At 37.3% G+C, this 72089-nt stretch overlaps 3 protein-coding genes and 2 long non-coding RNA genes across 5 annotated transcripts; 1 reads left to right on the top strand and 4 right to left on the bottom strand.

The window, feature by feature from the left end:
- Positions 1-15510: 15510 nt before the first annotated feature.
- Positions 15511-17481, bottom strand: LOC130470386 (uncharacterized). Its single transcript, XR_008930604.1, has 3 exons — positions 16844-17481; positions 16451-16513; positions 15511-15717 (listed from the first exon to the last, which is right to left on the bottom strand). It is a non-coding gene; the product is annotated as an uncharacterized lncRNA (long non-coding RNA).
- A 3976-nt stretch (positions 17482-21457) lies between these two features.
- On the bottom strand, positions 21458-23580 carry LOC130470385 (uncharacterized). Its single transcript, XR_008930603.1, has 3 exons — positions 22777-23580; positions 22385-22447; positions 21458-21651 (listed from the first exon to the last, which is right to left on the bottom strand). It is a non-coding gene; the product is annotated as an uncharacterized lncRNA (long non-coding RNA).
- A 6953-nt stretch (positions 23581-30533) lies between these two features.
- Positions 30534-31111, top strand: LOC110802674 (uncharacterized). Its single transcript, XM_022008118.2, has one exon. The coding sequence runs from the start codon at positions 30676-30678 to the stop codon at positions 30883-30885; it is 210 nt and encodes a 69-aa protein (XP_021863810.1). The 5' UTR covers positions 30534-30675; the 3' UTR covers positions 30886-31111.
- Positions 31112-34621: 3510 nt separating this feature from the next.
- LOC110802512 (wall-associated receptor kinase 5) lies at positions 34622-39018 on the bottom strand. The gene is made up of 3 exons (XM_022007942.2): positions 38103-39018; positions 37555-37719; positions 34622-35879 (listed from the first exon to the last, which is right to left on the bottom strand). The coding sequence occupies exons 1-3, from the start codon at positions 39016-39018 to the stop codon at positions 34660-34662; spliced, it is 2301 nt and encodes a 766-aa protein (XP_021863634.2). The 3' UTR covers positions 34622-34659.
- Positions 39019-63675: 24657 nt separating this feature from the next.
- On the bottom strand, positions 63676-65331 carry LOC110802522 (wall-associated receptor kinase 17). The gene is made up of 2 exons (XM_022007951.2): positions 65094-65331; positions 63676-64898 (listed from the first exon to the last, which is right to left on the bottom strand). The coding sequence occupies exons 1-2, from the start codon at positions 65329-65331 to the stop codon at positions 63676-63678; spliced, it is 1461 nt and encodes a 486-aa protein (XP_021863643.2).
- Positions 65332-72089: the final 6758 nt, after the last annotated feature.

Here is a 72089-nt window from a genome sequence, read left to right as displayed (position 1 = left end):
GGACTCTAATTAAATAAACTAAATCTTTTAGGATTAGATTTAATTATATGACAAATCCCGGTAGCTTTAGGATTCGAGTAGCACACAAACACACACGCACGCACAGCAGCCCACGAGGGGCGCCATGCGCGCGCACGCAGCCCGCGTGCTCGCAGCCCACTGCCGCAAGCCCACACGCTGCCGTAGCCTTGGCGCGCGCTGGGCCTGCCTTGCGGTGGGCCTGGCGCAGCCTTGGCTGGTGCGTTTGTGGCGCGCTGGCTTGCTGGGTGATGGCCCGGCTTCGTGCTGGGCCTTCGTCTGGCAGGCCTCGTCCGATGCTAATTCGTACGATACGCTTCCGATTAATTTCCCGATTCCGGAATTCATTTCCGATACGAACAATATTCAACATTTCCGATTCCGGAATCAATTTCCGTTTCGAACAAATATTTAATATTTCCGTTTCCGGAATTATTTTCCGATTCCGATAATATTTCCGATTCTGACAATATTTCCGTTTCCGGCAATATTTCCGATTCCGGCAATATTTCCATTTCCGATAATATTTTCCGATACGTACCATGTTTCCGTTTCCGGCAACATCTACGACTTGGATAATATTTATATTTCCGATACGATCCATATTTCCGTTTCCGGCAATATCATCGTTTCCGGAGGGTACGCATATAATACTTTGTAATACTTTTCATCCGTTTAATTGACATAAACCCGAGTTATCGAGTAAAATGAAATGAGAAGATGATGCGCCCGAAAGGTGAATGAATGGTCGGGATAGCTCAGCTGGTAGAGCAGAGGACTGAAAAAAAGGGAAGGAGAAGGATCTTCTTCGGTGAATCCCTCTTCTTCCTGTTTAGTCTCCTTCGTTTCGGAAGTTTTTTCTATTTCTAAATTTGTTTCTTCCTCAGCTCCCACTGAAACCAAGATCCGTCGATTCTGAATATCCATAGATGGAGTATTTAATGCCATTAAATACTTGATCCGTTTACGTACTATTTGTGTGACCCTACGGGTTCAGTCAAGAGTAAGCTGTGGATTAATATCATTAATTCCACTTGAACTGAAGCGGCCTCTAGCTAGGCATTCAGCTCACTTGATCTCACTGAATTATTAACTTGTTAATTAATACTGAACCGCATTTATTAGACTTAACATTGAATGCATACTTGGACCAAGGGCATTATTTCCTTCAGTCTCCCACTTGTCGTTAGGGACAAGTGTGCATTTCCTAATTCCTTTGTCGCTCGATGCTTGCTCTTGAACATAAGGTAAGAGTTGTCATCCTTATTATGTCTAGAGGTGTTCCTCGGTTTCAGAGTTCAACTGATCAAATAAACAGATAATCATAGCCTATGATTCATCCGAGCACGGCCATGCATTTCACAGTTTCTAGCTCTCCGAGTGGCCTTGTACAACTTTTAAGCATCTCATCCCGATTTATGGGAGGACAATCCCAATCTTGCGATCTTGAGATTAGACTTCGTTTGATAGGTGATTACCTGAGCGTTGCCTTTATAGCCTCCTTTTACGGTGCGACGGTTGGTCAACGTCAAAGCAACCAGTTCTCAAACAAGTAATCTCAAATCACTCAGGTATTGAGGATTTAGTGTCTAATAATTTTAATGAAATTTACTTATGACAAATTTTCATCTCTTACAGTAAAGTTTCATAGGTCTTGTCCGATACTAGTCTTCCCAAAGTAAGTATCTATGCAAATGATTATGACATTGCCATGTCCACATAGTTCAAGAAACAGAACTACTAGTCATCTTGCATTCTAGTCGTCTAACGTTTTCTATGCGTCCAATTTTATAGAAAACTCTGACTAGGGACCATTTTCGACCTTTGACATTCAAGTTCACTTGATAGACATTTCTTAGTCACAGGACTGGTCCTGACAGTCTATCTTGAATATATTGTCAAATTGAAGGGACTCATCATTTAACAAACCACAAATTAAATGGAAAAATGAATTCTTTTCATTTATTGTGAATGATTACCCAATAATGTTTTACAAAGATTTAAACTCTAAAACTTTAAAACATTAAACAGGGATATCAAAGCCATTCTCCAATATGCTTGATTCCCATAGCTGCAGTGTCCGAGTTGTGCTTCGCCTGCGGCAGAGGTTTAGTCAATGGATCTGATATGTTGTCATCAGTTCCAATCTTGTTTATCTCGACTTCTTTTCTTTCAACGAACTCTCGTAGAAGGTGAAATCTACGAAGTACATGCTTGACTCTCTGGTGGTGTCTAGGCTCCTTTGCCTGTGCAATAGCTCCGTTATTATCACAATACAGGGCTATTGGTCCTTTAATGGAGGGGACTACACCAAGTTCACCTATGAACTTCCTTAGCCATATAGCATCCTTTGCTGCTTCATGTGCAGCAATGTACTCTGCTTCAGTTGTAGAATCCGCAATGGTGCTTTGCTTAGAACTTTTCCAGCTTACTGCTCCTCCGTTGAGGCAGAAGACAAACCCAGACTGTGATCTGAAATCATCTTTGTCGGTTTGGAAACTTGCGTCCGTATAGCCTTTAACAATTAATTCATCATCTCCACCATAGACCAGGAAGTCATCTTTGTGCCTTTTCAGGTACTTCAGAATATTCTTGGCAGCAGTCCAATGCGCCTCTCCTGGGTCTGACTGGTATCTGCTCGTAGCACTGAGTGTGTACGCAACATCCGGGCGTGTACATATCATAGAATACATTATTGAACCAATCAATGATGCATATGGAATCCCATTCATTCGTCTACGCTCATCAAGTGTTTTTGGGCACTGAGTCTTGCTTAGAGTTATTCCATGAGACATGGGTAGGTAGCCTCGCTTGGAGTCTGCCATCTTGAACCTATCAAGCACCTTATTGATATAAGTGCTTTGACTAAGTCCAATCATCTTTTTAGATCTATCTCTGTAAATCTTGATGCCCAATATGTACTGTGCTTCTCCTAGATCTTTCATCGAAAAACATTTCCCAAGCCAAATCTTGACAGAGTTCAACATAGGAATGTCATTTCCGATAAGTAATATGTCGTCGACATATAATACTAGGAAAGCAATTTTGCTCCCACTGACCTTCTTGTATACACAAGATTCGTCTGCGTTTTTGATGAAACCAAAGTCACTGACTGCTTCATCAAAACGTATATTCCAGCTCCTGGATGCCTGCTTCAATCCGTAGATTGACTTCTTTAGCCTGCATACCTTTTTAGCATTCTTTGGATCCTCAAAACCTTCAGGCTATTTCATAAACATAGTTTCAGTTAAAACGCCGTTTAAGAAAGCAGTTTTGACATCCATCTGCCATATTTCGTAATCGTAATATGCAGCGATTGCTAACATTATCCGAATAGATTTTAGCATTGCAACTGGTGAAAAGGTTTCATCGTAATCCACACCGTGGACTTGCCTGTAACCTTTTGCAACCAATCTAGCTTTGAAAACTTCAAGTTTCCCATCCTTGTCCTTTTTCAGTTTGAAAACCCATTTGCTTCCAATGGCTTGGTAGCCATCTGGCAAATCGACCAAATCCCATACTTGGTTTTCAGACATGGAGTCTAATTCAGATTGCATGGCTTCTTGCCATTGCTTGGAGCTAGGGCTCGTCATAGCTTGTTTGTAAGTCGCAGGTTCATCACTTTCAAGTAATAGAACGTCATAGCTCTCGTTCGTCAAAATACCTAAGTACCTTTCCGGTTGAGATCTATATCTTTGCGATCTACGCGGGGTAACATTTCTAGTTTGACCATGATTCTCACCAGATTCTTCTAAAGATCTCTGAGTTTCATCCTGAATGTCATCTTGAGCATTCTCTAGAGTTTGTTGTTCGACTCGAATTACTTCGAGGTCTACTTTTCTCCCACTTGTCGTTTTGGAAATGTGATATTTCTCCAAAAAGACACCATCTCGAGCAACAAACACCTTGTTCTCAGATGTATTGTAGAAGTAATACCCCTTTGTTTCCTTTGGATAGCCCACAAGGATACATTTGTCAGATTTTGGATGAAGTTTGTCTGAAATTAATCGTTTGACGTATACTTCACATCCCCAAATCTTAAGAAAAGACACATTTGGAGGCTTTCCAAACCAGTAATTCGTATGGAGTCTTTTCGACAGCTTTAGACGGAGCTCTATTTATAGTGAGTGCAGCTGTATTTAGTGCATGTCCCCAAAATTCTAATGGAAGTTTGGCCTGACCCATCATTGACCTGACCATGTCTAGCAAGGTTCTGTTCCTCCGTTCCGACACACCGTTCCATTGTGGTGTTCCAGGAGGAGTCAATTCTGATAGAATTCCACATTCTTTCAGATGGTCATCAAATTCATAGCTCAGATATTCACCGCCTCTATCAGACCGCAGTGCCTTAATCTTCTTGCCTAATTGATTATCTACTTCACTCTGAAATTCCTTGAATTTGTCAAAGGATTCAGACTTGTGCTTCATTAGGTAGATATAACCATATCTACTGAAGTCATCAGTGAAAGTGATAAAGTAGCTGAAACCACCTCTAGCATTTGTACTCATTGGTTCACATACATCTGTATGGATTAAACCCAATAGTTCATTTGCTCTTTCTCCAACTTTAGAGAAAGGTTGCTTTGTCATTTTTCCAAGTAAACATGATTCGCATTTACCATAATCCTCTAAGTCAAATGGTTCTAGAATTCCTTCCTTTTGAAGTCTTTCTAAGCGTTTCAAGTTTATATGGCCTAATCGACAATGCCACAGATAGGTGAGATCTGAATCATCCTTTTTGGCCCTTTTCGTATTTATGTTATATACTTGTTTGTCGTGATCTAATAAATAAAGTCCATTGACTAATCTAGCAGATCCATAAAACATCACTTTAAAATAAAACGAACAACTATTGTCTTTTATTAAAAAGGAAAATCCCTTAGCATCTAAGCAAGAAACTGAAATGATGTTTTTAGTAAGACTTGGAACATAGAAACATTCTTCCAGTTCCAAAACTAGCCCGGAGGGCAACGACAAATAGTAAGTTCCTACAGCTAATGCAGCAATCCGTGCTCCATTTCCCACTCGTAGGTCGACTTCACCCTTGCTTAACTTTCTACTTCTTCTTAGTCCCTGTGGATTGGAACATAAGTGTGAGCCACAACCTGTATCTAATACCCAAGAAGTTGAATTAGCAAGTATACAGTCTATAACGAAAATACCTGAAGATGGAACAACTGTTCCGTTCTTCTGATCTTCCTTTAGCTTTGGACATTGTCTTTTGTAATGGCCTATTCCATCACAATAAAGACAGCTTGATGTGGACTTGTCCTGCTTTGATTTAGCATTGCCCTTGGACTTTCCACCTTTCTTGAACGGTCTCCTTCTAGCCTTGAGTAAATCTTTGGCTTCACAGTCCAGTATTATTTCAGCCTTTCTGACAAGGTGAACAAATTCTGCAACTGTTTCTTCTCTTGGTTCACTTAGGTATAGTTGCTTGAAGCGACCAAACCCACTGTGTAGTGAATTGAGCAAGATAGAGACTGCCATCCTTTCGCTTATTGGTGTTCCTAGTAGACTTAGGCGATCAAAGTATGAACGCATAAGATCCACATGGAACCTCAGTGGGACCCCTACCCTCTGTTTAGTGCGAAGGAGCTGAACATGTGTTTCTTGGACTTCCATCCTATAACACCTGTTGGGAGAACTAACCTTTAGACCAGACATTGATTCAATCAACTCATGGACGTTCAGGTCCCTGTCCTCCGTGCTTCCACGACAGATATCCCTCAGATTCTTGATGAGCGTAAAAGGTTCATAGGCTACAAACCTTCTAGCCCAATCATCAGGGATATTGTTCAGCATGAGACTCATAACCTTTTTGAGATCCGCATCCCAGGCGTAAAATCTCTCAGGGGTCATGTCTCTGGCATAGTAGCTTGGCATGGGATGTGACAGTACATACTCAAGTCCATTGAGTTTGACTATTTCAACTAGCTTAGCTTCCCATTCAAGAAAATTTGCTAGGTTCAGCTTGACCATAAGCTCAGAACCCATGATGATGTTTTGATTGTTGTTTGCCATATTTAAAACTACAATTGAAAAGAATAAACAAATAAATAACCATTCACAGTTTCTCTTAATAAACTTAAATTCTAGCATATATGCATAATTCAATGTTCATTAAGCATTTTATTCAAGTTATGTGTTCCGGCAGGTGTGAATAAAATGATTCCAAGATCCTAAAATCATTGAAGAACTAAGCACGGTTTGTCGACTTAATCCTAAAACATCTTAGGTAAGCAAAAGCCTTTTGCTAATAGTCTAGAAACTATTCTTGGTTGATAGGTACGTCTAAGAACTTATTAGGTAAACCTATCGATTTTGCCACGACATAAAAGGACTCCTTACTTATATCGTTGAGTTTCACCAAAACTAACATGTACTCACAATTATTTGTGTACCTTGCCCCTTTAGGACCAATAAGTAACACCTCGCTGAGCGAAAACTATTACTAGATTGATGTAAAGGATATCCAAGCAAGTGTATATTTTGGCATGGCACCTTTTAACTCAATTTTTAAGTTTGGAACTTAAGGCTCTTACTATGTTGGTTAGATTTTAAGTGAACTAAAATCCTTAATCATGCAACATAATCAAGCTTTTGATCTCATGCATTTTAAGACATATTTAAAAGCAATAAATAACTTAAAACATGCATAAGATAAATGTGATCTAGTATGGCCCGACTTCATCTTGAAGCTTTAACTTCAAAGTCCGTCTTGAAAATCTCCGTGGGAGGCACCATTTTCTTCAAATAGGATAAGCTATAATTAAAACTAATTACAACTATTTGATGGTACGCAGACCATATTTGAATTGAAAAAACAACTTTGGTACTTTAGACCAATTACATTCAAATTAATGGTACGCAGACCATATTTTCTATCCTATTTGGGCCATACTAGTCACTTCATAACCTGCAAAACAGTACATATACAATATATACCATTCACCCATTCATTATCATGAATGGCCCACATAGCTGGTTAGTAAAACACATTATGCATCACGTAAACATTTGCAGCAATTAATCAAGGGCACCAATAATCTACCAATTATTCAGTCCTTATTAATTCTAATCAAGTTGCTTTAACCTTAAGGATTTGTAGACCTAATCAAGAGTTTATGACTAAAAGGGCTCCCACTTAAACCAATAAATTCATATGCTTTACTAATTTTAAACATAAAAATGTATTTCTAGTCTAACCGGAAACATACAAATTTAATTAAAATTTAAAGCTCATATAAATTTATAATTGAATCCAAAAAGTTTAATTTAATTTCAGTCGTATTTAAATTAATTCATGATTTTAATTTTAGTAAAATAATTAGAATAAATAAAATTTATTATAATTACAATATTCAAAATTAAAATCCAAGAAAATAATTTAAATTATTAATTTTAAAATTAATTTAAATTACGTAAACTGAAAATTTCAAATTAAAATTTCAAAACGATCTAATCGCAACGCAACAACCCCACGCAACGTACGCCCATGGGCCACGCGCACACAACCATCGCTCGCCATGTGCGCGCAGCCCATGCGCTGCGTCGCATCGCTGCTGCTGCTTCCCTTCGCAAGGCATCACGCGAGCTGGTGCTCGCCGCGCGCGCCAGCATTCGATGCACGCGAGCCATCGCTCGCTCCGCTCGCTCGCCAGCGCTCGCTTCATGCGAGCCAGCGCACGCTGCGCGCGCTCGCCAGCGCTCGCTGCGCGCGCTCGCCAGCGCTCGCTTTATGCGAGCCAGCGCTCGCTTTGTGCGGGCCATTGCTCGTTGCGCGCGCTCGCCAGCGCTTGTTGCGCGCGCTTGCCAACGCTCGATCCTGCGAGCCATCGCTCGCTGCGCGAGGCATCGACGCTGGGCGTAGCACTCGTGGCACGCGAGCTTGCGCTCGCTGCGCGCGAGGCTCCGCACGCTTTGCGCGAGGCAGTGCGCGCTGTGGCGCAGCACGCTTGCTGCCCACACGCGACTGCTGTGCCTTGCTTTCGCCCTCGCCCATTCGTTCATTGCTCACAGCCCACGACACAAGGCAGGGCTGCTGCCTTGTGCTCGTGCACCATGGCCTTGCTCATTGCATTCGTGCCGCATGGGCGACGAGCTCCCTTGCTCGTCGTCACATGCCCGCATTATACAACACCCCTTAAGGGTAACACGTAGCGTCCATTGCTTTGTGCGTGCAAGTTATATGAGCGAATCGCATAAAATTTAAAAATTTATATTTAAAATTAATGAAAAATTAATAAATAATATTAATTTCATAATTTTAGGGCGAAAAATCGAAAATTTATTATTCAATTGATTTCCGATTAACATGGATTCAAGTCTAGGTCATAAAAATTTAAAATTTAACATAAATTTACAATTTTTATGGTGGTTTTTAATCATAGGTATCTAATTAAATTATAATTAATTATGAAAATCAAATTAATTCTAAATTATTCTAATTTTCAACAAATTAATCATAATTACAAATTAGATTGCATAATTAACAAGGCTAGGCATTCAAACTTGTTAAACATATACAGTAGGTCAATCAAAATTCAAGATTTATCAACAAGAATCGCAAATATTTAATTTAACATCTTAAATTTACGAAATTTTGAATTCGAAAAACTAAAACCTCCGAAAAGTCATAGTTAGGCTTCGAATTTGAGAATTCTGGGTTCGGCAGAAAAATACTACTTTTGTCAAAATTTTAGAATGCCTTTTACATGCGGAATTGACTCAAAAATCACTCGATTTGGATGAGTAACGAAGAAACTGCCGAAAAACTGCGTACGTATAATTAAATAAACGCAATTTGCAATTAATTAACAATTACGAAAATTAATCACCCCTTTTAATTCTTGCAAATTTGTAATATTTAACCATGTTCATGCAATTTAGATTATGAAAATAATAAGAGGCTCGTGATACCACTGTTAGGTTATGATACATATGACAATTCATAAATCATGCGGAAAAACCATTAAGCCATGAAAACATATTATTTACACTTAATCATTTAGCATGGTTTAGATGCATACTCTTTGTTGCGTGCCTTCCCTAGTTGCGCCCGAACCGAACAAGAACAAGTCTTTAGGACTCCAAGTGTCGTCCCTCCGTAGATAGTCCACAGCACGTCCGGATCCGCCTTAAGATTGACCAACTAGAATCGCCCTTAAGGTACTCTGAATTTTCGGCACTTTATAGGCAAATGTGTGACTGAATTTTTCTCTCAAAAACTCACTTTGAATACTTGAATGCTCGATGTAAATATGTGACCCTAGGCACCTATTTATAGAGTTATGGAAAAGGATTTGGAATCCTATTAGGATACTAATTTATTTAATTATAATCCTACTAGGACTCTAATTAAATAAACTATATCTTTTAGGATTAGATTTAATCATATGACAAATCCCGGTAGCTTTAGGATTCGAGTAGCACACAAACACACACGCACGCACAGCAGCCCACGAGGGGCGCCATGCGCGCGCGCGCAGCCCGCGTGCTCGCAGCCCACTGCCGCAAGCCCACACGCTGCCGTAGCCTTGGCGCGCGCTGGGCCTGCCTTGCGGTGGGCCTGGCGCAGCCTTGGCTGGTGCGTTTGTGGCGCGCTAGCTTGCTGGGCGATGGCCCGGCTTCGTGCTGGGCCTTCGTCTGGCAGGCCTCGTCCGATGCTAATTCGTACGATACGCTTCCGATTAATTTCCCGATTCCGGAATTCATTTCCGATACGAACAATATTCAACATTTCCGATTCCGGAATCAATTTCCGTTTCGAACAAATATTTAATATTTCCGTTTCCGGAATTATTTTCCGATTCCGATAATATTTCCGATTCTGACAATATTTCCGTTTCCGGCAATATTTCCGATTCCGGCAATATTTCCATTTCCGATAATATTTTCCGATACGTACCATGTTTCCGTTTCCGGCAACATCTACGACTTGGATAATATTTATATTTCCGATACGATCCATATTTCCGTTTCCGGCAATATCATCGTTTCCGGAGTATTCATTTCTTGCCTGTGACGATCTCAGCTCCCACTGAAACCAAGATCCATTGATTCCGAATATCCATAGATGGAGTATTTAATGCCATTAAATACTTGATCCATTTACGTACTATTTGTGTGACCCTACGGGTTCAGTCAAGAGTAAGCTGTGGATTAATATCATTAATTCCACTTGAACTGAAGCGGCCTCTAGCTAGGCATTCAGCTCACTTGATCTCACTGAATTATTAACTTGTTAATTAATACTGAACCGCATTTATTAGACTTAACATTGAATGCATACTTGGACCAAGGGCATTATTTCCTTCAATGGGTAGGGTAATTAGCCTTATAAGGTTTCAATTGACGCGACAACAGCTAAATCTAGAAAGCTTCCTCACATTTCTCACTTCACTTGAATTTCGATTCCTTTTTCAACAAGTTGGTCATTGGTTTTTCTTTCTTCCAAAAGCCTTTCACAACCTCCTATAATGGTCATCTAGGCCTAGAAAACTTTAGATATCAGACACGTTCTTGGAATAGGTCACTCACTCACAACTTGAATCTTAGAAAAATCTACAGAGACTCTTTCTTGTCAACTTTTCCTCTTTACCAAACCTCATTATGCCTTTCATGGATGTATAACTTTTGGGCTTAACTCTTAGCACTTTCACCAATTCTTATATTTCCTCCCATCTTTTCATGAAAACAAATGATTTCTAACGAACCTGGACCACTCAAAGCTTCTCTTAAATTTATTCCCTTACGTAGCGTAGTTTTCTATCAATTTAGTCCTTCACTTTTCCGTCGGTGTCACTTATACACACATGACTTCAAGCGTTGTATACTTCATTCACATAAAACTAAATTCTTTCTAAGAGTCTCCAAGTAATTCTCAAGTGTTTGTCATGTTCTTTCTCATTCCTTGAATAAATCGGGATATCATCAATAACATAATAACGAACTTAATTCGGAATTCGTAGAAAATCTCATTCATCAAATCCATAATTAATGCAGGTGCATTGGTTAACCCAAAAGACATTATTCTAAACCCTTAATGACAATAACGAATCCTAATGAGGTCTTAAGTATATTCTTATCAGCTACTCTCAATCGGTGGTACTTTAAACCCAAATCAGTCTTCGGTAACACACTCATCCAATTCAATTGGTCCAATATGTCATCTATTCTAGGCAAGGGATACTTGTTCTTGATGTTGTTTAGCTCCCTAAAATCGATGCATAATTCTATACTTTTATCTTTCTCCTTAATAAACAACATAGGAGCTCCCCACGGTGATGCACTAGGCCTAATATATTCCTTGACCAAACAACTCTTGCAACTGTGTCCTGATTAGCTCATTTCAGGAGGTGTCATGCTATACGGTGTTGCAGATATAGGTGTCGTTTCAGGATTTAACTCTATAGTGAACTCAAATGCTCTAGCTGGTGACATACTCGCAATTCCACTCGGAAACACATCAATGAATTCATTCACACTGGGAACATCCTCGATCTTCACTCCAACTTATTTACTCCCAACTAGCACACTACAGAAAAATAGCTCACAATCCCTATTCATCAATTTTCTCACTTGCATTACCGAAATAACTAATGGTTATTGGACTTCTCAAAACGTCTATATGAGGTCAACCTTCTAATAGGGTTCCTTAAACTTACTTTCTGAATTTCACAGTCTATCTTAGCCTTGTACAAACTTAGCCAATCCATCCCTAGAATTACATCTAGGTCCCTAAAATTAAACTTTTGTCGAATCAGAAGGGAAAACGCAATCTTTTGTCTTCAAAGGCAAGTTCTTAAATAATCTTATACACCTTATGGTTACACTAGTAGACATAATAACAGGCAAACCAATCATTCAAAATCTACTAACTTCAGACTCTTAATGACAGGTGACAAAATGAAAGAATAAGTTGCTCCCGAATCAAATAATGTTTTAACTAGCACAGAGTTAATAGAAAAAGTACCAGAATCTATATCGGCAGATCGTTTATCCTCATTCTGACTCATCATGTACAGTTTTCCTGGAGCCTTATTCTGGTTGTTGTTATCATTTGCAGGCTTATTATAGTTTCCTTGATTGTTGTGTGCCCCTCCAGGCTTTGAATCTTGACTTCCAGACTGGTTAAACCTCACTTGATTTCCCACTTCCATTACCATTTTGTTCCTTTTTCTGCTTGGTGAAGCACTCATACTCCCTATGCCCCTTTTTCTAACAATAGTTATAGTTCATTAATTCTCCCTTACAATTTCTACCAGGATGGTTGTTATTGCACATCTTACCATGATACACTCTCTCATATTGGTTCCTATTGTTGTGCCCCTAATTGTTCCTTTCTTGAAAATCTTCATTTCCATTTCCATTCCCGTTCCTATTATCATTCATATTCCTCTTGAATTTCCCTTTGGTTTTCCACCTAATCCTAATTGGATTTCATCAGTCAACCTTTGCTCAAACCTTTGAGCCTTTAGCTCCTCTGTAGCTACAACCTCAAGTGCAAACCTCGACAGCGCTATGAATTTACCATAATAATCAGCGATAGTCATATTCCCCATCCCGAGGTTTATGAATTCCTATGCTTTTTGTTTTCTCATAAAAGGTAGGGTAAGACTTTCCCTTAAGGCAGTAACAATTGAATCCTAATTGAATCTCTCAGCAGTGCTAAGCCTAACTCTATTCTCTCTCCACCATAAATCAGCTTCATCTTTCAAATACATGACAACTTGACCCACTCTCATATTCTAAGGACAGTTCACAGCCTCAAACAATTTCTCAAACTCTCTAACCTAGTTCTCTAAAAAGTAAGATCAGTTTCCCCCTTAAAGTATGGTGACTTAACTTTGGCTAGTCTCTCAAACATGTCCCCAGCAGAATCGGGACGCTCAGTTCTCTCTTGGATCAGCTTTTCCGCCAAGAGGCGAATATCAACAACTAAGTCATTATTGTTGGCCATTCTATAACACGACCTGAAATTAATATACTTTATCTTAGGTTCTAAACCTTACTTACATGTCATTCTATATAAAGCAATATTTGATTTGACCATAGAGATCGCCTCAATAAACAATATTCACATAAAGTCATTTACGAAGGTGCAACAATCATTGCAAAATAATTCTCCTTGATCATTCGCGAACGACATTCACATAAAGGACATCCGATCGAGGGAAACAAATCAAATTCAATCATCACAAATAATAATAATAAAAAAAAATTATTCCTCTTCGCGTGCCCAAACTAAATCATTGACCACTTGGATAATTAAATATTTAACTTTAATTCCTCAAAAGAAACTTGTATTTCCTAAAGAAACTTTTATTCCTCAAAACAATATTAATAACAATTTCTAAATATTAACAACACACTTGTCCTCAAAATAGAATCAAAGTTCTATGATATAAACATAAACTATTGTTGTACGAATTGTCAAACCTTATTCCCACAAACACAACTAAATAAATAAACAATCTATAGAGAAACATCGTCATTTTTATCTTTTGACTTATCGTAGTTTTCTGAGATAAATAGATCATATTCAGTTTCATCCTCATCGTCAGCATTATAATAATAGACTCGTCTTAATCCTCTTGAGGATCTCCGCGGAACTGCAAGTTGAGGCTCGTCCTCGTCCTCGCTTTCTTCATGTTCAGAATAAGTTTCAACCCTCATAAAAGCATTGTAGATATCCCTTTTCGTTTGACCTACAACACGGTCATACTCACGAATTTACTCATCATCACTATCAAACACACCTACTCTCATTTTCTCGCGCCAAGTGCGCTCTCGCTCAATTCTATCGTTGTCATATTCCTGATTCATCACATTCTCATCATCGCTCAGAACGATAGGGTTGGAGTGGCTCCCTACTCTATTTTCTTCTATGCCAGACATGGTTAGTGATCTATAACAGTTAAACATAGTCCTTATGTTAGTAATTAGTACTCTCGGCTTATCGTACGACCCCATAATACAATAAGTAAGAATAATGGCAATCATGAAGCATGAGAAAGACATAGACATTTAACAAGTAGAGAAAATACAATCATGTTGAACTAACTATTTAATGCAGACATAATGTTTCTGTTCTATATGCCCTTTCCTATATTACCCATCTCTCATAATAAATCATAATAGGTCAAACATTGAGGAATTTAAAGAATAAAAGAAGAACGATTAGTAAGAATTAAATTTATTAAACGAATAAATAATAAACAAATAAATAAAATAAAGATATATATATATATACATATATATATATATATATATATATATATATATATATATATATATATTTATATATATATATATTTCAAATATATTAAATTCGAAAAGAAAAGAACGTACTTAATTCGAATAAACGAAAAGTTTCAAATAAATAAGTTAATTTCGAACTTAAATAAGAAATATTAATATGCTTTCAAACAAAATAAAATGAATTTCCCCAAAAAAAAGTACGCATTTTTGAATGATGTAATAAGTAGAAGCTCAATTCTAGGAAATTCGTTTTAGGAAAATAGCTAGTTTAGGCGCTTAAAAATTATTGAAGTAAAACCATAAGCTTCTAGATACCACTTTGTAACACCCCGACAATTCTCCCTTTTCTAAAATAACCTTTTTATATAAAACATAGAGAATTATCAAGGCATTATCGCCCGTGTGAAAACGTAACGGCTTATTCAGAATTTTGCAGCGGAAAACATAAAACTAACTTTTAGGTTTATAAATAATCGATTACATATTAGGTCCCAAAACCAATTAACGGAAATAAGGAAATACGAATAGTACGACAAATTTCAAGTCCAAATTAACAAACCAAATCACTTGGCAAAACAAATCTAAATACAAACTCTCTAATCCCGATCCCAATGATGCATCATCTTCAAACCTGTAGATGGACAACGCTTATTGATCCTTAGAGACTGCTCACCAAAGTTGGGTCATCACAGGATCAATAAGGCATAGCCATGATCAACACACACAAACAAAGCACGTAATCAGCAAAGCTGAGTACTACATACTAAAACAATAATAATCCTAACATGATACTATTAAACGAACCATCCTAACATGAAACTAATGAACATAAATAAGGGCAGACAAACATGATAATTTGACGACCATACTTGACTAGACTAGGCTAGACTTATAACAATAATATTATTTTAGTTGAAATAGACAATGGACCGAGTTTTCTAGCTAGAGGCTTCACTAAGGAAGACGAGGTACGGGCGCGACTCCGTAACCTCAGTGACCTGCGATATCGAGGAACGTTTGAATAAAAATAGGACACGGTGATCAATCCGGTTCGAATTAAATGCCATGGGCTACCACCATGAACCCCAACTCCTGTTTGTCCATCACTTTAGACGTGCACAGTCTAAAGCTATTGCTACTCTGTAACGCCCCGACCTCTAAATCACTTATTAAAGCATAATAAGCAGCGGAATTAACCTAATTTGGTCGGGACATTACCTGCCGTAATTCCGTCTTGGAAATTACAAGGAAACATCATACATAAGCCATAAAAACCTCCAATATAATATAATAATCCTCTATATTCTCAAAATAAAAGTACATAACTTACTAAAAGTCTTTAATTAAACTATTATAACTTTAAGCATAAACTAGGTGAATTTTATTAAAGTGAAATTCCTCGCCTCTACTCGTTTCCATCGATCCCCGCAGTACCTAAAATGGAAAACAAAACGGTGAGCCGAAGACTCAGTAACGACTACCCTAGCAACGTAAATTCATTTCAACTCATTTTATTTAATAACACAGGGAGAATATAATAAGTAAAACATTTAATAAAACATCATATTCAATTCATTCATAATCTTTTAATGAAAACATCATTCATAAACTTTTAATTAACATGCTAGTTATTGGCAAGTACGAACCGTGAAGGAATTCTCCACTGGGCCTGGGCCCATAAGAGCCTGGGCTCATCGTAACATGGGGCCTGGGCCCTGAGCCTGGGCTCATAAACCATGGGAGCCTGGGCTCGTAATCCATGGGTGGACAGGTGTCCGTGGTGCATGCATGACCGGTAGATAGGAAGATGGTAGTTTATATACCGCCAGACAAACCAGTTCTTTCACTTTCATTTATCATGTTGTATGTAATTTTACCAAGCCTTGGCTTGTATTTCAATTCGAAATAACATAACTCATTTTATATCATAAAACATCATTTAGATCCTGGGATCCATAAAACATCATTTCATTCAACGCATCATATAAACATTATTTTATGAGAAAACTCAATCAAATCATATTATAAAGAATAATTCAAACAAATCATAATTCATTCCCACAATCCATAAAACATGTCAAAACATTTAATTCATAAATCCAATCATAACGTCATAATTTCGTAATACATTTATAAAGGGATTGCGGGTACTAGCAATAGCCGTTACCTCAACTGTCGTTTTATACTTCCCGTCTGATGGATCGTTCTTCCTGAGCTCCAAGTCCGATTTCTTTCAAAATATTAATTTATTGAATTAGTACTACAACGATAAATAACCTAAAATCGATATTTTATAAATGATAAATTTTATAAGTAAAGAATTTATAATTAACGAATTTTAATAAAAAGTATATTTTCGAAATTTAATGAAAATATTATTAATCGAAATTTCAATCGAAATATATTTTAAATTTCCTAAGCCGATTTTAATGAAAATATTACGAAAATATTAATTAACTCAAATTTCTGTCGAAATATATTTATATAAGTAATTATCATTTAAAATCTTTATTATTAACATAACAGTTATTTAGGACTTAAATTAAATGGTAATACTCACTTTGGGATTTTGGGCCTAACACATTTGGGCTTTAATTTGAGTAAAAAAAAGAAAAGGGTACAAAGTTCCAATAAACTGGAACTCGTTTCTTTGGGAAGCTGGGCACGAAGCAGGGCACCAAGAACAGGGGAAACGGACGAAGAGGAGGGAGAGAGGAGGGAGGAAGGAGGCTGGGGTCTGGGTGGCTCGGTGCCGCCCGGAACTGCGACCAGAGGTGACGATGATGTTGGTGGTTGTTTGTGGCGGCGCGGAACATCACGGAAGGGGAGAGGGTGGTCGAGCAAAGGAGGGAAAGGCGAGGGTTGTGGGGTGGTGGTCGGCTGAAGGTGGCCGACACCTGGGTGGAATGGCGGCGCAAGGAAGCGCCGGTAATGCGACGGTGAGGGTGGTTCACGGCAGCATGATTAACGATGAAGAGGGGAAAGGGGCGAGCAGAGGAGACGAAACAGGGGAGTTTGAGTGTAGGTTTTCGGGCTGGTTCTGGGAGCGGCGGCTCGCCGGGGAGTGTGGGGCGGAGATGGATTTGAGGGGTGATAAGATGGTGGTGGTGGTGTGGTGGCGCAGCGAGGGGGAAAAGAGAATGGAAAGCAGAGGAGGGTAGGGGAGTTGCGGGCAGGAAAGAGGGAGCAGGGGGGACGGTGGGGTGAGTGCGGTGGTGGTGGTTGAATGAAACAGCCCGACGGTGCGGCTGGGTGGTTGGATGAGGTGGTCAAGGTGGTCACGATGGTGGTTGATGGTGGTTGCAGTGGTCGTTGATGGTGGTGATGGTTCGAAGCAGTGAGGAGGAGAAGAATTGAAAATCGGAATTTGTTTTTTATTGTCTGATGTTGAATTTCCTGAAATGGAAATGCAATTTGTATATTTGTATTGAAAAGTTTGCTTGGGGTCCAAGGGGTGAACTTGGACTGAATTGAGGGAAAGAGAGGAAGGAAGGAGTTGCTTCCTTCTTCCTGGTACACGTGAAGAGCAAAGAAAGAGAAAGAAAATGAAGTTTTGGTTCTTTTAAGGCATTTTGTTTTATTTTCTTTTGTCATTTCACTTTAGTTAGGCACAAATTCAGAAAAATTGATTTCTATTTTTAGGAAATTAATTTGAATAGAAATGTTTAATAAAAATTATGTTTTAAAATAATCCTTTATAAAAATATCGTTAACGAAAAATAAATTTAGTTTTCGAATAAAATAAGAACGTTCCGAAATTATTAAAAAAAATCCGAAAATAATTAAAATTAAAAAAAAAAAAGATCGTTAAGCTCGTAAATATGAAATTAAATTATAAACTGAAAAATAAATCGTGTAGCAATATTAAAAATTTAAGCGAAATAAAACTTTGTTAATTTAAAAATAAATTTCGAAATCAGGATTTAAAACGATTTTAAGTAAAATAAAAATAATTAAGCATAATTAATCAAGTTTTAAAAATTCGGGGTATTACACTCTTACCCCCTTAGAAAAAGTTTCGTCCTCGAAACTTGAAAATTAGATTTATAGAATGTTTGTTGAAAATTGAAAACGCTCGAATAAAAGTATGATGTTTTATTTTAAAACCAAGATCTCAAAATTTTATTTCAATCCCGACAATGTCTAGCCTTCATTCCGCCATCATCTTTTAGGACTCCGCTTCAACTCGAGACCTAGAATCGAAGAGTAAAGAATGCAAAAGGGGCAAAATTATATTTTGATCCTTAATCGTCATTAAGGTCAATTACATTTCGCCATCGTCTTTCGTATCTCTACTTTACTTCATAAAATAGGATCGAGGAGAAAAGAACATAAAAGGGGCAAACTTGTTAGCTTAGACTAGGCTCCCATTTCACTTTGTGATATCTTGTTTGAAAATATTTTCTATCGTAAACAGTAACTTTTAATGCAAATTAAATTATAATTCTGAAATTATACGTATATGTAGTGAAAATAAATATTTACCAACCAATTTCAATACTCGAAAAAAAGTCATTTATTATATCAATCTCGTACTCTGAGCTCAGGAGAACTTCCATCGGAGACGGCTTCCATGCATAACAATTAGATTACCAATATAATCATGTCGGCATAAACATAATCCATATCATATAGACATAGTTCATAAATTGAAAATTCCATATTCAACATAACCATAACATTCATAATCATTTGATCTAACACATGAGCATGGTTGATTCACAACACGTTTACATAAACATCATGATTCATACATTATATCATTCTCAGTAGACTATTTGGAGATATCGCGTTTTCGTTTTCTCTTGCCTTCTTTGCTACAGGAATTCTTGTCGTTGGCTTTCGTTATTCGATTCGTTTTGATTTCGATCTCCGATCTTTTCATCTACATTGAATAACTTCGTTAACTGTGTTCGTTGCAGGGGTTCCATTTCAATCACGTGGCTAGAAATATATCTTTAGGCATACGACTTCGTTATTTTATCCTTAATATTTTAAGTCAGTAAATCTCGTATTTTGCGGATAACGCTAAGCCATCAAGTGTGCCTTTAACAGAAACAATCTAGCTCCTAGAAAACTCAGTTCAGACTACCCAGTTCTATTGACATGTCATTTTGTCGATTTTCTATTCTCAATTCCATTGCATTCCTCACTCATTCATAATTCTTTTCGATAACATCCATTGATATCATCAACCTAATGGAAAGACTAATTCTCGATAACTTGCTTTATATGCAAATTCAATTTCATTTCCTCACCATAAATCATACTTTTCCTCACAACATTTTTGCAAAACCTTACATTCTCTAGTCCAACTTTTCTTTATGGAGATAATCAAGCGTCCTTTCAGATAACTACAAAAACAATCCTTATAAATGATGCGGAAAGGTAAACCAAGAATACCATCAACTTTACTGAAAGACCAATTCTTGATAGCTTCTTTTATAATTCTCAGAACTTCATTGTGTAACCTCAATTTCATCTTTTTACCACAAACCATGTTTTGGTTGCGCATAATATTCTTGCATAACTTTTAAAATTCTAGCTTAGCTTCCTTAACATATCTGAAAATACACTTAGGTACTTGCAACCACAAAAACAATCATTATAAAGGGTTCGGAATAGTAACTCAAAAATCAATTATACTCGCATGCTTTAAACCTTGAATAACCTTGATTTAATCGGTGATTCGCCATTTAAAATACAAACTTATGTTCTTTTGGTACCCTATCTTTAAACTTTATCGACAGACTAATTCTTGATAGCTTATTTTGGTAAAATTCCTCAAGATCTTATTCATGGGTCAACTCAACTGGATCTCTTATCTTAACTCATGTTGGGTTCATAACTTTTCTGTGCAACTTCTTAGCTTCCTTACTCAATCATCCTCTAGATAATAGACTTTAGTACTTATAAAAATCAAAATAATCATCGGAAAGGTAACCCAAGAATCACTTTTGTTCATAACTTTAACACTTTAAATTTCGAATAATCTTAACTTAATTAGTGATCAACCACAACCTTATGCTCGTTTGGTACTCCTAACGTTTATATTATCCCTAAAGATTTCACGACCATCAAAATTCCTCAAAACCATTCATATCCATAAAATCTTTGAGTTCGCACCGTGCTTAACTTTAACTTCTTCTAAAATATAATGCTTAAACTTTGCCTGGTCTATCTAGGGTAGAAAACTCATAACATGACATGTGAAGATAAGCATAAAATCAAAGGAAGTTCGATTCTAAAGCGAGAGAGAGCTAAATCAAAATAATATCAACGTTGGCGTCATCTTGTCCTTTATCATGTAATCTCTTACGTATGTTGACGGGCGTGATGGATTTAGCATTGTTGTTGTTTCGTTCATGATTGGTCGAGGTTGATGTTCCGGTATTCGTTGGAGGTGGTTTAGGACAATCTTTAACGAAATGATCTTTTCCTCGACATAAATAACAAGTATTCGTTTTTCGCACGATATTCGCTTCCATTCGTTAGAGCATGTCGAAAGTTTCGAATAGTTGATCCATATGATTTATCTAGTCTTTTAAATTCCATCGAATTGGCTTGCAATCATAGATTGGTGGATTCGGAGGTGAAAACTTCTTAAATAGTGACGCTTTTCCGTTCGCATTAGTAACTTTCGTTTGCCGAGAATCTTTGACAAATTCAGTTGACAACGTACGTGCAGTTTCTTAATCGTTCCATCATCTCCTTGGGGTCTTTTATAGGTTGGTCGTCATAGAAATCATCATAGGAAACATCATTGTGCGAGACGTCATTGTGAATGTTGCGCTTTGATGTGAGCTCCGTTCGTGGCATCGTTGGTAAGTTCGATAATCGATATTTCGCATAACATATTCAATCAAGAAAACATCGATAACATAAGAAATGAATCCCTTTTATCCCGTGCGTTCCTACGCTCACACTCATTTCATTTTAACTTGACTTGATTTTAACATATTCTTTTTAACTTATTCCTTAAAACTCTTTGCTTAAAGCCTATTGAGTTCTACTATGCGCAAAACCCGTAAGGTTTAGCACTTATGGTCCAGAACCTTTGCTCTGAATACCAAACTGTAACGCCCCGACCTCTAAATCACTTATTAAATCATAATAAGCAGCGGAATTAACCTAATTTGGTCGGGACATTACCTGCCGTAATTCCGTCTTGGAAATTACAAGGAAACATCATACATAAGCCATAAAAACCTCCAATATAATATAATAATCCTCTATATTCTCAAAATAAAAGTACATAACTTACTAAAAGTCTTTAATTAAACTATTATAACTTTAAGCATAAACTAGGTGAATTTTATTAAAGTGAAATTCCTCGCCTCTACTCGTTTCCATCGATCCCCGCAGTACCTAAAATGGAAAACAAAACGGTGAGCCGAAGACTCAGTAACGACTACCCTAGCAACGTAAATTCATTTCAACTCATTTTATTTAATAACACAGGGAGAATATAATAAGTAAAACATTTAATAAAACATCATATTCAATTCATTCATAATCTTTTAATGAAAACATCATTCATAAACTTTTAATTAACATGCTAGTTGTTGGCAAGTACGAACCGTGAAGGAATTCTCCACTGGGCCTGGGCCCATAAGAGCCTGGGCTCATCGTAACATGGGGCCTGGGCCCTGAGCCTGGGCTCATAAACCATGGGAGCCTGGGCTCGTAATCCATGGGTGGACAGGTGTCCGTGGTGCATGCATGACCGGTAGATAGGAAGATGGTAGTTTATATACCGCCAGACAAACCAGTTCTTTCACTTTCATTTATCATGTTGTATGTAATTTTACCAAGCCTTGGCTTGTATTTCAATTCGAAATAACATAACTCATTTTATATCATAAAACATCATTTAGATCCTGGGATCCATAAAACATCATTTCATTCAACGCATCATATAAACATTATTTTATGAGAAAACTCAATCAAATCATATTATAAAGAATAATTCAAACAAATCATAATTCATTCCCACAATCCATAAAACATGTCAAAACATTTAATTCATAAATCCAATCATAACGTCATAATTTCGTAATACATTTATAAAGGGATTGCGGGTACTAGCAATAGCCGTTACCTCAACTGTCGTTTTATACTTCCCGTCTGATGGATCGTTCTTCCTGAGCTCCAAGTCCGATTTCTTTCAAAATATTAATTTATTGAATTAGTACTACAACGATAAATAACCTAAAATCGATATTTTATAAATGATAAATTTATAAGTAAAGAATTTATAATTAACGAATTTTAATAAAAAGTATATTTTCGAAATTTAATGAAAATATTATTAATCGAAATTTCAATCGAAATATATTTTAAATTTCCTAAGCCGATTTTAATGAAAATATTACGAAAATATTAATTAACTCAAATTTCTGTCGAAATATATTTATATAAGTAATTATCATTTAAAATCTTTATTATTAACATAACAGTTATTTAGGACTTAAATTAAATGGTAATACTCACTTTGGGATTTTGGGCCTAACACATTTGGGCTTTAATTTGAGTAAAAAAAAGAAAAGGGTACAAAGTTCCAATAAACTGGAACTCGTTTCTTTGGGAAGCTGGGCACGAAGCAGGGCACCAAGAACAGGGGAAACGGACGAAGAGGAGGGAGAGAGGAGGGAGGAAGGAGGCTGGGGTCTGGGTGGCTCGGTGCCGCCCGGAACTGCGACCAGAGGTGACGATGATGTTGGTGGTTGTTTGTGGCGGCGCGGAACATCACGGAAGGGGAGAGGGTGGTCGAGCAAAGGAGGGAAAGGCGAGGGTTGTGGGGTGGTGGTCGGCTGAAGGTGGCCGACACCTGGGTGGAATGGCGGCGCAAGGAAGCGCCGGTAATGCGACGGTGAGGGTGGTTCACGGCAGCATGATTAACGATGAAGAGGGGAAAGGGGCGAGCAGAGGAGACGAAACAGGGGAGTTTGAGTGTAGGTTTTCGGGCTGGTTCTGGGAGCGGCGGCTCGCCGGGGAGTGTGGGGCGGAGATGGATTTGAGGGGTGATAAGATGGTGGTGGTGGTGTGGTGGCGCAGCGAGGGGGAAAAGAGAATGGAAAGCAGAGGAGGGTAGGGGAGTTGCGGGCAGGAAAGAGGGAGCAGGGGGGACGGTGGGGTGAGTGCGGTGGTGGTGGTTGACTGAAACAGCCCGACGGTGCGGCTGGGTGGTTGGATGAGGTGGTCAAGGTGGTCACGATGGTGGTTGATGGTGGTTGCAGTGGTCGTTGATGGTGGTGATGGTTCGAAGCAGTGAGGAGGAGAAGAATTGAAAATCGGAATTTGTTTTTTATTGTCTGATGTTGAATTTCCTGAAATGGAAATGCAATTTGTATATTTGTATTGAAAAGTTTGCTTGGGGTCCAAGGGGTGAACTTGGACTGAATTGAGGGAAAGAGAGGAAGGAAGGAGTTGCTTCCTTCTTCCTGGTACACGTGAAGAGCAAAGAAAGAGAAAGAAAATGAAGTTTTGGTTCTTTTAAGGCATTTTGTTTTATTTTCTTTTGTCATTTCACTTTAGTTAGGCACAAATTCAGAAAAATTGATTTCTATTTTTAGGAAATTAATTTGAATAGAAATGTTTAATAAAAATTATGTTTTAAAATAATCCTTTATAAAAATATCGTTAACGAAAAATAAATTTAGTTTTCGAATAAAATAAGAACGTTCCGAAATTATTAAAAAAAATCCGAAAATAATTAAAATTAAAAAAAAAAAAGATCGTTAAGCTCGTAAATATGAAATTAAATTATAAACTGAAAAATAAATCGTGTAGCAATATTAAAAATTTAAGCGAAATAAAACTTTGTTAATTTAAAAATAAATTTCGAAATCAGGATTTAAAACGATTTTAAGTAAAATAAAAATAATTAAGCATAATTAATCAAGTTTTAAAAATTCGGGGTATTACATACTCAGTTTCACTTTACATGATTTACAAATTGAAACTCTGTTATGACTCAACAATCACATAAGGCATACAAACCACATGTATTCACAACTGTTTTTATCTTGGAATTAAGTAAGTGATCATAAAGGGATCAAACAAGACTCATTCCAATTAAATCCAACCTTTCCTTTAATACTGATTAACCCCTCTATATGGGGTATAAGGTTTCAACTTACTAAACAAGGTCCTCGGCCCTCATAAAGTAGTGAAAAGCTAAAAGGGAACAACAATCAACTGATCTGAATCAATATATACAAAGTAATCTAGTGTTCCCAATCAAACATATTTGCATCAATCATCCATACTAACATGTTATAATTCTCATAATGCAATATAGGTTCAATATGTCCATGCAACAGTATTAAACATGCAATTTCAACCTGACTAAGTTCGTCAATAATATCAACATCACCAAGTTCAACAATACTATCAACATAGCCAAGTTCAACAACAAATTCAACATGGTTTCAACAATTAGCACACATTCCAAGCACACAGGTATGTACGTACCTTGTGTAAACAAACTGCAAGACCACTTTAATAATTCAAAAGTCGACTACAGAGAATTCTCCGCCTAAAACAACCAACAAATAATCCCAATCAACTTCTAATCACTCACAACAATAACAAGGCATTCTAAATACATCCTAAACATATTTAGGACATTCCCTAACATTAAAACTTGAACATTTGATTTCCTAGCATCATAATTATTGAATCAATAATTGAAATTCGTTGAAAACTCTTCGCAAACGTCGTACTTTAAATTTCCAGCCATATAAAATAATTTCAAACGTCCACAAAACATAATCAACGTTCTTAAAATCATAAAAATAATAGCTTTAATAATATATAATCATTCTATTATGATTAAAGTCATTAAAACCTTAAAATTCATGCTTTAAATAATTAAAACTTTTATTTCAATTCAATTATGTAATCTGAAATTTAAATTATTAATTAAGCATAATATATAATCTGAAATTTAAATTATTAATTAAGCATAATATATAATCTGAAATCTAACTTAATCATAAAAACTTATAATTTATATTCAAGAAACATGAATTAAATTAATGAAACTTCATTAAAACCCTAACTTAAACGTGATTAACAAATATGAAAATAATAAAATTAATTTCAACAACATATAATCTGAATTCTAAATATACATCATTAAAACTAATAATTTAAATCATGAAAACATTAATTAATTTATTAAAAGATGAGTAATAATTTAAATAGATTGGAGGGGATGAAATAACCAAGAAGAAGGGACTGCTGGCCGGCGGTAATGGCGGCGCTGCAGCAGGCATGGTGGTCGTTGGTCGGGCGACAAGGCTGGGCAAGGTGGTCGTGACGACGGTGCTGTTCGAAACAAGGCCACGATTAAAAGGAGGGTAGACAACCAAAGAAAGGAACGAAAAAGGAAAGGGAAGAGGGAAGAGGAGACTACCGTGCAAGGTGGCGAGGACGCCGGACGACGGTTACAGCAAGGCTGTTCGCGGCGGCTGCTGGAAACATGCCACGGTTAAGGAGGGAGGACTTCGTGCGAATTGAAAGAGGAAGAGAGGAAGGGAGGGCGCCGGCTGGTTGGCGGCGGCGGTGCAGCCAGGATCGTGGCTGGTCGACGGTGGTGGCTGAAACAGTAGCGGCAATGGAGAGGGTTAAGGTGTTTTTACGTGAAACTGAAGGAGGGTTTGGTTGCTTTTGTTTCACGTAAATTAGAGTAAGGGGAGGGTTTGAGCTTTGGGTTTTAATGTTGGGCTTTCCCAAGTGGGCTAGAATTAGGATTTAGCTTTTACGATTCGAATCCAAAACTGAATAGGATCGTTTTCTAAATTCAATTAATTTTCGTAATTCAAATTCTTTTCAACTTAAAATTCTAAAAAAAATTTCGATTTCGTAAATCGTTGAAAATATTAAAATGTAATAAATAAATATACGTTAAATATATATTTATTTTCAAAATTCATAAGTTCTTATTTAAATATATTAAATATACGTTAAAATATATAAATAAAATGTAATAAAATTACGGGGATTACATTCACGCACGCATCGTGTGCATATAAGATTAGTATATTATACTAAAAGAGAGGAAATCAATGTGGTGATGACAAATGTCACTCATTGATTGGCCTCACTTTTAGATATAAAAAAATTAAAAAATTAAATACTTGATTGTAAATTATTTTGTTACTTTTTTACCCAATAAAGTATTTGATTCTATTTTTCTAAAAAAAGATGTCATTCTATACATGAGTAATACTTTATAAAATCTGTTTTTATATTTTGGTAACAAATATAACAATATATGATTATATTTTTTTTTAAAAATAATCCATTAAACGGATTACGTAGTAGGATATTTACAAAAAATAATTAATGTAATCTACCGATTTGTACTTACATAACTAGAATACAAATAAATTAGAAAATCAATGAAGTATGAATATAGTATACAAAAAAGGTTACTATAATATTGTATAATATTTTGACAACTAAATTCGATAATTATAAGTAATATTTTATTACTTTAAAAAAGAAAGTACGGAGTATGTAACTTCCTTAAACAAGAGAAAAACTTGCGTAACCTAATCTATCTACTACTCTACTATGTAACTCCTCAATTTTTTAGATGTAACTCTTTTATTTTTACACTAACTATTATATTACACATCTCTGTAATTTTAATGTTATTTGGTGACTATTAATATAGACGATGAACATAGTCATGTACTCCATATCATTTTGTTGGATTTGTCTAAATACTTACATAATACAAATTTAATATATTATATCATAAGCCATAGACGTTGTAATGGTTATATCTTATACAGTTAAATACATGGTGCTGACAAGTGTTGTTCTTTTATTTGATTATCTTATAATATCAAAAATTATACTAAAAGAGTGGAAATCAATGTGGTGATGACTAATGTCACTCATTGATTCGCCTCTTCGTTAATATAAATAATTAAACTTAAAATAATTTACAACATCAAATATTTTACAGCCCTATAATGTCACGCAAATAGTATACATATTTCGAAAATATAGGGCCGAGAATCGTAATATCAAATGGTTCATTTCTTTTTACCAAATATAATATGCATAACTAACACTTACTAAAAGTTCTACTACGTTGGTTATGAATATAATTTTTTTTTACTAATAACTTACTTATTATAATGTTTTGTTTATTTACTAATTATTTAAATCAGACAAACGAATTGTCAAATACTCGAGAATAGAAATTCAAAAATGTCTTACCAAAAAAAAATGTTGAGTATATGGGTGGGTTTGAGGCGGGTGCATGTGGATACACGGGAGAGGGTGATGAAGAGCGGATGCATTTTATTTTGTACCTCTCAAAACGGGGATTGGAGGGATGAATATCATTCCTATCTTTGATGGAGGGGATAGGGATAAGAATTGTAGATGAGTGCGGATATGCAGGCTAAAAGTGTTAGTGGGGCAAGTTTATTGGGGGATCCGCATGTGTATCCTCCCTAAGTGGGCGGAGATCGAGGAAATTTTGATGGATGAGGGGTTAAAGAATGTATACGTTGCGGGGTGAACGGGCGGTGATGGATTTTAGATTTGACCCGCCTGCGTTGCTAATCCTACATATATAGAAAAAATAATACTACTAACTTAGGAGTACATATTATAATGGTTTGTGAGAGTGATGGATAGCTCAGTTGGTTAGAGCTTCCAACCCGGTTCCAGGTGAATTTGGGATTGATTCTCATCCCCGCCCTTGTGCCTCATTTACACACAAAAAAAACATATTATAATGGTTTGTTTATTTACTCTTTTTTATCTGTATCAGACAAACGATTTGTGCAAAGACTTTAGAATAAAGTTTTAAATTTCAAAATTGTCTTACCAAAAAAAATTTATTGAGTCTAGGGGTGAATTTGAGGCGGTTGTGGATACATGTGGGGTGATGAAGCGATGATGAATTTTTATTTTCTATCTCTCGAAACGAGGATTTGGATGGGTGTGTATCAATCCTATCGTGGACGGCAGGGATGGGGATGAGAATTGTAGGTGGGTACATGTGTGAAGGACCACCCCGCCTTAAAGTCATCTCTAACTGAATCAAGTAAATGATGGGTAGGTGTTAAATGATCGGGTAATGAGGTTGATGGGGCGAGTGTGCGAGTACTAAGTGGATATTACTATTGAAGTGAAATGTGGTTGAGATAATTTTATGCTTGACACAAGTGGTGAATGAGAATGAAAATAATTTTTTTCTCTGTACCCTTATTTGTTTTAATTGTTTTAATAAATAAGACGCGTCGAATGAGCAATAACAAATTTATCCATCATTCATTTTAATTTGGAGAATATCTATAAGCTCTACTTTGATGATAATTGTCTACCAGATTTCATATAAATTTATACTTAAATTATAAACCGTGCATCGCACGGGTACTATACTAGTTGAAAACTAAAAATAAAACCAGTTTTGAGAAAAATAGGAAACTAAAGCCAAAATCAGATTTTTGTTTTTAAAAAACAAAAAACAGAAAACTGATAATAATGCCGAATAGTCTCTAAAATAGGGGCTAAAGGAGAGTCAGTATTGAACAAGTTATAAAAAATGACAACGATTCTCATTTTTTTTATAACTTTTCTCAAAAGTGTTTTCATTATTGAAGGAGTCTCAAAACGGGTTTATAAATGACTTATTACTATAGAGTAAAAAAACAATTGTAAAAGATTTTTTATTCGCGAGTGAAGGGCTGAAGGCTCACCAAGATATATTTTGGAAGCTTTAACTTATTAATTAATGTAGTGACTCTTAAAAAAAAAAAAGTAGCAATTGACCCATTATTTGAGTCTTCGGACTTTGGTGCTTACTTGAGTCTTTGGACCTTGGTCCTAGGTGCTTACCAAATAGCATTTCCAACGCAATTGTCGCTCACATTCCTCTGTTTTACCACTTAGAGCATGATCAGTCCCAAGTCTTAAGAAATGAGTTGTGCTGACATGGCATATGATTCATCAGTCTTAAGATCAAACATATAGAAATTGTAGCATTGAAGTTAAGTTGATAAGTCTTATCAAAGTCTTAAAGTTGCAAAATTAAGACTCAACTTAAGACTTGGTAAGTGAGTTAAATTAAATAATAAAATGATATTTTACATAAATTTACAAGTCTTAAATAATTTAATGGATGAAGAGCTAAATTTGATTGAATCTTAAGGAGTCTTAACAATAATTTAATTGTTAATATTAATGAAATGCTGACATGACGAATAAAGAAAATCTTAAGACAAAACCCCTTGATCTTGCTCTTACACATGATCCTACTACTTGTACGAGGTGTGCTACATCGCTGGTAACCAGCGATGACTTTTGCCCATACCCAGCAAAAAAAAAAGTAAATTAAAAGAAATCAACTTCAACCTCCATCATCTTCAACCTCTGTCATCTTCAAGCTCTTCCCCTCTGCATTTTCCTTCTCCATCATCTTCCACTCTCTCTCCATTTTCCTCTATACCACTAATTTCATCCTTTTCTAGTTTAACCCATTTGACTAAATCACATTCTTCTTGATTTCTTTGCATCATTTGAGCTTTTAATTTTGTGGATGAGGTAAGAATTCTAGTACAATTGTAAATTTCAACAAATTCTTTATGATTCAACATCACTTGTGTAAATTCATGCATTTTCAACTCTATTATGATTTTCACAATGGTTAGATCTTGAATTGGATTGATCGTATATATGGCTACAATATGTCATTTGGATATACTGTCATTGATTATTTGGTTACTGTCATTGTTGTATTAAATTTAGTCATTGATTATTTGGTTAGTGTCATTGTTGTATTAAATTCTCATTGATTATCTGGTTACTCTTGGTTTGTATTCGTTTTCTAGATGTGTTCTAAAATAATTATGTTTTCTAGTATAAATACTGTCATTGTTTTTATAAATATTGTCATTGCTTTTACAAATACGGTCATTAAGGACAGGAGAAATCATTTGTTGACTTGTCAACATAAACACGTGAAATGACAAAAATACCCCGGGTATGGGCAAATTCATCCGCTGGTAACCAGCGATGTAGCCTGCCTCCTACTTGTACACCTAGCATCTTGTACACCATGCTTTTCTATTGGTTAAAATAACATATTTTATATTTATTGTCTTTCACTCTTATTTTTTAGTGAATTTGGTGATTTGTCAATAAATTAATGGTGGAAAATCTTATACACTAGGTACACATGTCCCACCAAATAAAAAAAAAGTACACACTGAGCTCATATCTCTCTCCCTTGTCACTTTTCTCACTCATATCTCTCTCTTCTTTACTTCACTGATCTTTCCAGAAACCACCCTAAAATCCTAAAATAACCCCAAAATTTCAGAGTAACCGGAAACCGGTAGGAATAGAAGAGAGAGAATGGCGGATTGGGCACCGGTACTGATAGGAGTTTTACTGTTCGTGTTATTGTCACCGGGATTACTGGTTCAGCTACCGGGTTACAATCGATCTATTGAATTCGGAGGTATGAAGACTAACGGCAAAGCCATCTTCGTTCACACTCTTATTTTCTTTGGTCTTTATACTATTCTCACTCTCGCCGTCCATATTCACATCTACACCGGCTGATCTAAGATCTAACGCTTCTTCATTCTGCCTTTGTTTTAACTTTTAAATAAATATTTGTTGAATTTGTATTTTGTACTTTGGGCATGTAAAACCCTAATTTTAGTGCTTAATTAATTAATTAATCAATCAATCAGACTCATTGCTTCTTTCTTTTCTCCTTTGTTGTCAAATTAGCAGTAATTTGAGTATAAAATAATAGCAATGGCTGAAGATTGGGTTCTTTTAAGCGTTACTTTGCATTTCTCCGCCTTTTATCTTTATCACTTTATTCTTTTTTCAAACTGTTTGCTTTATTGTTCATATTGGGATTGGATTAGTTGCAAGAAAGAAAGTAATGTCTTTTTTAGTAGTTAGATGTTCATTAAGACCTAGATTTTTTTTTTTTTTTTTGGGTGAAAGTTAAGACCTAGATAATAGGTTGTTGGTTCTAATCCCCAATGTGAAATTTGTATTGCCTTGCTGATTGAAAGAAAGAAAAAAAAAGCCCAAAAACTAATATAACACAATCGAGCCCAATATCACTCGTAAGGCCTTAAAGGCACAATAAACAATAAAGCACTGTGTTGCCGGCACCGCACGTGGTCGGAACTCAAGACACCAAAGACACTCACACCGTTATCGTGGCATCATTTCAACCTCGATACACCTGATTTTAGATTAACTAGCTTCTGAGCCCCTTCAATGAACGGACAATTACGTAGTGGTTGTTAAACGGTATTTAAAGTGCTATTTTTGTTGAGGGCGGTGAAATTTGAATCTTGAAAATATATATAAACTAGATTTAAAGCCTGTGCGATGCACGGGTTAATTTGTTTTTATAAGTGATAGTTAGAACACTAATTACACTTAACTATTAAATTTAAATTAACTTAAAAGGGAGTACATCAAAATTCCAACACTTCTTCAAGGTACAAAATTATATCGAATTCCGAGAAATTAGACTTTGAACATAATTCACTACAACCTCAACATAAACAGGGTTATCATACGATTTAATATATTCATTATGAACTTCGACATACTTGCCTTTACCTTTACCTTTACCTTTTCATCCATAAAAAATTAGCAAATTCTCCATTGTTGTATGCTTGCACCGTCTTTGAAAGACTATCACTAAACCATTACCAGTAACTTTTATAATCCCATGAGTGTCTTCTATATTATCTCATTTCCCTTTAAGTGTATACATCATCTTTCACAAATCGTGCTTATTATCATCCAACACCCGCATCTCCACCACATATGGCTTCCGTTCTAGGTAGGCATAACGCCCATATGCATCAACGTTATTGTCTCCTAAAACCCCAATATGCGTCTCCATCAAATACCAAAATCTATATATAAAATACATAGTATAAAAACTGATTAATTCTCAAGTAACCAAATCACAAAAATTAAAAACACCCACCTCTTACGTTTCTTTCTTTCACCGGTGCTCGACATAATTGGTATCCTTCACAAATCACATTTACTATATATATGTACCTCCTAAAACAACTGACAGATTTTTTTATTAAGAAAACAATGGTTAATTACACATGAAAAAAATCGCAAAAACAAAGGAATGAATATATTATGGCCACACCTAAAACACATCCAAAATCGCCGAGATACCTCAAAAGATTTATATTGCTAACAACAAACTCATCATCCATGAATTTATTATTCATCTATATTTATGTATTCAATATTTATAGTGTACGTGTACTTCGTAAGTAATTCAAGTAAACTTATCATCTAAGTTTATCATCTAAACGTTTTATCGTTTATCTAATTTTATATATGGTTGTATAATAACTTTTAAATTGTTATGCTATCTAAAAATTTATCATCTAGCTAAATGTTTATCGTTATCTCATAAATTTATCATCTAACTTTTATTAAATTATCATCTAAATGCACGTTTATCATTTATCTAATTTTATTTATGATTGTGTAGTAACTTTTAAATTGTTATGCTATTTAGAAATTTATCATCTAAATTTATTTTTTGGAGGGAAAATTTTTCATTGTCTATCTCGTAAATTTTATGTTTATTGTGATATTAAATTATTATTTTTATATTTTAAAAATGAAGACTGTATAATCTTACGTGAACGCTCTCAATACTCCTGAAAAAACTTCCCCATATATATATATATATATATATATATATATATATATATATATATATATATATATATATATATATATATATATATATATATATATATATATATATATATATATATATTTAGATTTTATTTTAGATTTATTTTTTTAATTATTTGAGTGTTTGATTTTGGATGGAGTTGTATATATTAGTAATTAATTAATTAAAATATCTACATGGGACCTAATTAATTATCTACGTGGCACTAGCTTGATTTTTTTAATTCAAAATTAACTTAGAAATCTTATTTTTCATTTGCCGAAACCATTAGTAATCCTAGGTGGCGCTCTAATATTTCAGAAAATATGCTTCCTTATATATATATATAAGGAAGAGGTTTAGATGGTGGATTAATATCGATTGTTAAAGAGAGAAAAGGGGTGGAACTTGGAAGAGGTTATATGAGTAACTGGTGATTTGATGTTGAATGAAGAAGATGAAGTGGAAAAGGTGTTGATTGAAACTTAAAATATTTCGTATAACAAACAACAAAAGAATAAATTAATGGGTGAAAGATGAGGATGATACATATCATCTAATAATCTATGGTCTTCCTTTTTAAATAATAGATATATAGATATACATTTTGGTATTCTATTAGTAATGTACCGCCACAAGGCTACAACATAACTTTCGTGTGAATTAGTGACAAATTGGCCGGTGTTAATGAGCTGAGTCGAGATCGGGCCTGAGAAATTGAGCTCGAGTTTTAGCTCGAAACAGTTAATCCGAGCTTGGTTCGGCTCAAATCTCGATAGGATAGTTCGAGGGTGATCATCAAATATTTAATTAAGAAACATGTTTGTTAAATTTTCTACTCTCTCATTCTCATTTTAGTTTTCCCTTTTGACCGGATAATATTACTGCAAACTGAAGGATCTGTGGTTTGTAAGAGCTTTTTAGTCAAAATAGAGCAAGTAAAACGAGACGGAAGGAGTATGTTTCATAGGTTAATAATAAATATCTATTAAAAACTAATTTAAGTAAAAAGTTACTTATAAAAAATACATGTGTTAATAATAAATATTGCTTAAAAACTAATTTAAGCAAAAAGTTACTTATAAAAAATACATGTGTTAATCGAGCAAATTTGCAAGCAGACCGTCTCACCGCACGTGTTATCCAATTACGGATGACCAATTAAGGGAAAACAATAATTTCTACAGTTTTAAGAAACAATAAACACAAGGAAATTTGGTGAAACACTATTTTTAAGTTTTGTATTTTTGTGAATTGCTACCTTTTATAAAGAAAATAATATTTTACTACCTTATAAGTTTGGTTTGTTTGACTAACACTACCATTTGACGTTTTTGAATTCCACTACAACAGTTATTTAATATGGAAAATGAACAAAACTACGAATGAACAAAACTATTTAAAATTATAGAAGAAACACACGACGGAAAACATTAACGGAAAATGTCAAATGGTAGTTTTAGTCAAACAAACCAAACTTATAAGGTAGTTAAATTTGAAAAAGTTTATAAAAGATAGCAATTCACAAACCACCAAACCTAAAGGTAATGTTTCACGAAATTTCCTAAAAGACAAACAACAAATATTTTTATTTTGAACCGTTTTTCTTTGGGGAGGAGGAGATATTTAACATGGTTAAAGCACTAACGAGGTTGGTTCAATTCAGTAACCAAATCAATATCTGCTGAATCTAGTCCACAGAACTCCTCAGTACTTGGATTATTGCCTTCTAAACCACATAAAATCACTGGGTAAAGATCATGTTGGCCAGTTAAACCTGTTGTCTCCTCTTGACAGTTTTGCTCAGACCAAGGATGTCTATTCTGTTTTTTCAATCCCTCTAGTTCAAGAGCCACTTCTTTCATGGTAGGTCTATCTTCACCAAGTAAATTAAGACACTTCTTTACTAGTTTGGCTACTGTAACTAGTTGCACCTCACTAGCTTCCCTCACCAACTGAGGATCAAGTACTTCCATTAGCCGATCTTCTTTCATTGACGAGACAAAGTAAGTCGCCAAATTTCTATTTTCTAGTTTCCTATCGAAGGAAAGGGGTTCTTCTTTTGTTAAGAGCTCAGCAAGAAGAACACCAAAGCTATAAACATCGCTTTTCTCTGTCAACTGGCTTGTATGGAAGTATTCTGGATCCAAGTATCCCAATGTCCCTTGAACTAATGTTGTCACCTGACTCTGATCAATTGGTATCAACCTCGAGGCCCCAAAATCAGCTATTTTTGCAGTATAACTTTCGTCTAATAGTATATTTGCGGATTTAATATCTCTATGAATTATTGGTGTTGAAGCGGCTGAATGCAGATATGCAAGTGCATCAGCAGCCTCTGCAGCAATTCTAATGCAGTTTGCCCAAGTAAGCAAAGATGTGATTCCTTTACTTTTACGCAAGTGTTCAGAGAGTGTACCATTCGAGATGCATTCATAAACGAGCAAAGGAACCTCAGTTTCAAGACAACATCCTAAGAGTTTCACCACATTCCGATGGTTGATTTGTGTCAGAATAATTACTTCATTGATGAACTGCTCAACTTGAGATTCATCAGCGATTTTAGATTTCTTAATTGCTACTTCACGACCGTCTTTTAGAATCCCTTTGTATACCGTACCATAACCACCTTTACCTAAAATACGATCTTCACTATAATTATTTGTTGCCACTTTCAATTCTTCTGTAGAAAATATTTTCGACAACTCCATAGCTCCTCCATTTTGAGAAAGTTGTTGTTTCATCAATACTCCTCCGTTTTTCTCAAAGAATTTCTCCTTTTTTTTCATAAGCTTCTTTCTTCTAGAGCTAAAGTATATCCAACTCACCACGATTACCAAGAGTATGAATCCAAAACTCACACCTACAAAAACAATTTTCAGCCATATTTTGGTTACGTCCTCAATATCTTACATAAAAAGGGTAGGTAGCACAAAAATGATTTCACATGGTCCAGGAGATTATCGTAACATAGCTAGCAAGGAGTAGAGCTGTCAAAAACTGACCCGACCTGAAAACCCGACCTGAACCGACCGAACCTGTAACCGATCATGACCCGAAATTACGGTAAAACAGGAAACCTGAAACTCGACCTGTACTCGACCCGAAAAAACTGATAACCGATTTTAACCCGATGTTGTAACACGCGAACCCGAACCCGACACCCGACCCGAAAATGACCGATAACCGAACTGACCCGACCGAACAATGACCCGAACCCGATTCGATACCCGACCCGAGGTCAACCCGAAACCGATTGTAACTCGATGAAACCTGCTATTGACACGACCTGTGACAACTCGCTACCCGATTTACCCGAGTTATCAATGACACGACCAAATATTAACTTCATTGATAATCTATTTTAATTATTTATTGCTATATATTGAAAAATTTAACTCTAAAATAAGTTAAACAAAATTTTTTAGAATATAAAATAATTAAAATGTATAGGTTAATTATCAGACCCGAGTTTGACCTGTCCCGGAGAGTGACCCGACCTGAATTCTATTTGATCTGATTATTATCCGATCCAAACTAAGACCCGAACCCGAAAATAACTGTGTTGCAAACCGACTTAAACCCGACTCCATAAGACCCGGACCCGAAATTATCTGCTACAAACCGACTTAAACCCGACCCGATAAGACCCGAACCCGAAATCAAACCTGACCGAAATGTGACCCAACCCGAACCCGACCTGAACCCGGGATTGGAAAAAACCCGATATGACCCGGCCTGAAATCGACCCAACCGAACCCGAACTCAACCCGAATGGAATATTGACCCGACACGACCCGACCTGATCATGACCCGAGACCCGAGATAACCCGACCCAAATCCGATCCGATAACCTGTTTTGACAGCTCTAGCAAGGAGAAGTGCACTTTACTTGAAAGAGAAAGGAAACTCCTTTTGACCTGCTTCTCATGCTCCAAAAAAGGGAGAGTAAATTCAAGTGCGAGATGGTCAACTATGAGGCAGATACTGAGGCTTATTGAAATGTTTTCAACTAATCATGTTTTTCATGGAAACTAGTTCTTGTCTTCTCGAGCAAGGTTGCTAAACGCAACCTGATTTTACTTGCCGTAGCTATTTTCACACCCATTTTTTTTCACTCTACAAAAAACTTTAACCCTCAATTATTATTTTCTCTCAACATTTTTTATATTGTTTTGTTTCTAATACATTTGATTTTTGTTTTAGTGTCACGTGTATCCAATCAACTTAGAATACATATGTTGATTTCAATCACGTTATATGATCTATTTCGTACAGATTGAACAAAATATTATTAACCACTTCATACAGATTGAACATAACAGACCTAAGCATTTTGTACAAATTGAACAACACATTATCACCTTAATTTTATATTATCATCTTAATTTTATGAATCATTTTATATTTACTACTTATTAACGAATTTCATCGTCCATATGAATCATGCTAAACTAACTTTTTTAAATGAAAATCAATAAAAGATAGAGAGAAATTAATTAGCAAAAATACGGAAATAGTTAGAAGCTAAAAATTACCTAAACCGACCCTCATAACAAATTCTGAACGATTGCTAGTACATTTGGAACCACTGTTCAGACCATCGCCGCGATGTCCTTTAGGACAAGAGCATTTGTAACTGCCAATGGTGTTGGTGCAAATATGAGAGCAATCATTGCTTGGACTTATGCACTCATCGATATCTGCCGAAACAAATTTATACTCAAAAACTAAATATACAACAGATCATTCATTAAACTTTATCTATCTTCTTATTTTATTTTATTAACTGATACAGTTTAATCGATATGGAATTTTAGGTGCTTTAGTTGATTTTATTAAATAAGATGGAAATGGGATAATGAGTTATTCCGTATTATTTTATCGTAAGAAATTGAAATTAAGTGAATTATTTATCGTAGTAAAAAAGAATGTTACAATTGTAGTAAGTGAGGAACATTAAAGGACGGAAGGAGTACGTTATATATATATATTAGTGATAATTCAGGTTAAAAATTTGACCGGAAAAAGTAAAATGGGTCAAACATCTAGAGACGGAGAGAGTAATTAAGAGTCAAGAACTGACCTGTACAACCAGGGCTAAGATAAGGGTTACCGTGATAACCAGAAAGACAAGTACAACGATATCCTGATCCATTAACAAAGTCAGTGCAGTTGCTATTCTTCCGGCAAGCATAAGAAGTGAGATTCCTTTTGGCTTGAACACAGGTCTGATTAACACCAACAAACCAATCGAGCATGACAGGAACTCGGTCCTTGGTTCTGTTTGCAAACTTAAGGTCCGAAAGATCTGCAAGTTTGAAGGTGAACTTGTCTTGCTCGGCTAAGAAAGCATGACCACATTGGTTAAAGTCAGACACGTTGGTGTGATTGGTTGGGCTTGCTACTCCTGTTACGAACATTTTCAATCCCGTTGGAATTGATGTTTGGCAGCAACCGATTCCTGAACACGAGCCGTTAATCACTTGATCAGGTGTAGCACAATTGGAAAAACAGCCAGTAGTGAAAGCACGCCCCCTGGTACCTAAGATGACAGCATAATCATCACAACCTACGACGAAGAACTTGTTTGCCGTAGCTGAAAACACAAGTGGTAAACCGTTGAGATTTATCCATGACATGTTCAAGGATGATTGAGTAGATTGGGATACTAGCTCCCCTCCTTGGTAGCATTTTGTTGCCAAAAAGTTTTTAATCCGCATCTGTCCATTACCAAATATATCCATGATCTCGACAATGCTACGCGTACCTAAAAAGGGTTTTGGAGGGGTAAAGGAGGTGTTGCAGTTTACATTGTAACCTTTACTAAGGGAACATGCCCCGTCTCGCCCTATACCAAATGGGTACGGAATGGTTACATTTCCGCATTTGGTTGGGCAGCCGGGTTTGGCAATAGGGTTCGAAGCTAATGTGGTCATCACCAAACTCAACCCGAGCCATGGGAAGATGATGAGAGTCAGAGGAGATTGTATGGAAAACATTCTCTGTTTTTGTCTATGGCTTTTCATTCTTAGCTTTTGGTGTCAAATGGCTTATTAACCATCATATATTCATATAATGCTTTTCCAATGGAGACTGGGTTAATAACTGAGATTATAGAATCAAGTAGTTGATCAAGTATATGCAGCTTAATCAAGCTTGACATTTTAAGGACTTGTTGCCACAATAATGCTAATGTGCATAGTCTTAGTCTTACATACGTTTTGTCCACTCCAAAACAAGCAAGTAGCTACTATTTTTATTTCTATTTTTGGCCCTTTTTATTTCTATTTCGGACATGATCACCATCTCGTTTATACATTATCACAATACTATATTTTAGCCCAATTATATTAAATTGTTAAGTTAAAATAAAACTCCTCATACCAAATGCTATATTTTATATATTAGTTTAAATTAATTTTTTATTTTGGATTGAATTTCATTTTAGATTAATTTTTTTTAATGATTAGAGTGTTTGATTTTTGATGAAGTTGTATATGCGTAATATTATTAATTAATAAAAATATATACATGACACCTAATTATTTATATATCTACATGGCACTCGGCGTTTTAATTCAAAAATAATTTCGAAATCTTATTTTTCATTGTCCGAAACTATTAGATTTCCAACGTGGCACTCTATTATTGGATTAGTGTATGATTTTGGATTGAATTTATTTTAGATTAGTGTTTGATTTAGGATGACTTTTATTTTAGATTTATTTTTTAATTATTAGAGTATTTGATTTTGAACGGAGTTGTATATATTAGTAATTAATTGATTAAAACATCTATTTGAAACCTAATTAATTATCAACGTGGTAGTCGATTTTTTTAATTCAAAAATAAATTAGAAATCTTATTTTTCATTGGTCGAAACCATTGAATTTCCTACGTGACACTCTAATCATTAAATAAATATGCCTAAAGATTAGTATATTACTAATCATTCAACAAATATACTGAGTATTAGATTAGTATATTACTTCCCCAATCCCTAAAGATTATCTAATATTTCATTTTGAGTGTCCCTTTAACCTTGCCCATCAGTACATATTATAATTTATATGTGTATCCTGTTACATTTGCCCCTTACATGTTAGGAGAAGATGTGAGAGGCTCCATCAATGGATATATAAAAATTCTCTTGGGTGCATGGTGCACCTGGGTGCATATAATAATTTTCATTGCCCAATGCCTTGAGTTGTAACTCTCTCCATTGTTTTTTTTTAATGGGTTTACTTTACTAATTGTTCCGGTGTTGAAACAACGGGATTCAGATTAAAGGCCCTTTTTTCGATGTGGAAGATATAGCTTGAATGGTTGTGTTGTGTCCAAAGATACCTGCACTATGAACAAAGTAACTAGCCTCGGGGGTGTTATGAGGAAAGCCCCTCCGATGCCTAAGTAAGTACTTGGTTCGGATTCTAGAGAGAGAGTTCTCGAGAGAGTAGTGTTTAAGGCAATAAATTGGACGTACCTTGAGTACTGAGCCTTGGCGGCTTATTTATAGTGTTCGTGTAGTAAATTCCCTTAGGTAATTTATTACTTGATGGGCCGTGGGCCGTGGTTGGCTGGTTAGCTTTTGATGGGTGAATGACTTGTTATGTTGTTGTTATAGCCTATTTGGGCTTTTGGGCTGTAGGCCCAATTGGGGTGAATTGGGCACTGAAACAACATGCCCCCCCAGACCCGCTCTATTTATGATTAAATGGACGGGTATCCGTATGCGTCTGGTACCTTGGAGAAGTTCAAAACTCCCGCCTCTTTGTTTGAGAAAAGTGGTTTGAATTTGCATTGATGACAAGTGTCAAAATTTGTTCAGACTCTTCAGATCATGGGTGTGGGTTTTGAGGGAAGTTTAAGCGGTTTTCCATTTTCTCTATAAATTTCGGCCTTAAACATTCTTTTCAAACTTTTACTTCACACCCTTTTCTCTCAGAATTTTCTCAAACTCCGGCGATCTTAATCGTTTGAATTCTCCAAATTATCGCTTCTTGGTGTAAATTTCTCTTCGGGAGCTCGCTTCATTCGGTTCATCGGCGATTTTCTCTTCGGAAGAAGGTAATTTGCTTATGAATTGTCGTCTTTTTTCTGCAGTTTCCTCTCTACCCCACCGTCTGAACCCCAGAACTTAGGTTCCCCGGCCATGGCTAGAGATAAGGGTAAGAGCAAGTTCGTATTCCAATCTTCCAGTGAAAGCCCGGAAGCTGAGATTGCTTTAGTGAGGCCGAAGAAGTTCTGTCAGGGTTGGGATGCTTCGAAAGACGTCGCTGCCAGTGGGTCTGGCGGAACTGCTCGTGTTGAGTATGGTAGACAAGTTGGTTTTCGGGGAGCACCGCGTTTACCCTGGGTATCCTCGGCATTTTGGGAAAGCGGATCCGGAGTTGAAGCTCACGCCCATCTTGCATGAGACTTCCGAGCTAACTGGTCCGTTAGGTAAGTCAGTCGACGGTGATTGGTTGGTGAAGGAAAAGAAGGGCACCTAGCATCGGCGGGCTGAGGAGCTGTATGGAATTCAGTACGCTCTGGGGTACTGGTGTGAGATCCCTGATCCAGAGCGTACTTGGATAACTCACCTACTGAGGGGCTTTATTGCTATATATACTCACCACCTTGAGAATGGTCTTCGGTTCCCCTTGGACCCATTTGTGGCCGAGGTTCTCGTGTCGTACAACATCTCGTTAGCCTAACTCACCCTTAAATCCATGAGGCACATCATCGGCTTCCGATGGGTGTGTGACTTCATCAATTTCCCCTGCTCGGTGGCCGTTTTCAGAGATCTTCACGAGTTAGTGAAGAATAACGTTGCTGCGGGTATTAATGGGTATGGTTGGTGGAGCATTGTCAACAGGAGGACGAAGGAGAAGGGTGACCCCTACTACATCATGGCCCACCCTTACGTCAGTTTGGATCATAAATGGAAGGGGGAGTGACAACTCGTTCGGGTTCCCACGGATCCGAATCATCCGAATTTGTATCGTCCCCCGAACGGGTTCGTGAACCCGAATCCTGATACGGTTGGCGTGCGTGCCCCTAATAGAAACAATGCCGACTACCAAAATCTTTTGCTTTGGTTTTTGGCCCGAGCCGACAACTCGAAGCTACCCCAACATTGCCTTCCCAACTTGCATTACATTTTCTTGGAGGTCATTCTTACTGCTGCCGGTCTCAACAGAATTTTTGATAAGGGTGAGGCTTCCTTCGGCTGAGACTGTGTTTCAGTGACTTGATATCCATCTTTTCAGCTTTGGTATCTGATGTTGATTTTCTTTTCTTTGCAGAGTTCGAATTGTCTAAGCTTGATCCTCGGATCCTTGGAATTCCTTGGACTTGAAGACCATCAATAACCCGGCTCTTGAGTATAAGTTTGAGAGGGGGAATCCTCGGAACCTTCGGGTAAAGGAGCATGAACTATCTCCCGAAGAGCTTGCTCGGCTGAAGGAGGTTCGGGTTGATCCCTGGGACTCTACGGATCACGGGAACGCTGCTCTCGTGATCGTCGTTCTTTGGCCTCTCGTGACGACTTCGCATTCGGTAAGCTTGGGACTCGTGTTCTTAAGCCTTTGTTGTGTGTTTGATGGCCGTCGGTTGACGTCTTAGTCCTGGTCTTTTTAGGGACCTGGGATTGACGTTGTGCCGCGTGCCGTCCCTTCAGTTTCATCTCCGGCTCGGCTAGATCTTTTTATTTCTAGGAATCGGGTACTTAGTTGCTTTTGTTTTTCTCTTTTCTGTTCCCTTCCTTTCCTTCTACTTTGTTTTGGTGATGACGTCATCTTTCTTCCCATTCAGGAGGAGAGGAGACGAGGGAAGAGAAAGGTGTCTGCTGAAGGCAGATCTTCCCCATAACAGAAGAGAAAGACTTCGCATCCGTCAGAGAAGGTAAAACCTGTTCTTGGGGTGCTTGAATTTCTAAAGCAGCGATTTCTAAATAAAACAATTGAAGTCATATAAAGAAACAGTTAATCATGGAGACAAGACTTGACTCTTGACTCATAGATTAATTACGACTAAGCTTCGAACGCACCCGGCCAAAAGAAATATCCATAAAAGGAAGGGTGTTGGGAGCCAAACAAACACCAAAAATATAAATAAAAGTAACCACTTGTCGGACCCGACGGTCGACGGAATTGTAGCGCATAAAAAGAATGAAACAACGTCTTGTATCATTCGTAGGAGTACAAGTTTTCCGGCAAGACTCCCCCATTGTTCATACTCAAGGTATATACGTTCCAAGAGTTTTATAGCTTGTTCTGGTTGCACTTTACGTTAATTAATATTTTCTAGCCCTGTGGACTCAAGACATAACACAAGACATATGATAAAAGCAACCAAACAACACTTCTTTTTAATTCATTAGGACTTGTGATCAAACATGCAAGACTCAAGTGAAATTACTCCCATTGTTCCTTCTCAATATACTATTGAGATAACCCGACATGCCAGTTAACAAGCGAGGTGTGCACAAAGCACGAAAAATCCTTAGTTCAATTGACATAGACTTCCCAAACATACCCTACAGACGGGGTAGAATAAATAGTGCAACGAGACACGAATACTTGACTCAATATATGATAGACATTACGTACGATAGCATAATAATAATCCCTTGCATGTGAAAAAACCATACATTCATAATAATACTTGAACAACATTCTTGATATTAAATTCAACGATTATAAATAATCGCAACATGCTTGTTCACATAGAATTCATAGTTCAATAATAATCCATAACATGTTTGTTCACAACATCAAACATGAGTCCATAATAATCCAAATCACATGATTCACAATAATAAAGTATCACAAGTATCCTCATGTAAACAGTGGTCACCCTATACATGTACGTACCTCGAATATCTAAGTACGGGGGCCACTTTGCGAATCAAGGCTCTAGATTAGAAATCACCTCCTATCATTAAAATAATGAAGTTTAATTATTATTCATATTCATTAAATTTACAGCAACTTTATTAATATTTAAAACACTTGATTCAATTAGAAATAGTTCGTTTATTAATAAAATAATAGTTTCAAATGAACGGTTATAAACCTAGTATGAAATAAATTTATTTTCATGCTAAAAACCATTAAAAATTGACGTAAATAATATTATGAAAAATATAATTGATTATCATAATTAAATTCATCATATAATTATGCTAATCAATCTCTCATAAGGCTTAGATTAAAACCCTAATCAGAGTTTGTAATTAAAACCATTAAAATTAATAGAAATTGAAGCTTTAATATATATTTCGAATTTGAAAATTGCAATACTCCAATTCAAAACATTCTTCAATAATTCAAATATACAAATCATCAAAATTCGGTGTTCATAATCGATCCCATCATTTTAATTAATCAAAAACCAATAATAATAATAATATAATTTAAAATACGAAATTGAAAAAGAATAGGTAAGGAACAAGAGAATTATACCAAACCGGCCTATAGCACTGTACAATCACGAATTGGATGTGATTGGGTGCAAAAAGATTGAAAATATACGGAGGGTAGTACTCGGCAACAAACGACCAAGCTTGATGCTTGTGCGTGTGCGTGAGTGGTGCGACAGACAACAACAACAGGGGCAGGGGAACGCGGTGCTGTGCGAGAAAGAGAGAGCACGAGGGTGTGGGAGAGAGAGTCACATCGAGAGATGCTCGCGTGTGGCTGGGCGTCGAGTGCAGCGAAGAAGCAAGGCATGAAGGGGCAAGGAGCAACAGGGGCAGCAACACTGGGCGAGGGCCACGAGTGTACGTTGCGTCGAGGGCGAGAGAGGGAGTGCGTGTGTGCGAGGGCACAACACGCGAGGCAAGGCACTAACAGAGACAAGGCACGAAGGCACGAGCAACATAATGTGAGCAAGGGTGCTCGTGGGGCTGTGCGGACGAGAGCATAGAGAGGGAGAAATAAAAGGTGAAATATTGCTGCAGGATTTTAAAACAACCATAACTCCTAATATTTTACTCGAAATCAATTAATTTTTGTGGCATAGTTCAAGAACTTGTTGAGATCTACAACTTTGAAGAAGAAACTTTTGTCTGAAAACGAACGAAAGTAGGAGAAATGAGGCCAAATAGAAGTTCGACGAAAGAAAAAGGGATTTAGGGTTAGGGTTTTACTTTTGGGTTTAATGAATAATGGTGAGGGATTTTGAGGGTGATCACCTATATTTATAGGCTTAGGAAACTCAAAAATGGGCTAGGCTTTAGTATTCCCTTACAAGCTTCATTAAACATAAGATAGGCTTGCTTAATTTGTTTGGACTTGAACTTGGAATTGAATTGGGCTAGATTAATTTAAAGTCGTTTTAATTTTGAAACCCAATAAAATTCTCCACTTGAAATTTATATTCGTTTCGTAATTAATTAAAATAATAAATATCCTTAATTAATTAAATACATTTAATAACTATTTAAATGCGATTTAAATTCTCAAAATAATAAAAATGCTTTATAAATATAATAAAATATATTTATAATTACTTAAAAATATGAGGTATTACAGATTTGGATCAAACTTTATGAAGAATTTTTTGTAAAACTGAGTTTTATAAAATTGTCCCATCTAATTTAATTGGTTTTGGTTGAACCAAGAACAAAACATCTTATGATTTCTTAACCATATGTGCTTTTGAGTGAGCATATACTATTTAAATGTCCTTGCTTGTGGTTATACTTTCTAACGAAAATTTTAATGCAAGGTAGGTTATGCACTATGGTGAGAAGATTGAATTGGGACATGTAATGATCCTTAATTGATGATTGAAATGTCGAGGGGGATAGGCTTCATGCCCATTTGAGTAAAGTAATAAGCATTACTTGCTTATCCCTATGGCATGTGTTGTAATGCTTGGATGAGGCTGAGTCTTTGAACTCTTAATGACAGAGTGTTAGTTGAGATGCACTTTAAAGAGAATCAACGCTTGTATAAGGGTTGAGTTGTATAAACTCTTAATGAATCTAACATATTGAAATGGACACATTCAACTTGTAGATTCACCAACTAAATTATTTGAGAGGTTGAACATTATATAATGTTCTTAATGAATCTATGGTCTTGTGGGGGTTTATATAGGTATGAGCTAGCTTTTAATGATTCACTAAAAGTGAATATATTTTAACCCTATTGACTAAGTGTTATGTTGAGAAGCACTGAGGATTCACCTACGTGGTTGTGAAGACTCGCCATCTTCTATGAAAACCTAGGCGATTTCCTAGATCTTCCATGAGAACTAAGGTAAACGCATGGCTTAAAACGCGTAGACTTTGCGGAGTCCACATGATCTTTTGAGTAAGGTATGTGTTGCGGGGGCGTGACTTAAATCTTAGAGTTTCAAGGTTAGTCCACTCTTTGATCAAGAACTTGAGGGTTTCAAGGTTCGTCCACCCTTGGGTTTGTAAGTTATAGTTCACTTCACTAAGGATTTGGTTTCAATTTACTTTATAACACCAAGTGTTATGTATTAAGCTCCTCTTATGCCCAAAATTTTCCTCTTTAATTTGGTATATTTTCTCATCTCTATTGGGTATCGTTAGAATTTAAAAATGGATAAGTGCGCCAAAAATCTGCCTTCCAGGTTTTCTAAAACTGGCAGGTTTCGAGCGTAAGTGGAAAATCGAAGTAAAAAGTCCTTTCTTGAATTGCACCGAAAACCGACCAGTTTAGCAAAACCAGCCGGTTTTGATAACGGAGTAGTTTGTGAAGGTTTTTGTTTGAACTCGCGCCCGACCGGTTTTGAGAAACCGGTCAGACCAATTTTGAGAAACCGGTCAGACCGGTTTTGAGAACACCTCTTCTGTTTTGTCCGGTTTTTTATTATCTATTTGGATTCCTTTTTTAACAACCCTTTTTGTTGATATTTTGAGTGACTTAACTATTCCAACTTTGTTGAGTTAAATTGTTTGATGATCCCCTTGATTAAGGAGGTTATTAAACTCTTCATAATCATACTTAAGTGTATTGATGATGGTCATTGGATTCCTTCGAATCCTTTGGCTTCCTTGGGTTGTTTTGATTCCTCCACTAAGTCATACGTAACCTCTCTTTTACTGATTTTGATGAGTGGTTCTTTGTGATTATTTTTCATGTTTATGAAGATAAATAAATCTCTCATTATTATGAGTCATTTTATTATTCTTGATGGTCATTGATCTCTTTAGATCTTTGGACTTCCTTTGGTGGTTGATTTTCCTAAATTCTTATAGCTTCTTTCACTTCTTGATTGGAGTATTATATATATGCTCTTTCATTTTGGAAAAACCTACATGTAAAACATACACACTTGTTATCTATTCCTCTCCTCTCCTTTTCCTTCTTTTGGGCATAAGTTTATGTGGCTACATCCCATCACCCAAAAGTGCCTTTGTGCGATGAGAGTTGTGTAAACCTTAGGGAACGAATCAGTGAATACAATTTTGCACCCCGGTTGCACCGAATCTCGTTTTCAAGGCAGTGGCTTGGTTACCACGGCGTAACAATTTCCTAAACACGTTCTTATTTTTATTCTAGTATTTTGCCTTGAAAACCCAATTATTACAACAGCAGGTATGAAAAAGCGCGCCCATGCACGAACCAAAGCTCGTCGTTGTTTGCTGCTTCCACACACTACGCGCATTGGCTCGCCGCAAGGCTTGCCGCGTCGTTGTGCCTTCTGTGCCACGTGAACACGTGCTCGCCCAAGGAGCTTTTCCCAGCACTGCACTTTCCGCACATTACAGGAGGCGAGCCAAGGCCATGTGCATGCCTTGCTTCCCCTATTGTCGTCTCGTCGCCCACGCGCGCACGTAGCGAGGCACGAAGCCAAGCCACACGCGCACACAACGCACATGGACAACGCCCTCGCCTTGCGCGAGTGGTTGCTCATCCAACATAAACAATAATCCAATTTTGTTTTCTGAAAACGATAATTTGCACGATTTCAAATTTCATAATTTCAACAAATCCAATCGTTTTAATTACGAAAAATAATTCAAGTGGGTAATTTACTAAATTTTCAACAATCCAAATAATTAAAATAGTAAATCTAGGCTAAATTTATTCAAATTTAACTAACAATATTAATCAACAAAATTTGAATACTTTAGATAAACCAATCCAAACATTTAAATCGTTCCAAACGATTAAATTTCAGATTTTTTTAATCAAATTTTGGGTTAGGTGAAAGATTAAAATTAACGAATGTAATCAAAATTTTAATCCTTGAAGTTTTTAAATGAGACATTTAAACATTAAATCATATTACCCTACTCGCCCAAAAAAATATTCAGATCTAACCAATTAATCTAATTAATTTTCAATCGTAAAAATCAATAATTTAGGGTTTCCGGAATTAGGGTTTATAATTTAAATTTATGAACGAAATACATTTAAAAACTTCATAATAATTATAATAAACTAGTAGGACAATCCACAATTGATTATGCATTGATTAAAAATTATATTTAATTTTTAAAACCTATTTTATTCAAAATTTAATTATTTCTAAACAAAAAACCCTCAAAAAGTCCAACTTAGAGGCCGAATTCCGGAATTCTAGGGGGTGGCTCATAAGCCCAGCTTAGAACACCGTTCCCACCCAAAATAGCCTAAAAATCATCGAAATCAAACACTTTTTCGAAACAGTAATTTTTCACCAATTCATCCAAAAATAAGAAAAAGTTCCGAAAACTTAACAGACAAATTCGACAATAATAAATCAAGAACAATTTATTAAATCATACTTTAACATGAAGCTCATGATACCAATATTGGGATTTACAGTTAATCTAATAAACAAAGCATAAGAACAATGCTCTATCCTGTAATCTACTCCAGCTTTGGAGAGTGACAAGTCATAGTAGATTGACAAAATTCAGGAAGCAAGTTGTCTATGCAGCCTTAGCAGCAGCAGTGTACTTTATTTGGCAAAGTAGAAATAGCAGTTTCTGGAATGCTTCTGTCCCAACTGTGCAACATGTGGTGAGTAAGATCAAGCAATCTGTTAAGAAGAGAATCTTGTATGCAATGCCTAAGAAAGTAAGTAGAAGAGATAGCTTATGGTTTATGAGCTTGTAATGTCTTAGTCTGTTCCTAGCTATTTGATGAAGGAGTCCAACCTAGTTGGTTTGCTTCCCTTTGAGCTAGTGTAGGTTGTAATTTGGTTGAGCATTAATATATTTCCTTACTTGCCTAGCAAAAAAAAAGCGTAAGAACAATCCCGAATCCAGAATCACATGTAAAAGTATGAACTAAATGAATTACACATTCGATATGTGTACTCCCACTTGCCTCACAAACACAAACAAGAACTCCATGTGTAGTTCCTCTACAATAGTCCACAGACATGTTTAGATCCGCCTTGATTCCGTTAATTTAGAATTTCCACGAGGTATTTTGGCTTTTTGGGAAAATCTCACTCTTGGAAGCACACCGAGAATTAGGGTTCTGGTGTCTCTAGGGTTTGGTGTGTGTGATTATTTGTATGGAAAAAATATTGGGTTTAGTATATTATACCTTAGGGAAACAAGGTTCCAACCGACCAAGGCTAGCTTAAAGCCTATGGCCAACCAACAACCCGCACAGCCAGCCAGCGCTGGGCCTTGTGTCGCGCCCAAGCCAACCGCTGCGCTGTTGTTACTGTTGCCTTGATTGCTGCTCGTATGCGCGCTTGTGCAACACGCGCTGGCCATGGATCTGTTGCCTTGCACGCTTGTGCAATGCGGCTGCCATGTTGTTGCGCCCATGGGCTTGGTGCTTGCGCGCCTAGGCTCGTGGGCCAGCAACTTGTTTATTCCCTTTCGTCTTGTGTTTAATGTCTTACTGCTATTATTTTATCGTATAGTACTTGACGATCCAACATCGTACGATACGATTATTCGCCAGGCCCGACCTACGAATATACGCCATACGATATACGAATACGATCCAACGTCTAATCGTATATTTACGTTTTTCAAACTAATTTCTCGAATAGCCATTAAATGAATTTACGATTCATTTAATCCGACGATCTGTTTTATGTCATTGGTGTGACCCTGTAGGTTCAGTCAAGAGTAAGTTGTGAGCCTAATTAGGATTAGAACTCATTGACCGGAAACATTGCTCTAGCTAGCTGTTCCGATCAATTGATCTTAATGAATTAATTATTCGTAATTAATCTGAACCTTGGTGTGAGGGGGTCGAAAAAGCACGAGGCTAATGCGTGACCTTGTCCCTCGTGGGTGTGACGATTCTTTTTATTCAATCAAGTGTAATTGGATTTCCTGTGAGTATACACCCAATTGACTAGTAATATAGGAGTCGCCATTCAGTTTTTAACGACAATGAGAAAAACTGACAAAACCCGGTTATCGTGACATAAAGGGAGTGCAATTATGTTTGACCACGACGGCCGTAGGTTCCCTTGTGATCCCTGGTGTGGGGATCTCTCAATATACACCCGCAAGGTAGAGATTGAGGGTTCGGGGGACTGTAACTACCGAGAGGAGTAATTCGCTCGTCGATAACTCTAGAGGCAGGATATCCTTACTAGCTCAGCATAAATAATTGAAGGGACATGCGTTAACTATTAAACTAATCTGAGTTGATTTTAGCAATATGCAACATATAATACTAATTCGATCGTGATTATCTGATATAAATAACATTAAGGGACCTAGCATGATAATCCGATTTCCCAAAAATATTATATTTGTTAGGCGTGATAGAACAATAAAATTAGGTTAGTTTAACAGTTCATAAAAAGGGCGAGGAAAGCAGTTAGATCATCGAAAAGGGACACATTACGACGCACCCTTGAGAGGTGCGTCACGGTTCTCAGAAAACTAACCACTTTGACTTTGCTATTTCTCCTTTTTATTTAACGAATCTCAATTATGGGACAGGATACGTTCTGTTCGATTTATGGATCGATTGCGACAGAACGCGTGAACAGTTTCGCAGCGAGAGGCTTAGGCTAAGGGGTTTAGAGTCAATACTCAGAATATATTATGTGTTGTTGTGTGTTGTTTCACGTCGAAACTAGGGGCCTATTTATAGGGAAGAGTTCGTGGAAAGATAGAATTGCAGAGTTCTAATCCACAAAGAATTAGGAAAAGAGACGTACCCAGGTATTTTCAGCACCCAGGCCTGGGCGCCGAAGATTTCGGCGCCCAGAGCCAGGCGTTGAAAATAGGGTCTGGGCAGTTTTGTTTGGTCAGATTCGGATTCCTAAAATCCGTAGAGTTTGAGATTAATTCGAGTCTTTTAGCGCGTATCAATTTTGTGACGGAATGCGTCTGGGCCCGTTACGAACTCTAGGCTCGTTAGGATTTTAATTAATACGTAACTCTTATTTCCGAATCCTATTAGGAATAGGATTCTCGCAGTTTTCTATCTCATTTAGGATTTATGTTGGAATGCAACACCTAATTCTGATAGGTTTCTATCTTTTATGATTTGCCACTTTTAGAAGCTACCTTTTACGACAGTTACTATTTTTAGCAGGTTTCCATAAATAGCAGGTTTCGGGTGAAATGAAGAATCGAGATTCGTTTATTTTATAGGAGATGCGTTGTCAAGTGGAGTTTTTATGCTTTCATCATCGAACCTTTCCCTTGCGGGAACGGGGACAAAAGTAGGTGTCTACACTTGGTATTAGACTAATGCATTTCCTTTAAATAAATACCTTTGGAATTTCCAAACAAGAGAGATCAAATGTACAAATTATAAAATAAGAAACTGGAAATCATAAAGACTTCAATTAGAGGGAAGTTGTAAGGCTTTTAGCATAGTTTAAACAATATTAACGAGGTTGGTTCATTTCGTTAATCATATCTATCTGCACTGTGTACTGTCCAGACACAAATTCCCCTGTGCTTGGATTACCATTATAATTAATATTTGAGGATAACGGGTAAAGATCCTTTTGCTCCATTAAGTTATTGGTATCCTCTTGGTGGTTCTCATCAGCCCAAGGATGCCTATTTTGCTTCTTCAATCCCTCTAATTCAAGACCCACTTCCTTCATCGTAGGTCTATCTTCACCATGGACGTTTAGACATTTCTTAACCAATTTTCCCATTGTGACTAGCCGTTCTTCGCTAGCTTCCCTCACCAATTGAGGATCAAGGATATCCATCAAACGATCTTCTTCCATTGACATGAGGAAGTATATCGCTAGATTTCTCTCTTCCGTTTTCCTTTCAATGGATAGAGGCTTTTCCCTTGTTAATAGTTCGGCAAGAAGAACTCCGAAGCTATAAACATCACTCTTCTCTGTCAATTGGCTTGTTTGGAAGTATTGCGGGTCCAAATATCCCAACGTCCCTTGAACTAATGTTGTTACCTGAGTTTGATCAATCGGAACCAATCTTGAAGCGCCAAAATCAGTAGGAAAAGAGACGTACCCAGGTATTTTCAGCGCCCAGGCCTGGGCGCCGAAGATTTCGGCGCCCAGAGCCAGGCGTTGAAAATAGGGTATGGGCAGTTTTGTTTAGTCAAATTCGGATTCCTAAAATCCGTAGAGTTTGAGATTATTTCGAGTCTTTTAGCGCGTATCAATTTTGTGACGGAATGCGTCTGGGCCCGTTACGAACTCTAGGCTCGTTAGGATTTTAATTAATACGTAACTCTTATTTCCGAATCCTATTAGGAATAGAATTCTCGCAGTTTTCTATCTCATTTAGGATTTATGTTGGAATGCTACACCTAATTATGAAAGGTTTCTATCTTTTATGATTTGCCACTTTTAGAAGCTACCTTTTACGGCAGTTACTATTTTTAACAGGTTTCCATAAATAGCAGGTTTCGGGTGAAATGAAATGGAGAATCGAGATTCGTTTATTTTATAGGAGATGCGTTGTCAAGTGGAGTTTTTATGCTTTCATCATCGAACCTTTCCCTTGCGGGAACGGGGACAAAAGTAGGTGTCTACAGTTAGCCCCCACTTTGACTGAGTCTTGGAGTAAGACGATGGTCAAAGTATTAGACGGAGTGCGTCACACAAGCCATGGTGTATGTGACCTGTTTTGCGAGGGTCTCACGAGTCCCCGAGTGATAACATTTGACTTAAGGGTCATCACTTGAAGTGTCGACATATCCCTCATGTGTCATTGGGATTTGTCAACTGATAGTATAGAAACTTCCTCACTTTGTCATTGGAAGGATCTAAAGGTGCGTAGAAACTCCCTCACTTTGTCATTGGGAGTACTACAGATGTTTTCGAAATTAAAGCTGTAAAGTGTAATTGGGCCTGGCCAAGCCCAATCACGAGGTAAAACGTTTTTAAAATTCTCATTTTCAGGGCTAGCTAAACGAGAAAACCCCCTTGTTTTTATAGGACGTAAAACGAAGGAAAATCCAACACATCGTTCTTTTTTGGAAAAACGAAAAACCAATCCTTTAATTTTTGGAAAAAGGGAAAACCAATCCTTTAATTTTCGGAAAAAGGGAAAACCGATCCTTTAATTTTTGGAAAAAAGGGAAAACCAATAAAAGTTATCGCTGCAGCGACTAAGGACCTGCGCTGTTAGTGACGCAGACCCCGCCCGCTGAAGGTGGGCGAGCCTGTCCGCTGAGGGTGGACCCCCCGTCCGATAGAAGTGGACGAATCTATTTTGATGTTTTTGAAAATAAGGACCTACGCGGTTTGTGACGTAGATCCCGCCGGCTGAAGATGGCGAACCTGTCCGCTGAGGGTGGACGCCCCGTCCGATAGAAGTGGACGAATCTGTTTTGAAATTTTTTTTTTTTTTTTTTTTTTGAAAATAAGGACCTACGTGGTTTGCGCCGTAGACCCCGCCGGCTGAAGATGGCGAGCCTATTTTAAATTTGAAGACTTTATTTTTCGAAAACTGAGGACCTGCGCGGCTAATGACGCAGACCCCGCCCGCTGAGGGTGGGCGGGCCCATTTTGAATTTCTTATTTTGCCTATGTAGAAGAGCTTTTGGTGATTACAACCTGTTGGTGGGTCGTAATATTTTCCGATTAGATGTGTCCTGTAGGTGGGTCCACAATGTGTATATTTTTGTTTAACAATATATTTTTTGAGATATCCAAACATGATATGGTGCGTGGCGCAGTCTGGGAATGTGATTTTGATTGCGCGCTCCTTGTTGGAGTCCACTTTTGCGAGCCCCCAAGCGTTGGTGCTCGTCGGTTGTTTTTTTTGCGTCTTGTAATCATGTTTGGGTCACGCTCGTATGTGCGAGCGACCTCCTATAGTAGTGCGCTATTTTAGTGAAGCCATGGAGTGCGACTTTAGTTTTCGGGCGACATCCGGTTTTGGCTTGGCCCGGATTATCCCTTTGACAGACAGACATTTTCCATTTGGAAAACCAATGACTTGACGACACATATTTTTGGTGTTTCGAAGAATGACCATGATATTTAACTTGCCTTTTTTTTTGAAAAGTGTACATGAGCGTTTTCTGAGACGAGTCTAAGTTTCGACCAAGTTTTAATGTTATTATTATTTTTTGCTTATTTGGGAGCTAAAGGTGCTTTGGGCTTGATCTTACTTGTAATAAGTCCTTTCCTATTCCGTGTTTTGTGAAATCTGGGCCTTGGGCTGCATTTTCAGCGCCCAAGCTCAGGCGTTAAAAATTTCGGCGCCCAGAGGTGGGCGCTGAAAGTTCTTTCCTGGTAATATTTGATTTTCGGATTCCTAAACACGTTTCCGAATGGGATCAGGATGTTATTGGGTGCGTTCAGCCATATATAGGGGGTAGATACGTCCTTATTTTCCACCACTCTCAAATTCTTTCTCTCTTTTTGTTGTGCTCTAATTATTTACTGCTTTTGCCATGTCGACCCCTACTTTCTCACTCCAACGGACTGTTAGGCGTTGGCTACGAGCCCTTACTCCCACAGAAAAAAACTTTGTTAAAAGAATACCACTTAGAGGCACTTTTAGGCTTACAACAAATTAATATTGATTATAATTTTCTGCATGCTGCCCTAAATTTTTGGGACTCCGATCATCATGTTTTTTCCTTTCGGGGCAATGAAATATGTCCTTTGCCTGATGAATTTGCTGCGATCCTTGGTTATCCTACTAATGCTACTCCTGTTACCCCTGGCACTATTGAAGAGGGTAAAACAACCATAAGGGCTTTCCTAGGGCTAGATGATAACATGTTTGCTGAACTTGTTGTAGACGATAAGGTTAACTTGGCAAAACTCGTAAAACATCATTTTAGGCCTAGTAAGAATATGACCGAACAAAAATTGAATATTCGAGCCTTTGTATTTTGCTTGTTGAATCATTATTTGTTGTCGAATAATAATGGTGAGTTCGGTGACATAAGTCTGATCCCCCTGATTAGCCAGATGGAAAGTTGCTATTCTATTATGCCGTTGGTTGTTGCTGAGACTTTGCTGAGTGCGGATGAGCTGAAGAAGGATGCCAAATCCAAAATTTTTAAGGGAAGCCCCTATTACTGCAGGTAATCTATTTTTTCTTTGCGCACACATACGCCACTTTTATATATTTCTTTTTGCCTGGGGCTGAGTTTCAGCGCCCAGGGCTGGGCGCTGGAATATTCGGCGCCTGGTCCTGGGCGTTGAAACTGCGCCCCAGGAACCTTTTTTTCTTTCTTTTCATTCTTTTGATTCGATCGTACCTGTTTTTGCAGATTTGGCTTGCGGAACGGCTTAGACTTTTGGAAGCTCCTGCTGATCCTAAACATTATCGCCCTATAGCTTTGGGTAACCGAAAATACTTGCACCAAGGCCAGGACGAGGCCGAATGGACCTCATTTTTTACTTATGGCATTTGTTCTATTAAGTGGGTGGTACCATGGTGGGGTTTGACTACTATGACAGGGGGGGTCTGATGTATCGGTTTATGTTTCTTTGTTGGGGCTATCTTGTCCCATTTATATTTTCCCTTACCGAGTCATGCGTCAATATGGTTTAAGGCAGACTATCCCCTTTTCTGATACGGTACCACCTAAGGTAGCGACCTTTGCACAAACACGGGTCTTAGCGTGGGCTAGGTATTATGATGGTCTCCTGCGTTGGGCTGTAGCTACAAATGGGTTTGTGAGTCTTTCTGAAAACTATAAGTTGTGGATGAGTTCCGATGACAAGGATGTGAGGACCGAGGCTCGTAATGGGGAGCCGGCTGAGCTTTTGATACCTCGTATTCGTGTTAAGTATGAGGGCCCTGATTCTGCCAGACCTCGTACCTATAGTTTTAAGACTGTGAAAGCTCGCCCTGATCGAAAGCGAAAGGAAGTTCTTCCCCGTTCCAGTGTCAGGCCTAAAAAGATGCCTAACATGAAGGGGCCTGCTGTTGTTAAAAGAAATGCAAGCTCTCGCGGAGATCGTCGCCGGAACAATGTATGGGTTAGGAAGGCTCAGCCGCCTGTAGAAACAGTGGCTAGTCCAGTTGATGATAGTAATCCTTCTCCCACCATTGTTTGTGCCCTTGAGGCTGAGCGGGCTATAACTGAGAATGTTTCTGAAGCTTTGGCATCTTTGGAAGTTAGTGTCCAGGAGCCAGTTCTTATGGAGATTGATATTGGGGCAGCGCAGAAGACTATGGGGGTGGATCCTGCGAACATTGCTCTCTTCAAGACTTTATTTGATGATCCGGAAGAACTAGAGTAATGTAGTTCTTTGCTAGGGTGTAGGTGCCCTCTATTTATTTCAGTTGTGTTTGTTTTTATTCCTAGCACTTTGTTTTCCTTCTTATTATATTTTAATAAAGGCGTATTTTTAGTTTCCATTCAATTTTTTTTATATGTCTAACACTTTTTTACACAAAGAATATAATTTTTTAGTATTATTTGGACCGAATCCTTGGTAAGGATTGCCTACGTATCTTGTCAGAATCAGGTCGCGCGTAGTTCTAGCTTTAGAATAATTTCTAGTATGCCGGATTTTGGTAAATATGTCCTGAAGTGGGAACATATTACTTAATCGGTCAAATGAGTGAAGTATTTGCCATTTATTTTCATCTGCCGTTTTTTTATAGGTTGCGTAAAATTCGACCAATTTGTTGGTAAACCTATTTGGATACGTACTGTACCCCCCAAGTGTTCGTTGTTTTTCCGTTGTGTGCGGATAAAATGACGAGCACTTTCGAAAAAGAAAACTTTTGGCAGGCAGAGAGTTTCAACGCCCAGGCTGGGGCGTCAGAAATTTTGGCGCCCAGCCCTGGGCGCTGAAAAATGACTTGGGCGGTCAATTTTGACGCTTTGCTTCACATGTTCTTGCGTTTATTCCTATTTTATTTTTTTTGTGCCTTGATATTTTGCTTTGTAGTTAAAGTTAATTTTGAGGCTATTTTGGAGGCTTTTTTGACTGTTAGCGTGAAACGCATTTTCGTCCAGATTAATTTTTTCTATTGGTGACTCAAAACAGTTTTGAAAATGGAGTTAGGGTGCGGAACTTATGAAGATCTTTGTGTAGGCTTTGGAAGGGTATGATGGAATCTATGTTTTATGAATCTGTTTTTTGGTAACATTTGCATTGTTTTGAATTTTTGATTTCCTTTGATTTTAGGTTGCATGGATTGGTTCTGACACTGGTTGGCTTTTTAGGTTTTGGGGACGTGAATGGGATAGTATGGTTTATTTTGTGGGTTTCGGGAATGGCATTATTTCAAAACCGAGTGGGTTTTGTTTGTTGGGCCTATAGTGGGCCGCTTCTTTATTATTATTTTTTATTTTGCAAGTACATCTGGTGTTTATTTAGTGTTAGAATAAAAATTTTAGGAGAAATATTACGCCTTTATTGATTCGGAAAGTAAGGAAAACACACTGAAATAAAACTGACCCATATTCTAAAGGGCCTTAGGACCATCTAAAGTCTCTATTATTTTTTCTATCAATCTTAAAGAACTACTAGGCGCTTTTTACTAATGGTTCTCTATGTGGCTCAAGCCTGGGGTTTAGTCTCATAAAACTTCGGCCCTTCACCGGTACTCATCTTGAATTCCATTCCTTTTGCGTTGACCCACTGATATGTCTTCACCCATCCGTTCTCGACCTCTTCTAGTGTTGATGCAGGAGAGATTAACCGGGTTGGATCGAAACCTTCATCTTGTAAAGCTAGGGTAGTCATCACAGTCTCGTCCTCCATAGGCCTCGATTCGTTAAACAATGTCCACAGAGCCTGGTTGTCCAATATTTCAGCTGTTTTAGTCTTGGTGAGGTGGGGTGCCTCATCCAAGGTGTGGCAGTCATGGAAAATTTCAAATCCGGGTTTTAGCAAGCCATCCTGAACGAAGGGTTCAGGGAAATCGCAGCATGGGTGTTCTTCTCCTTCCCGTATGAACATCCCGTTAAGGGTCCTTTGATATGGGGGAAGGAGGGTGGTTTGTTTGGTTTTGTTAAGGCGTAGCCTGGATAGGAGGTCAGTAATATCTTCCTCCGTTGGTTCATAACCTAAGCCAAAGGGAGTAGATTTGTCGGGAAAAGGGTGGAATGTGAATTCCTTCTTCCTTATGCCCAATGGGGTTCCTGGAAAATAGCCTTGAGCTAACAGCATTCTAGGGATGACTCGGGATGCATGCGGGTCTAGGAATGCTGGATCATAATCTTCGATGAACTGGATTGTTTCTTCCATTTGAAACCCATAAAGGTCGTCTGCAGTTTCGGCCGTTCCAACCATAGTACAACTGACGTCGAGAGGAGGGGCGCGGATTTCTAGTATTACCCCGTTATGGTTAAGTTTAACCATTTGGTGCAAGGTAGAAGCCACACCTCCTAAGTCATGGAGCCAAGGTCGCCCCAAGAGGAGGTTGAAAGTGGGCTTGATGTCGATAATCAGGAACTCCGTGGTGCGTGCCACAGGCCCGGTTTGTATGGTAAGGTTGATTTTTCCAAATACAGGCCTTCGGGAGTTATCATCAGCTCGTACCCCTTGCGTGGAGGTTTGGAAATCATCGTTTCCTAGCCCCAAGCAATGGGCGGTTCGCAATGGGCAGACATTAACCGCCGAACCATTATCTACGAGCGCTAGGGGGATGTTTTGTCATTTGCATCCAACCACTAGGTAAAGGGCTTTATTGTGAGCACCCCCCTCTTTGGGTAAGTCTTCATCAGTGAAAACTATGGCCTTTTCTCCGGCATCTCTTGTGACATGGCTAACCAATGAGTCAGGTGTGATATCTGTAGGTACTGAGATGAGGTCAAGTGAGCGAATAAGCTTTTCGCGATGTTCCTTTGAAGTACACATAAGATCCTAGATGGTAATCTCAGCCTTGGTTCTTTTTAGTTGTTTCAGGAGAGGATTTTCAATGACTTCCGCGACGGTGGCGTGCCGCCCGTTCTCAGGAGTTTGTCTGACCGGGATGTCGTCCATAGGAGGTGGGTGAATATCCGGTTGGTATATCCTTCCGGATCGGGTGAGGTTGTCGACCTCGGGCTCCTGAGGGGTGGTGTCAATGAGAGCATACCCGGGCCAAGTTTCAGTGAAGAGGTCCTGGCCCGAGACTTGAGATAGGTAAATATCTTCAGCATCATCGTTCCACACACCGCACACTTCCCCCTCGATTCGATCCATAGGTACCACAGCGAGTGGTGCACCTTGAGGTGTAATATACACCGTGGGGTCGAAATTCTCTGGTTGGTCGAGAGAGATGTGACAAGAGCCGAGTGGGCTCTTGTTGTTGTTGGGTTTGCCAACGTTAGGGAGAGGTATTACTTCATCCTCTATCATGTCCTGGATCGTATGTTTTAGATTCCAGCAGTTTTCAGTGTCATGCCCATTTCCTTGATGGAATTTGTAGTAAGTACCTTCGACCCAATATTTGTTTTTGACAGGAGGGTCACGGGTGGGGCCTATAGGTCTCAACTTTCCTTGATTGGTTAGTCTTTCAAAGGCTTGTACCAAAGTTGACCCGAGTGGGGCAAACTTTCGGTCTCGGACCCATCTTACAGGGTATCTTCGGGCGGGAGCCTCTTCTACAGCATTGACTTCTTGGGCTTGGAATGTGTTACCCCGATTATAGGTGTTGGTCTTATATGTAGGTTTGCTCTGTATGGTTTTGGCGAGGTCGTCCTCGATTTTTATTCCCACATCATAAACTCTTTTGAAAGTGTCGAGTCCCAGGTACCTAAGGTGTTGTCTGTAAGCTGGGTCCAGGTTGTCAATGAATTTTTGGACCAATTATGTTTCGGGAGGCCTATTGATTAGCTGGGCCGCCTGGTCCCTCCATCTAGCAAAGTAGGTTGTGAAACCCTCATTTTTCTTTTGGAAGAGAACTTCCAGCTCGCGCATGGTGACTTAGAAATCCATGTTCGACGAGTATTGCTTGATGAAGACATTGACAAAGTCTTCCCAAGTGGGGAAGAGCTTAGGGTCCTGGTGATAGTACCATTTGAGCGGCACAGGTTCCAAGGACAAAGGAAAGGCAGGTAAGTACATGGACTTGTCCACGCCTTTCAAGTTCATGGTATTCACAAAGCTCAGTAGATGATCACGGGGGTTGTCCGTGGCCTTCAACTTTGGTAAGTCAGATGAACTGAACTTTTCTGGTAATTTGCCAGGAAAAGGTTCAGGCTCGAGGGAGAAGTATTTGCTCCCCATGGTTTGCTGTAGGACCATTTTTTCAATCCTCTTCTCGTTTTCGAGATCATTTTTGGCTTGCGCAGCCGCTAAAGCTTCATTTTCCATTTTCAGTTGGCCCATAAGTTGGGTCATTTGGACCATCTGGTCTCGTAAATCTTTGAAGGACATGTTTGAAGGTGCGAATCGAGGTTGGGGAAGCGGAGATCCTTGAAATGAGGGACGACGGACGGAGCTTGGAGTTACTAAACCTGATGTTGGTGATGTATCTTCGAGACGCACTAGCCGTTGATTCCCTGATCGGCACCAAGTGGCAGGACCAGTCCTAGGTATAAGATAAGCTAAAGTTTAGGTTCCCAAAGTTTCAAGCATTACTTAGTCTAGACTTCGACTCTCTAAATTGGTTTTTATTGCTCTTTGTCGGTACACTTTTTGGTTTTTTTTTATTTTGGTCATTCTTTGGATTTTCGAAACACTTGCCCGTGTGACATTCATAGTTGTTAGCATGTTCGGTTTTGGTGCCGAGCATTTCCGTCATAGGAGGCCTAACAACGACACAAAGAGTTATTAATTTCTCATGAGTCGCTTTTTGAAATCGAGTGCTTTTCTTACGCCCTCGTAGCAGTTCTTTTGACGAACATTTTTTTTGCGCTACGTATTTTCCTTTCGTGCGGGCACTGAAGCTGCTGCGCCTGACCAGAAGGCCAAGCAGCAATTTCAGCGCCCAGCGAGGGGCGTGAGAATTTCTGGCGCCCAGCCAGGGGCGTTGAAAATGCGTCCCTGGCTGGTTCTTGTTTTCTGTCTTCTGTTTATGCGACTTCGATTTGCGTGCTTGCCTAATAACGTCCTTTACGCGTGGCGGCGTTTGTGGGATTCGTTACAGGCCATCCCGAGCGTCGCTTATTTTGTGGCGATCATTCGGGTTTGCGGAACACGTGTTTCGGTATAACTCCTTGGCAAATTGGTCTATGAATGTTTGGGCAGTTTTTAAGGTTGTTGGTTTTCTAGGATAGTTTGTCACACACAATCACATATTTCGCTACACATAACTACAATACAAACATGGATTTGAAAATTAAATATGCCACGTAGTTTATGATAGGCTTCTATGGGTAGTTTATTTGCGCCTGGCTTGGTACCGCTTCTATCGTAGATCCAACACATGCCCCGGTCGAGGTAGTGTCTTCAACAGACGAATTTCGCTCAAGAGGCCAACCCGCAAGGGCAAGCCAAGGGGGCATGCAGGCGAGAGGGACCTAATGGGCGAGCGATTGGGTTCGGGATAGGTGTACTACCTGCGCAAGTACCGAGTGGGAAACATGCACGGCGTATGCACCCCCCTATTGGCGAAAAAAGGTATCCTTAGTCCCAACTCCCGAGGGAGTCGAGATTCGTTATGATGTTCTGCCCGTTCACATTAATATGCTGATTTTCAGGTCGTCCCAACTTGATGGGGAAATAAACGCGGGGTAGGATCGTTTCACCCTTCGGCTATTTTGATTACCTACAAGCACGAGTATTTCCTTCACTATCCCCAGTGGAGTCGCCACTGTGAGGGGGTCGAAAAAGCATGAGGCTAATGCGTGACCTTGTCCCTCGTGGGTGTGACGATTCTTTTTATTCAATCAAGTGTAATTGGATTTCCTGTGAGTATACACCCAATTGACTAGTAATATAGGAGTCGCCATTCAGTTTTTAACGACAATGAGAAAAACTGACAAAACCCGGTTATCGTGACATAAAGGGAGTGCAATTATGTTTGACCACGACGGCCGTAGGTTCCCTTGTGATCCCTGGTGTGGGGATCTCTCAATATACACCCGCAAGGTAGAGATTGAGGGTTCGGGGGACTGTAACTACCGAGAGGAGTAATTCGCTCGTCGATAACTCTAGAGGCAGGATATCCTTACTAGCTCAGCATAAATAATTGAAGGGACATGCGTTAACTATTAAACTAATCTGAGTTGATTTTAGCAATATGCAACATATAATACTAATTCGATCGTGATTATCTGATATAAATAACATTAAGGGACCTAGCATGATAATCCGATTTCCCAAAAATATTATATTTGTTAGGCGTGATAGAACAATAAAATTAGGTTAGTTTAACAGTTCATAAAAAGGGCGAGGAAAGCAGTTAAATCATCGAAAAGGGACACATTACGACGCACCCTTGAGAGGTGCGTCACGGTTCTCAGAAAACTAACCACTTTGACTTTGTTATTTCTCCTTTTTATTTAACGAATCTCAATTATGGGACAGGATACGTTCTGTTCGATTTATGGATCGATTGCGACAGAACGCGTGAACAGTTTCGCAGCGAGAGGCTTAGGCTAAGGGGTTTAGAGTCAATACTCAGAATATATTATGTGTTGTTGTGTGTTGTTTCACGTCGAAACTAGGGGCCTATTTATAGGGAAGAGTTCCTGGAAAGATAGAATTGCAGAGTTCTAATCCACAAAGAATTAGGAAAAGAGACGTACCCAGGTATTTTCAGCACCCAGGCCTGGGCGCCGAAGATTTCGGCGCCCAGAGCCAGGCGTTGAAAATAGGGTCTGGGCAGTTTTGTTTGGTCAGATTCGGATTCCTAAAATCCGTAGAGTTTGAGATTAATTCGAGTCTTTTAGCGCGTATCAATTTTGTGACGGAATGCGTCTGGGCCCGTTACGAACTCTAAGCCCGTTAGGATTTTAATTAATACGTAACTCTTATTTCCGAATCCTATTAGGAATAGGATTCTCATAGTTTTCTATCTCATTTAGGATTTATGTTGGAATGCAACACCTAATTCTGACAGGTTTCTATCTTTTATGATTTGCCACTTTTAGAAGCTACCTTTTACGACAGTTACTATTTTTAGCAGGTTTCCATAAATAGCAGGTTTCGGGTGAAATGAAGAATCGAGATTCGTTTATTTTATAGGAGATGCGTTGTCAAGTGGAGTTTTTATGCTTTCATCATCGAACCTTTCCCTTGCGGGAACGGGGACAAAAGTAGGTGTCTACACTTGGTATTAGACTAATGCATTTCCTTTAAATAAATACCTTTGGAATTTCCAAACAAGAGAGATCAAATGTACAAATTATAAAATAAGAAACTGGAAATCATAAAGACTTCAATTAGAGGGAAGTTGTAAGGCTTTTAGCATAGTTTAAACAATATTAACGAGGTTGGTTCATTTCGTTAATCATATCTATCTGCACTGTGTACTGTCCAGACACAAATTCCCCTGTGCTTGGATTACCATTATAATTAATATTTGAGGATAACGGGTAAAGATCCTTTTGCTCCATTAAGTTATTGGTATCCTCTTGGTGGTTCTCATCAGCCCAAGGATGCCTATTTTGCTTCTTCAATCCCTCTAATTCAAGACCCACTTCCTTCATCGTAGGTCTATCTTCACCATGGACGTTTAGACATTTCTTAACCAATTTTCCCATTGTGACTAGCCGTTCTTCGCTAGCTTCCCTCACCAATTGAGGATCAAGGATATCCATCAAACGATCTTCTTCCATTGACATGAGGAAGTATATCGCTAGATTTCTCTCTTCCGTTTTCCTTTCAATGGATAGAGGCTTTTCCCTTGTTAATAGTTCGGCAAGAAGAACTCCGAAGCTATAAACATCACTCTTCTCTGTCAATTGGCTTGTTTGGAAGTATTGCGGGTCCAAATATCCCAACGTCCCTTGAACTAATGTTGTTACCTGAGTTTGATCAATCGGAACCAATCTTGAAGCGCCAAAATCAGATATTTTAGCTGTGTAAGTTTCGTCTAATAATATGTTTGTGGATTTAACATCTCTATGAATTATAGGTATTGAAGCGGCTGAATGAAGATACGAAAGTGCATCAACAGCCTCTGCAGCAAGCTTAATGCAATTAGCCCATGTTAGCCATGATGTGATACCCTTATTTCTGTGTATATGTTCGAATAGTGTGCCATTGGAGATGAATTCGTATACAAGCATAGGAACCTCGGTTTCAAGACAACATCCCAAGAGTTTCACCACATTGCGATGGTTGATTTGTGTTAGAATAACAACCTCGTTTATGAATTGCTCAACTTGAGTTTTATCAGCCACTCTCGACTTTTTTATTGCTAGTTGGCGACCATCCTTTAAAATCCCCTTGTACACAATACCATAACCACCTTTTCCTAAAATACGATCTTCGCTATAATTATTTGTCGCTTCTTTTAGTTCCTCAATAGAAAATATTTTAGATGAGTCCATAGTTTCTCCATTTGGAGAAAGTTGTTGTGTCAACAATATCCCTCCGTTCTGTTCAAAGAATTTCTTCCTTATTTTCATTAGTTCCCTTTTCTTGATGAAAAAGTATATCAAACCCGCCAAAACGACGATGAACAAGGATGTAATGCTCAAACCTGCAAAATCGTCTTAGAGTGAAATACTGTTCACTTAATTTAGAATCAATTATTGTAAGAAATTTAATGAGTGAGGCTAAAGGAGTTTATGATTCACATACTAATTTTCACTTATACGTAGTATAAACTTATTTTTAAAAAACATTATCAACCCAAATACGAGGATTGTTAGGAATAGTCATAAGAAGGAAGTACCTAAACTGAGCCTCAAAATAAATCTTGAATTATGAATCTTTACACAACCACCGTCTTTCTTCTCCCCATTTTCGATGTATCCTTTAGGACAAGAGCATTTGTGACTACCACCGATGTTCTTACAAATATGAGTACAAGGGTTGCTTGGACCAGATGCACACTCATTAGTATCTGCAACAAGGAATATATGACTGATATATACTGTAATATTGATTTCCTTTTGTTGCTTATCATGCATCAATCAATAGAAAAACTTCCCCCCAACTTATGCTTAATGATTATTAAGTTTGTTGAATAATATAAGTTTTTAGTTTGATTAATTTGGAGATTTTGGAGTGCATAAATGGATGGTGAAAAATATAATTAAAGAGGAGTATAGAGGGAAGGAGTAGTGAAGAAAATTGCAGAAATTTGTTAACTATATTAGGAGAAAGCTTAATTTGTAGGTCCAGCTAATGTTGCCGTTAACTTTGCTGTTGAAAGGTGATAAAATGATTTTTTGTTACATATTTTTTAGGTGATAAAATTAATGTTTATAGATTTTAGATTATAAAACACAAATTCTGGTTCTTTTAGATGATAAAACACAAAATTTTCTTTTTTAAAATCACTGAATTTAAAGAATTTTTCAACTTACATACCTATGTACATTAAGGAAATATTTCGGAATTGTTGAAAATTATTTATCAATAATATGAGTAGTGATAATATTTGAGTAAAATAATCTAATCACTACTATTCAGGCTCAATTTTAATAATTTATTCAATTTATAAAAGTCCCCAATTATCGTAAGAACCCTACTAGGAAAGTGTACATTTATTTTAAAAGAAATATTAGTTTGATTCTCATTTAATGATCATTATGTATTGGTTATGGCTCGAACGATGTCAAAGATAGTAGAAAAATGGATCAGATTATTATATAACTTGTTTTAAGTGTAATTTCAATTTAATTTGTTAGATTATAATAATTTGTTGTGTTTTGAGTATGCTTTAACAAATTTTATCATGTAAGAATTAGTAGTCCGTAAAAAATAATGACTAATTAGTTGTGATGCTATTAAGGATTGATTGATATTATTTTTCTAATAATATTGATATAATATAGTTTTTAACGTATAAGAAACAATGAAATGAGTTGTGACATAACGATTAGAACATGAGACATACAAACGAGAGGTTATAGGTTTAAAACTATACGTCAGACAGATAGACCCTCTCATAATCGCATGAAATAGTATATATTATACGAAGTACAAAGTAACAAACATCCATGTCCCGTTCAAAATTGTCTGATGTCATATACAACGATCATAATTTCTCGGGGATAGAATTTTAGTTGACCCAAGAATCCTCCAGCAGATGGATGTCCCATGACCAATAAAAAAAAAGGGGGTTTTCTACATTGTACCCCTGTATTTCTTTGATTTCTATGTTGTACCCATGCATTTAAAATTTTTCACATTATACCATTTTACTTGTAAAACATAGTCACACATGTCTTTGTTGTTAATCCAATGTTTGAAAATTTCGTTAATTTTTAAACAAATTAAGGTTTTTCTATATTAGAATCAACTTTATGCTTGTTGTTAACCCAACATTAAAGTAGAAAATTCTTTATTTTTTAAAAAATATAACGAAAATTGTTACCATTGGGTTGTCGGCAAGGATAAATATTAATCCGTATTAACTTTTGTGACTACAAGGGTACAATGTGTAAAATTTAAAACATTTAGGTAACACATAGAAATTAATAAACTATAGGGGTACAACGTAGAAAAACCCTAAATAATAAAGTTAGTTAATACTTGGTATATTTTTCATATTGAGTATACATTTGATTTTTTAGACCTTCAACATTTTACTTATTAAAAATATTTTTTTTATATTTACCACCTTTAACTTTCAGGCTTTATATTTATCCCTTATACAATATAATTTATACTCTCTCAGCCTAGAATTGTTTTCCCCATTTTCTTTTATGATGTCCCAAAATTATGTTCCCATTTCAATTCTTAATTTCCTTTTTAAAATCTTAGTTCTTTTTTTCTTAAATACCCTTATACGGAGTAATATTTTTGAATAACATAGTTAACCTAGCGTTTTCTAAAAAAAAGTGCGCACTTTGACTAAAATTTGCCAGCGCGTCTCCTGTGAGACCAGTCACACCATCAACTTGATGGTGTGACGAGCGCGAAACCAATAGCGTACCTCCCCTAACACTATAAAAAAAAGTAACGGATCTAAACTATAGAAGTAACATACCTAAACTAAAAAAGTATCAACTCTAAAATTATATTAAAAAAAGTAACATGTCTAAACTATAGAAGTAACATACCTAAACTAAAAATGTACCTCCCCTAAAACTATTCCGTATAAAAAAAAATTTAACATATCTAAACTATAGAAGTAACATACCTAAACTAAAAAAGTACCTCATCTAAAATTATAAAAAAAAGTAACATGTCTAAACTAAAAAAAATACCTCCTCTAAAATTATTATAAAAAAAAAGTAACATGTCTAAACTATAGAAGTAACATACCTAAACTAAGAAGGTATCTCCCCTAAAACTACTCAGTATAAAAAAAGTAACATGTATAAAATATAGAAGTAACATACCTAAACTAAAAAAAGTACCTCCTCTAAAATTATAAAAAAAAGTAACATGTCTAAACTATACAAGTAACATACCTAAATTCGCAAGTGTGAACTGGTCTCACCATCAGTTGATGGTGAGGACAGTCTCATATAAGAATTTGGGAAAATTTGCATGGGGAAGTGTTTTTGGTTGTTTAATTCAATTATGAGTTGATCATTTATTGTTTTATCTTTTTCGAACACAAAACCGTATAGTTTCCAATAAAAATACAAATACAAATATATAGTAATAATTGCAAATAATGCAATGTATAAATTCATTAATCTATCTATTTATCTGAGCATCATCACACGTCTCATTAACATCAATGAACCAATGGAGCACTAACGGAATATTGTCAATCGATCGTTTTGTTAATAAAAACTGTATTGTCTTGATGAATGATGAAAAAGTTGAGCTACATTAAAGTTGAATTTGTTTTCTTCTCCTAAGAAAGCAGCGCTGCAATGGGGTGGCACATCATCAGCTGTGATTTTTTCATCAATATTAGGTACGTTACCTTGTTCCACTACCGCCACTCGTTTCAATCCCTTGCTTGGGATTACTGTTTTGCAACAACCAACTCCCAAACACGACGACGTATCATTATGCTTAAGCATATCCTCCTTTGTAGTACATGATGTAGGTATACAACCACTTATGTGGCCGACTAGTGTACTATCGGGCATTGCTATCATCATTTCCATGTCATTCATATAGAGATGAAATTCCTCGTCTCTATAAAATGATTATTTTGTAGTGACTTCCATCATTCTAATTAGGTTTTGATGTCAATGGCTTATTATTGGCGAATGTCAACCAAAAGCCGTGGCCTTGGAGTACTTATTAACCACCTTAAAGATGATTTTTCAACGGATAGTGGGATGCAACAATTGAGACATTCTAAGGACTTGACATATTAAGGACTTGTTGGCACAATAATGTGTATAGTCTTAGTCTTACATACGTTCTGTCCACTCTATAACAAGCAAGTAGCTTGTATTTTTATTTCTATTTCTATTTCTATTTCTATTTTTGGACATGATCAATCATCAAAATCTTTACAAATTATTACTTTATTAGTACATACTCAAATCTGTTTGATTGATTGGATGTCATTATAATTTACTTTTTCTCCATTTTGTGTGTGTGTGACTGTGTGTGTGTGTGTGTGACTGTGTGTGTGGAGGGAGAGGGAGAGGGAGAGGGAGGCAATGTTTTCCAGTTTGTCAAAACAAACTTTACGTTTTGGAAGAATATGTGATGTTCCTGGGCTCCTAGCTACAGCCATTCACCTAAGCTCTTTCTAATTTCCAACGTAACGTAGTATATCACAACTTGATCTTGATCAAAGGGATTCAAACCGATTCGAATTTACTCGGACATAACACTGACCTGATATTAACCGATTTCGATGTGACTCGACCCAACTATAATGGACCTGAACTTGAGCCGATGATCTGACTTGATAGCCCAAGTATGTGTAATGTGTTGACTATTGAGGCATCATAGCATCCTTGTTCATGAACAAAAGCTAAATGTTAATCACTAGCTCTCTCTCTCTTCATTTTTCACTCCTCCATATCACTTTGATGAACATTTTATCATTTTACTTCTTAACCATGCATACATGAACAAAAAGAAAAGGTTTATTAATCTCTCTTTACCTTTTCCCGACCCCACTATATTTTGTTATTTTCACTCTTATCCCCTTTTTTTTGTTACCGACATAAAATGAGTTAAGGAAATGTTTGGGGTCCAAATTTTTAGTTCTTTCATCCTTTAGGGGTCTAAGGTTTTTTCTTTCACCTTTTGGGGTCTAATTTCATTTTTCAAGTAATTTAACTCACCCTTAACTCATCCTTAACCGTACTTCAAATAAAAATTATTAAAGTTTATTTTAATTGCCAAAAAAAGTCAAATTCTAAGAAATTTAATATTCAAAACACAATTTGATAGTCAATTTCCCTTAAAAAAGAAATAAAAATATAAAGAAAATTTTCTCTGTATATTAATCGCACTTTTCTCACTCTATTGCCTATATCTTCCCCAACCTGAAATTTAGGATCTCACCTCATCGGAGTTTTCACGTCGCGAATTATTTTTTCTCGTGAATTTTTTTATTCGAATTAGGTTTTTTTTTCGTATTCTCTATCATATGATATTCATTTGCTCTAATGTTGTTATTGTTAATAACAAAAGATTTTTCAAATAATGCATTAACATTATTCACACAAATTTAGTGAAGATTTTATTTCGTTTGGAGGTATAACTCTTATATCAATAAAAAAAATCAATACGAAAAAGTGAAATAGTTTTTAATCATAATTTTAAAAGTATAGTTTTTTAACTTTTATATATTTTAGTCAAACATATATACATGAATGAACAAAAATAATGAACAAAAATAAAGGCACAAGAAATAACAGAGATGCTTTCCTTAACTAAGGGTTCTAAGTCTTTAGCCAATGATCAATATTTTTTAGTGTCAAACTGCCAATTAGTTAAATTTGGCTGGAAACTGAAGGAAATGTGTCCTTCACCCAAGGTGAATTAAGTCTAACACCTAGGTTCAGATTAATTACGAACAATTAATTCAGTGAGATCAAGTGATCGGAACAGCTAGTTGGAGCAATGCTTCCGATCAGTGAGTTCTAATCTATATTAGGCTCACATCTTATTCTTGACTGAACCTATAAGGTCACACCAATGGCATGTAACAGATCACCGGATTAAATGAATTCGGAAATTCATTTAATAGCTTTTCGAGAATTAGTTCGGAAAAACATAATATACGATACGACCTTGCATCGGAATCGTATATCGTATATCGTATTGTATCGTACGACGGTGATTCGTCGTGTACGATACGATAAATAATAGCCGCAAGGCGTTTGTCGCGAATACGAGCCGCAAAGGAGTTGTCGGCCCGTCCAGCCAAGCGCGCATGCGCGCAAGGCCCAACGAGCCAGCGAGCTCGCGTGCAACAAGCAAGCTGGCCCGCGGCACAAGTGTGCGCGCACAAGGGGCAGCAGCAAGCAGCGAATAAGCAAGCGAGCCCCGCGACCCATCGCTGCTGCGCGGCAGTTGTGGGCTTCGGCCTGCAGTGGGCTTGCGTGTGTGGCTTGCGGTGTGTGCATGTGTGTGGCCGGTCAAGGCCTTGTGTCTTGGCCGGTTACACAAATATAACCTTCGGGTTATATTCCACACACTAATCAGTTTTTCCACAACCCTAAACCTAATTCTGAAATTACGTTGTTTTCAGTTTTGCTCTCTACTCAAAACTGTTCTTCCCGAAAAAGCAAACACTCTTGAATATTGTCTAAGCTACGATTATCAAGACGGAACTGAACGTGTCGGTGAACCAAATAGAGGAACGACAGTTGGAGTTCTTTGTTCATGTTCGTTGATACTAAACTCGGGAAAACACGCTTCGAATGTAAGTATACTTAATCTGGGCTTTATACATGTTTCCTGACTTTGGGGATGTTCCGCACATGTTATATGTTTTAACTGTATTCCCCTACAGTGGTATCACGAGCCTTATGTATTCAAAGAATTTATTAGCATGATTTTTTGTTTTTGTATGCTGTCGAATTTTTTGGATTTTTTGTTGAATTTTTCGAATTATTATGGATTATTGGATGAATCGTATAATAAGTTCCGAATTCAAAAAGTTTTGAAATTTCAATTTTTCTGACCTTAATCTGATTTAAAACGATTTTCTAAGATCAACTCATGCGAACAGAATTGCAAAAACAGGCCTCGAAGTATGAGTTTTTGGGCGTTTTAGTTAATTAACAAATTAAAATTAACAAATTCGGAAAGTTTTTCAATTAATTGGTCGACCTAAACTACTCGAAATTTTGACCTAATGCTGTTAGGTATATTGCTTTTCAATTAACATTGCTTTTCTCTTTCCTCCTTATCTCCCTACTTCGATGAACTACATGCCCTCCTACTCTGGAGAATTGCTTCCCCTTTCTTCATTTTTCCATATACACCTTACAAATTCCGTTTGTTTCTATTCACCGGCGACATCCCTCATTTTCTGGGGCTGACCAAGACCATCCCTCTTGCCTTCTCTATTTCTTTTCATGTTCTTCCCTTTCTTCTCATCTTCCACCTCTAAATCTCACTTTCTTCAACCTCCGTTACAACAGAGAATTTGTTTTCAAACCTTCAAATATTAAAATTTTGAAATTGTGAATTTCTTTTCTGGAATTTGAGGCATTATTTTCTGGAACCCGGTCGATTAATTTTCTGGAATTTGAGAAAATTACATTTTTGGATTTTGAGCGATTTTCTTCCAGCGAAGGAAAAAACTAGGCGCACCCCTCACCACCTTATCCACCAA

This window comes from Spinacia oleracea, chromosome 3, assembly GCF_020520425.1.
Source record: "Spinacia oleracea cultivar Varoflay chromosome 3, BTI_SOV_V1, whole genome shotgun sequence".
Lineage (NCBI taxonomy): Eukaryota > Viridiplantae > Streptophyta > Magnoliopsida > Caryophyllales > Amaranthaceae > Spinacia > Spinacia oleracea.
This window is presented reverse-complemented; position numbering and strand designations above follow the sequence as displayed.

Bases quoted from the DNA above. Each gene is read 5' to 3' on its own strand.
- LOC110802674 (XM_022008118.2), top strand. From the start codon at position 30,676: ATGGCGGATTGGGCACCGGTACTGATAGGAGTTTTACTGTTCGTGTTA.
- LOC110802522 (XM_022007951.2), bottom strand. From the start codon at position 65,331: ATGCATGATAAGCAACAAAAGGAAATCAATATTACAGTATATATCAGT. The intron at 64,899-65,093 runs GTACTTCCTTCT...ACGATTTTGCAG, and splicing joins TATTTTGAGGCTCAGTTTAG to GTTTGAGCATTACATCCTTG.
- LOC110802512 (XM_022007942.2), bottom strand. From the start codon at position 39,018: ATGTTTTCCATACAATCTCCTCTGACTCTCATCATCTTCCCATGGCTC. The intron at 37,720-38,102 runs GTCAGTTCTTGA...TTGTTTCGGCAG, and splicing joins TCTTAGCCCTGGTTGTACAG to ATATCGATGAGTGCATAAGT. The intron at 35,880-37,554 runs GTAATTTTTAGC...TTGTTTTTGTAG, and splicing joins TGTTATGAGGGTCGGTTTAG to GTGTGAGTTTTGGATTCATA.